Source organism: Pimephales promelas, chromosome 1 (assembly GCF_988280905.1).
Source record: "Pimephales promelas chromosome 1, fPimPro1.hap1.1, whole genome shotgun sequence".
In the NCBI taxonomy this organism is placed as follows: Eukaryota; Metazoa; Chordata; class Actinopteri; order Cypriniformes; family Leuciscidae; genus Pimephales; species Pimephales promelas.
This window is the reverse complement of record NC_142769.1, coordinates 3,669,700-3,741,788: the sequence shown is the minus strand read 5'-3', so window position 1 is coordinate 3,741,788 and position 72,089 is coordinate 3,669,700. Positions and strand designations below refer to the sequence as shown.

General features: G+C 38.6%; 2 protein-coding genes across 2 annotated transcripts; one reads left to right on the top strand and one right to left on the bottom strand.

The window, feature by feature from the left end:
* Positions 1-40,662: 40,662 nt before the first annotated feature.
* Positions 40,663-51,129, bottom strand: dhcr7 (7-dehydrocholesterol reductase). Its single transcript, XM_039690943.2, has 8 exons — positions 50,995-51,129; positions 49,150-49,262; positions 47,016-47,238; positions 46,833-46,923; positions 45,180-45,393; positions 43,445-43,649; positions 42,842-42,973; positions 40,663-41,372 (listed from the first exon to the last, which is right to left on the bottom strand). Exons 2-8 carry the CDS (start codon positions 49,251-49,253, stop codon positions 40,908-40,910), a joined length of 1,434 nt encoding a protein of 477 aa, XP_039546877.2. The 5' UTR covers positions 49,254-49,262; positions 50,995-51,129; the 3' UTR covers positions 40,663-40,907.
* Positions 51,130-51,850: 721 nt separating this feature from the next.
* Positions 51,851-69,590, top strand: nadsyn1 (NAD synthetase 1). The gene is made up of 21 exons (XM_039690961.2): positions 51,851-52,183; positions 52,303-52,363; positions 52,577-52,693; positions 52,783-52,836; positions 52,956-53,045; positions 53,121-53,172; positions 53,309-53,397; positions 55,132-55,249; positions 56,790-56,921; positions 57,007-57,078; positions 57,748-57,872; positions 58,690-58,738; positions 58,860-58,962; positions 59,053-59,221; positions 61,155-61,290; positions 64,730-64,836; positions 64,907-65,038; positions 66,148-66,217; positions 68,197-68,325; positions 69,051-69,227; positions 69,321-69,590. The coding sequence occupies exons 1-21, from the start codon at positions 52,099-52,101 to the stop codon at positions 69,336-69,338; spliced, it is 2,085 nt and encodes a 694-aa protein (XP_039546895.2). The 5' UTR covers positions 51,851-52,098; the 3' UTR covers positions 69,339-69,590.
* Positions 69,591-72,089: the final 2,499 nt, after the last annotated feature.

Sequence of the window (72,089 nt, the reverse complement as noted above, 5' to 3'; positions counted from 1 at the left end):
AATTACATTTTTTGGCGGCCGCCAAAGCGCCTTATTTGATTGCTAGTTCAAACTTTTGACTGCTTTCTTTAATAATTACATGACACAATACTTGTACTTTTACTTTTATTACTTAAGTAGTGAATTTTAAAATAAACTCTTTGCAATACTTAAGTACAAAAAAATGTTCAATGCTTTAGTACTTCTACTTAAGTGTGGTGCTTAAAGAGCACTTCGCACTTCTACATTTACTCAAGTCCGGGTTTCTAGTACTTTATACACTCAACGGCCACTTTATTAGGTACCCCATGTTAGTAACGGGTTGGACCCCCTTTTGCCTTCAGAACTGCCTCAATTCTTCGTGGCATAGATTCAACAAGGTGCTGGAAGCATTCCTCAGGGAGTTTGGTCCATATTGACATGATGGCATCACACAGTTGCCGCAGATTTGTCAGCTGCACATCCATGATGCGAATCTCCCGTTCCACCACATCCCAAAGATGCTCTATTGGATTGAGATCTGGTGACTATGGAGGCCATTTGAGTACAGCGAACTCATTGTCATGTTCAAGAAACCAGTCTGAGATGATTCCAGCTTTATGACATGGCGCATTATCCTGCTGAAAGTAGCCATCAGAAGTTGGGTACATTGTGGTCATAAAGGGATGGACATGGTCAGCAACAATACTCAGGTAGGCTGTGGCGTTGCAACGATGCTCAATTGGTACCAAGGGGCCCAAAGAGTGCCAAGAAAATATTCCCCACACCATGACACCACCACCACCAGCCTGAACCGTTGATACAAGGCAGGATGGATCCATGCTTTCATGTTGTAGACGCCAAATTCTGACCCTACCATCCGAATGTCGCAGCAGAAATCGAAACTCATCACACCAGGCAACGTTTTTCCAATCTTCTATTGTCCAATTTCGATGAGCTTGTGCAAATTGTAGCCTCAGTTTCCTGTTCTTAGCTGAAAGGAGTGGCACCCGGTGTGGTCTTCTGCTGCTGTAGCCCATCTGCCTCAAAGTTCGACGTACTGTGCGTTTAGAGATGCTCTTCTGCCCACCTTGGTTGTAACGGGTGGTTATTTGAGTCACTGTTGCCCTTCTATCAGCTCGAACCAGTCTGGCCATTCTCCTCTGACCTCTGGCATCAACAAGGCATTTCCGCCCACAGAACTGCCGCTCACTGGATGTTTTTTCTTTTTCGGACCATTTTCTGTAAACCCTAGAGATGGTTGTGCGTGAAAATCCCAGTAGATTAGCAGTTTCTGAAATACTCAGACCAGCCCTTCTGGCACCAACAATCATGCTACGTTCAAAGTCACTCAAATCACCTTTCTTCCCCATACTGATGCTCGGTTTGAACTGCAGGAGATTGTCTTGACCATGTCTACATGCCTAAATGCACTGAGTTGCCGCCATGTGATTGGCTGCTTAGAAATTAAGTGTTAACGAGCAGTTGGACAGGTGTACCTAATAAAGTGGCCGGTGAGTGTACATCTCTGCTGTTTGGTGATAACAAAAGTTACCTGTTGAAAATTTCCCTTGTGTGTTGGGGAAATATTAAACTCACTGTGACATTGATGTATTGTGCCGACCCTGTAGCCTTGTGTTTACTTGTAAAAAGACACCTCTATTATTGGACTGTCATAGAGTCTTTCAAAGAAGCCAGACAAGCACTGAGCTGAAAGACGAGGACATGTTTGTGAGACTGGTAAAGAAGCATTGTCAGTGTTCACATGTGAAAAACACTTTAAGTACTGACAGTCTTTTCAACCACACAACATTTCTGGACAAAAGACAGAGACACATTCTCTTTTTTTTCCCTTTGAAGGCTTGCTATATTTTTTTCCCTCTTCCCACAGAAACCTCAACAGGTGCTGACATCAAACATCCCCATGTTACATGATGAAACTGATATTTAGGTCTGTTGCGTGCCTGGAGAAATGCATTAGGACTTTTCTGTGATAATCCGTAGTTATCTGATGCAGGCAGTTTAAGAGAGCTGTGTGAGAATGATGCGCTGTCAGAAATTGAGAGCCTTGTGCATCTAGGCGTCTGCTGACCTGCCTGGCCTTCAGGTCACTTTATCTCCTCTACCGTCTGAATTATGTTGATCACAAATATACCCAACAACTCATTTGTTTTGTGAAGGGGGGCTGGTGGCTCCTGGGCTGAAAGTTAAGGGATCACCCATAAGAGCAAAACAAATTTTAACTTGAAATTCCATTGTTTAACTGAATTTAAAAAACTTTGTTACACTTTACTTGAAGGGGTGTGCATAAGACTGATATGTCATAATTATGAAGTAGGGTTTATGACAACTGTCATTAAGTGTCATTCGATCAATAATGACATTTTGAATGCAAATATGACATTGTTTAAAGGGATACTCAACCGTTTTTTCATATTAAACTATGTTATTCCCTTAACTAAGACGAGTTGATACATACCTCTCTGGCGCGCGAGACACTTTGAAAGCACTTAACTAGCCCAGTTCATTCAATATGGGCCAAGCAGAGAAGCGACCGAACACCTCCACGTTTTCCCTATTTAAATACAGTTACTCGAGCAGTGTAACTCGACCTACACTGTAAAAAAATCTCGTCATGATTAGTAATCACAACATGTTTTCTTTTGTCAAATCAACTTAAATAATTTATTTAGTTCAGATAACATATAATTTTGAGTTTCTGATGATTAAATCATTCTCCTTCATTGTATTAACTCACTTTTTCCATTTCGATGAACTTAACATTTTAAGGCAACCAGGTTACTTACTTTTTTAAGTTAAACCAACAATAATTTTTTTTTTACAGTGGACGGTGACAAAATAAAACGTAGCGCTTTTCAAAGCATGTAAAGTGGATTACTACACTGTAAAAAAGTACTTTCATGATTTGTAATCACAAATTATTTTCTTTTGTTAAATCAACTTAAATAATTTATGTAGTTCATATAACATAATATTTTGAGTTTCTGATGATTAAATCAATCTCCTTCATTTTATTAACTCAATTTTTCCATTTCAATGAACTTAAATTTTCATTTTTTTTTTTTAATTAAACCAACAATATTTTTTTACATGGCGAAATACCTCCACTGAATAAAAAGATGCCAATAATTGTGGCCAAATTTGTTTTGGAGAAAAACATTTATTTCATAATTTGATTACCACCCCACTTTTACTTCAGTGAAAGGTTAGAATTTAGCAAATATTTTGAATGAAAGATCAAAAGGATAAGCAATACAGATTTATTTTTTACAGCCAGTTTTTATCATATTTACCAGGGGTGCCATCAATTCTGACCATGACTGTATATATGAAGAGTTCAGATGCAAAAGCCTGTAAGTGCCATTTGAAATTTTCTTCTAGAATGATCATTTTTATCAAACTTGTATATTTAAGTTCAGTGATTTCACTTAAATGGCAATGATAATTACCTATTAATTGTTATTTAAGTGAAATTACTGAACTTAAATATACAAGTTTGATAAAAATCATCATTAAAGAAGAAAATTTCAAATGGCATTTAGAGGCTTTTGCATCTGAACTCTTCATATATATATATATATATATATATAATCAATCATTATACGTATAAATTAGCATCTTGTCATTGGCTCACTTACAGATTGACACTTAAGATGCTCGTCTTTACAATATAAAAGAAAAGACTTGGGACCCCCAAGAGCTCTCTGACGCAATTCAAGCACATCACAGCGGATTCAGCACAGCGGGAGAGCTTTTAGCATGAGGAGATCAGAAAAAAGCCCTCCAGTCTATGGGGGGATCGTGAGCATGCTGTGCTGATGCAGCAGACAGGAAACAGCTCTCAGGAGACCCTGAATCAGATGATAGTGAGGACACTACTAGACAATAGCTAGACACAATTATTCCCAGACTTGTATACAAATAAAAAGAAGGGAGGAGGAGATTACGGTTACCCTTCTATTAAAGGTCTTGTTAACCTAGGGCAGGATGGTAATTTACCACATGACTATAAAGTGTCTGAGTGCTGTTTGGTTGTGCAGAGCAGACTGAGATATTGCATTTTTGCTTTGAGTGCAGGGGAGGGACAGTGAAGTGATGAGATGGGAGGATGAGACGGCTCTGTAACGTCTTTGATTTGGGTTTGAAGGATGGTGGAATGCATCGGTGAACAAGAGAAGGAATGTTCTGTATGTGTAATGTATAAAATGTGATGTCTTGCCTATAATCATGAAGGTGGTTTTCAGACCCTACTTGTTTATCAGTATAAGAATGACCAAAAAAACAGCCTGACATCTTTAAGGAGGTACTGTATCAAACATTGCTTAAAAACCTTAGGTCAGGCTAAAACTGGCCTGAGGTGGTGCCTATGGTTTTGTAGTTGGTCATTTATATTCATTGGCTGGTGTAGATGATCATCTGGACCTGGGACCAGACTCATGAAACATTCTTAAAAATATATATTTTTTTTTCTTATATAGAAAATACTTCTATTTTCTTCTTATTTTATATCTTCTATCTTTAACCTAAGAATACAGTTATGAAGTCAGGGCACATTTACTCTAGAGAGAACACAAAAATGAATGTCACAGAAAACTTAATATTATTATAACGGTAACCTACAAGACATCACAAAAAGGCCTCGGAGGTGTTTTAAATTGAGTTGATCAGCAAGTCTTTGCCAAGACCCACCATACTGTACATTCAGACAACACCAAAGCCTGACATTTTCTACTTAAAGTCCCCCTGTAGTCGATACTTTTATCATTAAAAGTCACATTTGATCACCAAAATTACATATTTAAAAAAGAAATCCTTGAAAAAAAAGTATTCATGTCTTGAGTTTGAATGTAACTCCACACCTCATTTAGTATACACGGTTCTATGAATATGCAAATGAGCCCCGCCTCCACTCACTCACTCATCTCAGAGATCCACTTGTTGATGTTCACACGTCACACGTTGATTTGGTTGGTTACAGGGTAGTTTGTGACGTCAGAAACACCAGAAATTTCAAACCGTGCTTTTGAGACTATCTTTGGTTCACTGCAGTTTTAAGGAGAAAATACCCATCATTGGTGTTGACTTATGAATTTACCAACGCGTTCTCATCCTAGGGCGTCATATAGTGACACTTTTGAAATTTCGTCTACATCCAATGCACATGGCACCCTTTAGCATCAATAAAACATGCACAGAGCTTTGTTCGGTTATGGGTAGGTTTAGTTCTGGTGTAGGGTTAGTGTTAGACCACTAGGAGGCGCCTTCTGGCCCATATATATCTGAGTCTCAAATTGACGCTAAAGGGTGCCATGTGCGTTGGATGTAGACGAAAAGTCAAAAGCGTCAGTATATGGGACGCCTTGGGATATAAACAACATTAAAAAAAAATTTCACCACAGGGGGACTTTAAGAAAACAGTCGGGAACTTTTTGGGTAACACTTTATTTTGATGGTCCCTTTTGAACTTTCTGTTGACTATAAGTAACGTTGAACCTACATGTCAACTAACTGTCATTAGAGTATCAGTAGACTGTCTGCTTAATATCTGCTAACTCTTTATTGTGATGCTCCTCAACAGACATTCAACTGACTATAAGTAAATTTGCTAAGTTATGTCAACTTATTCTAACCCTAAAATCAAGACCCTAACCCTATAGTCTACTAATACTACTTAAACTCTAATGAGAGTTAGTTAACATGTAGGTGCAACGTTCAATGTTCAAAAGGGACCATCGAAATAAAGTGAAACCGATTGTTGTCTTAAAATCTTTTTTTAACGGTCCCTGGTTTCAACATCTTGGTTAATCTTGTTCCAGTTAGTTAGGGCTGGAAGACAAACGCAACCAGCAACATGTTCCACAAACCATCTTCATCACCTGGTATGACTTAATCTTTCCACACAGAAAACGCATATCCTCTAACCTCGACTCTCATGACAGAGAATGGGGGAAAACCCAGTGGAGGTTAGGTCATCAGTGGAGACTTGTGGTTAGATCGTGGGTGGAGGCAACTGGGCACTGAGAGATGATGTCACCGACCACATGGCACACAAGGACGTTTGACAATATTTACGTTAATTGTGCCAAACGACCTGGCAATGGAGAATGACCTCAGAGCAAAGGCGACATGGTAAATTATGTCACTATGGTGCAGCATCATAGAGACCCAAATGAAACTGAAACATGCTGATGGTCCATTGACAGAGAGAGTTGTACTCTTATAAAGAGTCAGTTCTTATTAAGTGGATAAAGGACAGTGGGCTGATGGCAGGATTGCAACATTTAAATGCAACATACTAGTCTTGTTCATTGATGTTGTTCAGAGTTCTTCTGAAACCCTCCACCTCCCCAGCTCCACCTGCCTATATCTGATAAGGGAATTAATCTGAGAGCTGTACCCTAATATAGAGTCCTTATCAAGAGGAGAAAGGAAGGGTTGACGTCAGGATTGCTATAGTGATTGGTTGAGGGCCACTGATGTCATCAATTTCACCAGACACACATTTGCATCGGCATAATATCAATAATCAATCAATCAATCAATCAATCAATCAATAATTCAATACTTCCTCATTCTCTTCCTTCCTTTTTTACTCTCTCACATATTCAAAGAGTTGCAAACTTTTTCTTTTTGGAGGCAGCATTATCATAATCATAAATACACCTTACTGATCCAGATCTCAACCAGCAACACAATGGAATTCTTGATTGAATGAACTGGAATATTGTTTATAAGCAGCAACTCCACTTGCAACACAAATGCTGATTTCAAAACTTTCAATAAGACGTTGTTAAAGTTGGAATAAAACCAAAGTTGTGATCGTCTTTACTTTATTATTGTTATGTACACTCACCTAAAGTATTATTAGGAATTTCTCATTAATGCAATTATCTAATCAACCAACCACATGGCAGTTGCTTCAGTGCATTTAGGGATGTGGTCCTGGTCAATACAATCTCCTGAACTCCAAACCGAATGTCAGAATGGGAAAGAAAGGTGATTTAAGCAATTCTGAGCGTGGCATGGTTGTAGGTCTCAAGAGTATTTCACAATCTGCTCAGTTACTGGGATTTTCACGCACAACCATTTCTAGGGTTTACAAAGAATGGTGTGAAAAGGGAAAAATATCCAGTATGCGGCAGTCCTGTAGGGGAAAATGCCTTCAGAGGAGAATGGGCCGACTGATTCAAGCTGATAGAAGAGCAACTTTGACTGAAATAACCACTCGTTACAACCGTTGTGAAGCCACAACACGCACAACCTTGAGGCGGATGGGCTACAACAGCAGAAGACCCCACCGGGTACCACTCATCTCCACTACAAATAGGAAAAAGAGGCTACCATTTGCAAGAGCTCACCAAAATTGGACCGTTGAAGACTGGAAAAATGATGAGTCTCGATTTGTGTTGAGACATTCAGATGGTAGAGGCAGAATTTGGCGTAAACAGAATGAGAACATGGATCCATCATGCCTTGTTACCACTGTGCAGGCTGGTGGTGGTGGTGTAATGGTGTGGGGGATGTTTTCTCGGCACACTTTAGGCCCCTTAGTGCCAATTGGGCATCGTTTTAATGCCACAGCCTACCTGAGCATTGTGTCTGACCATGTCCATCCCTGATGACCACCATGACCCCATCCTCTGATGGCTGCTTCCAGCAGGATAATTCATTTCAAATTGGCTTCTTGAACATGACAATGAGTTCACTGAACTAAAATGGCCCCCACAGTCACCAGATCTCAACCCAATAGAGCATCTTTGGGATGTGGTGGAACGGGAGCTTCGTGCCCTGGATGTGCATCCCACAAATCTCCATCAACTGCAAGATGCTATCCTATCAATATGGGCCAACATTTCTAAAGAATGCTTTCAGCACCTTGTTGAATCAATGCCACGTAGAATTAAGGCAGTCCTGAAGGCAAAAGAGGGTCAAACACAGTATTAGTATGGTGTTCCTAATAATCTTTTATGTGAGTGTACTGTATATCTGAGTGAAATGGCTTTTCGAACAAGAACAAATTCAGGGCGGGACTTGATTTTGTCTATTGGGAATTGATTGGGTAGTTGGATGGATGTGGATCTCATGTGAGCGACAGGTTGCCCCGCCTTCGTCATCAGAGAAGAGGAGAGATGCTGCAAGAGGAGGGGAAGTTATTTTGATTAAAGATTATGGGGGAAAATTCATTTTTTTTAAAGATGTGCACAGATTAATCATAAAAATTATAAGAAATACTGCAATATAAAAAACAAGAGTTGATTTTAAGTTAACACAGCGATACACTAAAGGCCCTGATATATTTAGTGCTGACTGCAAATGAAATAAATATTTATTGAACTACGAATGCTAACACACACTAAATAAATATTTGTGACCAAAAAAGTCAATTCCGAAAGAAGTAAGGCAAGTCAGACCACATAGGTGTTTCATCTGGCAGTAAAGCTGCATTCTTGTTTAGAGAGGTCTAGCATGCGCAACATTCCTCGCCCGTCCCTCGATCAGTCCAACATCCTCGCTGTGGGCTGTGCTTCCTGCAATTATACTCATCAACATCAGAAAACTCCTCCGAGACAATACACAAAGCCTCCGGTATTCAACATCCCTTCAGTCATGTCAAATACCAATATTCGAAATGAGAAATGACTGTGTAGGCGCTCTAAATGTTTCTCGGATTGCAATGCAAACAAATGTATGATTCTGTGGTCACATTTTCAGTCCTATACAAATGAGCTCAGCCATTAGGACCGAACTATGGGCTTGATGTCCGCTCTGAGAGATTTTAGAGGATAAGGCTGGTCTGCAGAATGCCAGCTTGGGGGTTCATCGAGGGGTCAGCAGGTCCCAGCTTAGGGAGTTCGGTTCATATAGATGGTCTGAATGTGTTTACTTGTTTTTCTGAGTTGAAAAGAAGATGGACTGATGGACGGAGTTAAGTTAGAATGGGAGAACCCTAAATCAGTCAATCTATCTATCTATCTATCCATCCATCCATCCATCCATCCGTCCGTCCGTCCGTCCGTCCATCCGTCCGTCCGTCCATCCGTCCGTCCGTCCATCCGTCCGTCCATCCGTCCATCCGTCCGTCCATCCGTCCGTCCATCCATCCGTCCATCCGTCCGTCCATCCATCCGTCCATCCATCCGTCCGTCCATCCGTCCATCCATCCGTCCGTCCGTCCATCCGTCCGTCCATCCATCCGTCCATCCATCCGTCCATCCATAGATCCGTCCATACATAGAGCCGTCCATACATAGATCCATCCATACATAAAGAATAAACTAGAATGCAATCTATTTTTTTTTTTACCCATAGGTGTTGGAAAACCCTGGCTGTCTCTAGGGAACTGTAATGAAGTATTAAAACTAAAGTTACACTATTGACCCTGTCACTGTTTTGTGACCTCATGTTTTACATTAGTTTTTCCCAGTTGGTCAGTTGACACTGACAGGCTGAGGACATTTTCAGGCTTTGATTAGATTTCCATGCTATAGTGACACCAGATGGAGTTAGTTTTACAGTGACAGAGTGTTTTTCCAGGCAAGTTTACAATGAAATCAAAAGTCCAGCTCGTTCCGTCGGTGGCTCTGGCAGTTACGCTGACCACCCAGTCTGCTTTTTGGCTACATGTAAGATGGGTTGTTCCAAACCTGTACGCCTATATTTCTTTTGTGGAACACAAACGCAGATATTTTAAAAAGTATTAAGTTAGAGTGACCAACAGTCCTGTTTTCACGTCCTGACCTGGCTGTTTTTTTTTATAAAATGATGAAAATGTTCTGGTTTTCAAAAAACTGCTGCGAAAGATCAGCTCTACAGCAAAATATAGATGGGCAAACAAGGAGGATGAGGAAGAAAAACAGGATAAAGAGGAAGAAAACTAAAGATATAAATATATTTAGTTCTTTTTTTGTAAGTTTGTGAGAGCTGTTTTTGTTCAATTTGGAGATATTTCTTTTAGTTTTCTAATACAGAAGAGGCATTATTTATATCATTATTTCATTCATTATTATTGAAACATGTCATAATAAAGCATGTTGAGTAACCTCTGAGAAGCCTATCTGAATATGTCTTGTAATATAACAATTTTAACTCCATACAGAGGAGGCATAGCCTACTTTAAATTAGGGGTGTAACAATACATCGATATGGATCGATGCATCGACGGTACCTTTATTTTGACACACTCCACATCCTCAGGTAACTTTCCTCCGCTGAAATCATGGCTGAGACGCGTGATAAGATTGGCTGAAACCTTTGTCATGAAAGCTGGTATTTTCCATATTTTCCACTGTAAAGGCATCGCAAGTTTATGTTTTACAGCAGTAACGAAAATTCCCCCGAAAATTCTGTTAGCAAATCATTGCGCAGTATTCAGGTCAGGTGACAGGGCTGCTTTGAAAAGACGCGCTAGCTGAGAGGGGTTTCGTCAAAGCTGACTATAAAGTGATCGAGGATGGATTTCAGTGATCTTGATGAACCCGTGTTATCTTCTTCGGCTCAGAAAAGGAAAATAAAAGCTGAAACTTTTTCACGGAATCTTGCTAAAACAGCACGTTTAGAGGCGAGTGAAAAGCTCATATTGCGTGTACGTTAATCACAACAACAAAGATTGACAGGCACTATGTCAGCTGAGGAGATTAACATTACAGATTAACCAAGTGTTTTATTATGTATCATAGCAATTACTCGGATTTGTTTAACTCTGAAACATGAGTTATATATATATATATATATATATATATATATATATATATATATATATATATATATATATATATAATCCTTTCCTTTCAATGAACTTTAATATATCTGAAGGGTTCATTTGCAAAAAAACTCCGACTCCGTTCTTGTTCATTTTCATCATTTTTTTTTTTTTAAACTTGGAACAGATAACTTGTAAAAGTCTAAATTGGGACAGGGTGTGCAATTTTCAAAGAGATTAATTTAATTCAATAATATTTTTGGATGTATTGTGAGTTAATAAATGTAAATGGCACTTGGCACATAATATCAAAATATCTATTAATCAGTCGATACAGCCCTGAATCGAATAGCATCGTAATGATATCGTAGAAAGTTTAGAGGTATCGCCAAATATCGTATCGCTGGCTGAGAGAATCAATATCGTATCTTATCGTATTGTGATTAACTGGACGATTTACACCCCTACTTTAAATGTATTTAGGGATGCACAATATATCAGCCAGCATATCGGTATCGGCCGATATATGTTAATTTTTTATGTTATCGTTATCGGCCTGGTAAGAAAATGTGGCCGATATATTAAAGACAATAAATAATGTATTATTCCCTTCAGCTGAGACACTTGTTGAGAACTGTTTATGTTTTTGAATTTCTTGAAATATGATTGAAATCTCTTCAAAAAATGAAACTCTGGTTCGGGACAACATGTGCAACGCAAATCTTTCATATCGACTGAGAACATCATTACTATAATTGTGTGCTTGGGACATGGATTTAATTGTGAGACTTTTGTTTTTGTAATCAGGCTCTCAAAATTAGATAAAAATTTGGATTTAAGTTTATCGGCCAATATATCGGTTATCGGCTTTCAAATATAAAGAATTATCGGTTATCGGTATCGGCCAAAATTTTCATATCGGTGCATCCCTAAATGTATTGAAATTAATAAGGCATCTTTGAGTAAACTTTGAGTATCATTTGAGTATCTGTTTCCTGGGCCGAGTGTCCATCCAAATATGGTCACCCTACATTAAGTGTTGAACTACATTGTATTTCTGGTAACTTTCTGGTGTCTCGTCCAGCGTTTGACCTGTGTGGTATGCATCTAATGCGTGCATGTATGTAGGAATGAACAGTATGTAGGAGTTCCAGATGGAAGAACTGGAAAATGAATGGACTTCATTGCAGACTGAGTGTCAGCTGGTTGTCGGGATCACTAGCACAGACTACAAAAGCCCCTCTTGTCTTTCAGACAATACTCAAATGGTGAGGAAACCAGGATCGACGGAAGGGAACAGATATAAAGCAGAGAACAGTCTTACATACAGCTGGTGACAGATGAATATAAGACTGTAGACGTGGAGAGAGTTGTATATAGTCGCATGTCTCTCTGTGTTTCTTGAGATATTGTTGTCATGTTGAGCAGTTTTAATTTATTCATATACATTCATCATTGATTTATACTCTTAGTGAACACATTTTTACTAAAATGACTTACAATAACGTGCTCAATCATGTCCCAGGAAAATACAAGGAAGTGTGTCTGAGAGAACGCAATGTTTTAGTGCAGTAAGTGCTTTAGAATAGATAATATTTCACAAAATTCACTTATTGTTTAGTTTACAAATGTTTGGAAAACCTTTTCTAGATCTGGTGTTAATAATCTAAGAAATACGAATTGGCGTGTCACACACACACGCTACTTCATGAGATCAGTCTGACATGTTGATCTATGCTGATAACGATGGAACTTGGGACTATATTTGGCTAACGATGCTTCGGGAAACACACCCCTGATGACGACTGCAAAACTCAAGAAGTCTTAAGTTGTGCATCAGACGTTCAGTTGAGCGTGATGCTACTGGAAACTCAATCAATAGATAAATGGTTAGACAACAAAGGTGTGTTTGGCATTTGAGGGGGTTAGGGTTGGGTGGGTTTGCTGACATCAATACTTTGGTTTCCAGGGTAATTTGGGTTAAGTGTGTGAAGCAGCCAGAACAATAGACTTCCTGTGCCCGGTATAATGGTCACTCATCTCATGCCCTCGGGGGAACAGGGAGAGGAAAGGGATTACAGTCGACAGATTCGCATTTCCTTGCGGAAGACTTGTGATGACTTCACTTCTGGCGTAACACACTGGGTGTGAGATGGTAGTGCGTCTGAAAGAAAGTTACAAGGTGGGCTTTTCTGTTACGTAAAAGGGTTATTTTGGGGTATTTTAGTATTCTTTTCGGTTCACAGAATCAAAGTTCTCAAGACATATGTGTATAGCAAATATTAGCTTAGGCAACTATGAATCAGTTCAATTTTTAACCCTACTGTGTCATATTTCTAATGATTAACACGATCAAAACTTTACTGAAAAACCTGTTGCACGCTGTCTACTTACTACATGCCTTCTGTCGTCTTTTTTTTAACTAAGCATATAAATCTCATCTTACTACTCTCAGGAAAAAAGGCCCAAAAGCTGTCACTGGGGCTGTACATTTTCAAAAGGTACACTTTTGTACCTAAAGGGTGCATATTGGTACCTTAATGGTACATATTAGCACCTAAATGTCCATATTAGCACCTAAAATGTACATATTAGCACCTAAATGTACATATTGGCACATAAAATGTAAATGTTAGCACCTAAAATGTACATATTAGCACCTAAAATGTACATATTAGCACCTAAATGTCCATATTAGCAAATAAATTTCCATATTAGCACCTAAATGTACATATTGGCACCTATAATGTACATATTAGCACCTCACATATTAGAACCTAAATGTACATATTAGCACCTAAAATTTACATATTAGCAAATAAATGTCCATATTAGCACCTAAATGTACATATTGGCACCTAAAATGTACATATTGTCACCTAAATGTACATATCAGCACCTAAAATGTATATTAGAACCTAAACGTACATATTAGCACCTAAATGTCCATATTAGCACCTAAATGTCCATATTAGCAAATAAATGTACATATTGGCACCTAAAATGTACTTGCCACCTATATTGGCACCTAAAATGTCCATATTGGCACCTAAAATGTACATATTAGAAACTACATGTACATATTAGCACCTAAATGTGCATATTATCAAATAAATGTCCATATTGGCACCTAAAATGTATATATTAGAACCTAAATGTGCATATTATCACCTGTCCTAAAATGTACATATTAGCACCTAAAATGGACAAAAGTTTACTTTTACTTTTACTTTTTTTTGCTCATTTTGAGCCTGAGTTTTAATTCTTCCTTGGGAATAAGCCCAATGTCCCAATTATGAGAAATAAAGTCGGACAGAAAATATGAAAAGCAAAAAAATGCTCAATTTTCTCTTTCTCTAATCTCATTCATATCCAATGGCAAAAAAATGAGATATTAAAGAGATTCTTGATGCATGTGAAGAAAACGGATATTAGTTAAATCCATCACTGCTTAATAAAGCTGCCATCTTCTTGTTTTCTTTCTCTCTTAGAAGGATGCTGTAAATTATAAAGACAGAGGTGAGAAGAACACTTTGGTTTTAACGCGAGTGTTTTTGACCTTCGGCCTGCCGGCGGTAACCGCTTGCGTGTGAACGTCAGCATGCCGGCATGGAGCAATAACACCAATTCCATGCTTTTCCTATGAGGTCAGGGCCATTGTAATAGATCTTAATGGCTTCATTCAGGCCTGCTGTGTCCCTGTCTCAGATCCTAGCCTAAAAAAGGTCATTCCTCCCTAAGATCCATATCGCTAGAAGCTAAAGCTAACCCTCCCGTCGTTAAACGCCCATGATAAACCACGCTGGAAAACAAACTTCACCTGGTGTTTAATGAATAACCCGAGAGTCCCTGTTGTGATGGCTTGCTCTGTTTGCATGGCTCTGGTATTGTTTACATGCTTCTTCACATCTCAGGGACCATTATATGGCAGGTTTTCTCGTAGTGTCGTAAAATAAAAAGATTAAAGGATCAGAAGTGGTGACAGCTCTTAAAGTTCTGATCCCCATGATGTCACTCGTTTCTCTGTGACTCTTGGATTTGAGATATTGATGATATTTCAAGGGGCTCGAGCAGGATCTCGCATGTATGACAATATGAATAGCTTTTCTGGTGCGCACGCCCAATTGTGAGATACACCCTATAAATCTTTGATTGGCCGCTCCTTTAGCAGTATTCCCAGAGAAAACGTTTATTATTGCTCAGTGGTTGCTCTGTCATTGCTCAGGAGAATTGAAGTCTCGCTTCATTTCAGTAACAGCTTTGACTCAGCTTTGTTTCAGTAACAGCTTTTGAAGTCCCTACTACTAGGGCTGGGTATTGAGACAAATTTCACAATTCGATTCGATTTCGATTCACAAGCTTGCAATTCGATTCGATTTCGATTACGAATCGATTCAATGTCGATTATTTTGCATATCAGTTACAATAAATGGCCATTTTTCTCAAGGGAATCAAATATCTTAACTAATGCTGTAAACTATGGGAGTTGTAGGCTTCATTAGCCTAATATGAAGGTGTAGCCATGCAAACACTTAAATTACACTTTTATTTATTTTTATAATAAGAAGATTATATGAAATATAAACATTTAAATGGTGGCTGTCATAAAAACTTGCCAGATTTATTCAAATATGCATTAAATATTGAAGAACATTAAGATTATAATGCATATGTAATATGGTGTGTATATTTAGCAAAATGCTCCTCTCTAGAGTTATTTTTTCTAGCTGACTAACGAGTTTATGTGGGTTTTCTGAGGTAAATATGACGATACATGACATTGATTACAAGCTGTTGACGTCTTTCCACGGTTGAAACGCTGATTGAGCGAATCAATGTGACATGATACGGATTTCGATAAGTTGTACTCTATCTTTTAACACACTTTCAGATGTGACTGTGACTGGTATTATTAAGCCGGAAGAGAGATCAGCGCTGCTGCTTCTCCAGAGCGATCTCACGCCACAGCGCCAAAACGCTATTTATGTTTTTGAATTTCTAAAGAAAATGGACGTAATTTCAAAACTGAGACTTTGTTTCATGTCAATAGTAACAAAGCACAAAGATTATTGCGATTTTTTTTGGATGCGCGCAGCCGCGATACAATGTTCCATTCATTCAAATGAAACAGGATGACTAATCGATTCTTGAGATTTAAGAATCGATATCGGTTCGTAAAAATGAGAATCGATTAATATCGAGAAATCGATATTTATTACCCAGCCCTACCTACTACAATTCAGAGGTGTAAAGAGTACCTGAAAAACTTTCATAGCCTACCCTACAGCAAAGAGGACTCCATTAAAAGAATTTGAATTTAACAGTACTTAAGTTACTCGAACTGAATGTATAGGCTCAAAGATGCACTCTTAAACACCTAAAAGACATGCATCACTTGAATTCACTCTATAGGAAAATCAGCTGAGACATTAAAAAGATCTTGATGTATGCAATCATGTGCCATGTGAACGAGGACAGAAATTTGTAAAGGTTGTGTTTTCCAGCCCACCGGCCACAGACGCCAACACCAGACCGTCTGAGATGCCGTTATTACTCGGATGTTACTCCTCCTGCTGCTGCTTTGTTGTCTTTTAATGAAATGGTGTAAGAGGTCTGATACACAGACTCACTTCATTCTCATGTGATGATGATGATGATGATAATAATAGGGTGTGTTCTTGTCAAAAAGTCTCCTGACTTACCTAAAGTAACCTTACATTCCAGAGCCCTTGTGTCTGAGACAGCTATTTTCTCTCAGACTAATTGTCTCTCCTTTCTTGCTCTGTTTACAAAATCTTCATTATAATTGGTTTTCCAGGTTGAGCATCTCTTTTCAAAACAGCATCTGTAAATAACTGTATCGCTGAGAGGCGGTGCTTAAATGCAGAACTTAAACGCAGTCACATGCATGAGGGGTCTCATAAAAACAGCCCACTCTCACACACAAGATTTCTTCTTGCACACTGTACATAAACATCCAAAGACTTCTGAGTTGGAATAACAGCTTACTGTATAATGCGTACTGCCTACACTGTAAGAAAAAATCCATATCAAAAATTTCCAATACGTTTAAAGGGATGGTTCACTTTAAAATTAATTTTGGTATGTTTTACCTTAGCTCAAGGGCATCCAGTAGTTTCAATTTTGGTATTTTTAGGTCAAACCGTTCTTGTCTGTCAGTCATATAATGGAGGTCTATGGTCACCACCTCAAAGAGCATGCACAGAGAAGTCCAAATTAAACATGATTTAATGACTCATAAATGTAAGTACACATTGATGGCCTAAGACACGAAACGAGCGGTTTGTTTGAGAAAACGAACAGTATTTATATAGTTTTTACCTCTTGCAACCATAGACCTCCATTATATGACTGATAGACACGAACCGTTTGACCTAAAAATATCAAAATTGAAACTACTGTGGAAACAAAGACACCTACATCTTGGATGCCCTTGAGGTAAGACGAAACATACCAAAAATTAATTTTAATTTACTCTAAAACACAAAACAATACAATGTGAAATTCTAAATATGGGGGAAAATAATACGGAAAGTTAGCATATTGGTCATTAGACATTATTTCCATGGACTTTTTAGTGTAATATTATAGTAAGTGAATCCATTTCAAAGGATGTTTTGGAAATAAATCCGATTCTTATTAATCTTTTTATAAAATGTCTTAACATTTGGCAGTCAGTCCGAATCCCAATGACTCAAGAAAAATTGCTGCTGATATTACGTATTATTACATATAATAGTTATCGGGAATGGAAGGTCAAATAGAGCGTATTGTATTGTGGATAAAGTGTTTGTAGCAAAAATAGGTCATCCGGGTATTTTATGCATAGCATTTTCTGCAATAAGGATGTGTTCACACTTTGCATGTTTGGTTGGATTACTGTAAAAAATAATCGTGATTTTAATGGTAAAGACTGTTAATTGGTTTACATGGAAAGTTTCAGCACTACAGTAAATAACTGTGATCTCATAGTACATTTAATGTAATTTTACTGTAAAATACCGTTAAATTTACAGATTTTGAAAGTGAAAATGAAAAAACGTAAATTGACATTCCCACAATTCCCTGTGACACTTCACATTTTATGTATTTTTGTCGAAATAACTGTTTCCCCGTAGTTTTCTTGTTTGTTTTTTTTCTAATCCGTTTTATGTTACATTTAATGTTGTTAAATGAATGTTTATTACAATTTTTTTTTTTTTTAATTTGTGTGTTACCATGATGGTGTGAATGAAACTGTGCAGTTTTTCTGATATTATTAACTTTTTGGTGGAAAAACTGCTTGTGATGAGCTTTGATTGATCATGTGACTCTCATTTCTGCTGTGATGATTGTTAGTTGTCAGTGTACTACAATAGTACAAACAGATATTAATACTTAAATTGGTTGGTAAATTATCATTATATCAGATAATGAAGTACAGTCTATTACTGTAAATTTTAAGTTTAGTCTGTAAAACCAATAACGTTTCTACCATATTTTTGACTGTAAAAAATTACGGTTTTAACTGGTGTGATTGTTCTGTTAGTGCAGTTCATTTGAATAAATGTAAACACTGCCACCTGAACCCTGGTGTGCACCAAACAAGCAGACCGAGACTTCAGACAAACTCTGGTGCGGTTCGACTGAAATATGAACGCAACACAAACCATTACAGTTGGTTCTCTTCACATCAGATCTTCGTTCGTGTGCGACGGAGGAATTGCTGCCATAAGAGTAGCATGTTAGTATGCTATTCTAGCCGAACTCACAGCTCACACCTGCTGACAACAATATGGAGGTCAGAATCAATTCATCCAATTTAGAAATATCTTTTGGCATGCTGTCACGCTGCCACACGCGATAAATCGCCCGCCCTTGCCACCCGTTCCTTCAACCCTTCAGTGCTTTTCTTCATCTCCTCTTTACGTCCCTATTTATGAGGCCTTGTCTTTTCTCGCCCACAGCGGAGTGACCCTCCCCTTCTGCTTTCACAAATGAAATAAGGACTCTAATGTGATTGAGTGAGCTGCTCTCTCTTTCTCTCTCGCTCACTCTCTCTCTTTCTCTCTCTCTCTTCATGTTCTGGTGAAAGAGGAGGCATCCATAGACTGCCTTTGCTAATTTCATAAAAACTCCATCAAGCTAATGGAGCCATGTGGTCTAAAGCACCTTCCCCTCCCCCTCTGCTCCAGTGCATTGTGGGAATCCATTCACATTTACCAGCCTTTGCTCTCCGCTAACTTATCAAACATGCTACAGCAGAGAGGAATTGAGAGCGTAAGCTGAGAATGAGCTATAGAAAGAGGGATGCCCGATATATCGGCAACCGTATCAAGTACATTTTTAATGTTATCATCATCGTCAAATGAGAAGATTTGGCCGATGATGCGAATTCGCGACAGTCGGTGTTAAGGCGTTAAAGCCGATAAACAATAGATTATTTCTTTCAGCGGAGACACTTAAAAAAAAATATTTTCAAGATTTTGTTATCGCAACATTTTTTCTTTTGTCAAATCAACTTAAATAATTTATTTAGATAACTTTTTATTTTGAGTTTTTGATGATTAAATCAATCTCCTTCATTGTATTAACTCAATTTTTCAATTTCAATCAACTTAAAATTTTAAGGCAACCAGGGTACCTAATTTTTTTAAGTTAAACCAACAATATTTTTTACAGTGTACTTCAGATGCGCACTGTTAGCCACTATGGTTTTAAATTGCGTGAGGCTTTTGACATTACAGTTTCATTGAAACCACGATCAAAACGACCTTCCGCCGTCCCTGGACATTCGGAGTGGAGTACTCAGCTGTTACACACACAGCTTGAAATCATTTCTGGTTGGTCCCATGAAATGAAACCCACTGTCTAAGATTATGTGGAAAGAGCTGAGTGAGCAATAGTTTTATTGAGGATTAAATCCAGTTGAATGAGGAGAACACAGATCATGGTGGAGACAGTGAATGAGCACAAAGAGGTGACAGACAGAAAGACTCCTCCTGCCGCTCGTTACCAGAGAAACATTCATCTGGATCTCCACCCTGCTGTCCGTTTCCAGTGCGTCTTCGTCTTAACAGCCTCTTCTCTGGTCATTATGGTGTTTGTTAGGATATGAGTGGCCCTGGTAACAAACTAAGCATCACACATGGCAGTTACTTAGCATATCATAAAATGAATTGCCAGATGCTATCAAGGGCACATCATAGACATTTATTGGTTTATACTCTGGCAGAAAGTGCACAATTTAATTACTTTAATTCATCTATTATAATTACAATAGATTCGTTCAAAACCTAAAAAAAAAAAAAAAATTGGGACTCATATTTTTGTCAAATGATGATGTTCTTGGATGTTTTGGACACAAATTATTCCCTAAATGAATGTAACTAAGTACACAAAGACACATCCAGACCTCTAAACCTCCACTGGTTTATAGTTCTTAATAGATGTACTGTAACTACAGTAAACACACTGAGATATGCCACAATAGCAACTGTAAGAGCCTCACATGGATCACATTTTACAGCAATAAAAATACTCCAGTGGAACATCAGTAAAGCTTTTGACTCCCACACTGTCCGATGAGAAATGAAACGGTAATACTTTACAATAAGGTTCACTAGCCTAGTTAACATTAATGAAGAATGAACAATACTTCTTCTGCATTTACTAAATCAACATTTACTTATACGTTATTAAAATCAAAGATTGTATTTGTTAACACTACACTGTAAAAATGAATATGCTTTATCTAATCAAAAAATTGTGGCAACAGATTAAAAGCAATATTATTAATTAAAAAAATTAAAATTGAGTAATAATTGATCAAAGTAATTCCTTAAAAGTTAACCATTTAAAATGAGTAAAACTTACAACAACCAAAGAAAAAAAAAACTAAATTGAAGTCACCATTATGGTGATCGGTGTTTGTTTTAAAATTACGTTTTTCTCCTTCAGTGATTCTACTTGTTAACATCAGGTGTCTTCAAGGTTGGCAATATAAAATAAAGAGTTCTCAATTAATCTTTGACGTCTTTCTGTTAGTGAGATATTTTTTGGTGCAAACTTTACTCATTTTAAATGGTTAACTTTTAAGGAATAATTTGATCAATTATAATTCAATTCTAATTTGTTAAATTTAATTAATAATATTGCTTGTAATCTGTTGCCACAATTCTATTGATTAGATAAAGCATATTCATTTTTACAGTGCAGTTAATGCACTGTGAACAAAGAATGAACAGCTGTATTTTTATTAACTAACATTGACAAAAATTAATAAACACTAACAAATTTATTGCTCATTGTTAGTTCATGTTAGTTAATGAATTGTTAACTAATGAATCTTATTGTAAAGTTTTACTGTTATTTCTCATTCTCTGTTTACTTTAATTAAAAGTACTTTAATTAAACATTGAAGTATTATGCAATCATTTAGGACATTTCTCCTTACTGTAAAAAACAAAACCGTAATTTTTACGGTAAAAAAAAATCGGCAGCTGTGGTTGCCAGAACTTCACCGTTAAAAATACGGTAGGAACTTTAATGGTTTTAAAGACTTAACTTAAAATTTACAGTAATAAACCGTATTTCATTATCTGATAAAATATTGATCAACCAAACTTTGAATAATGTATATCTGTTTTGTACCATTGTAATACATAAGAAAGTTAAAACTTATACAAAGAAGCTGCACGGTGTCATTCACACAAATAACATGAAATAAAAAGAATAAAAATTAATTTAACAACATTAAATGTAACATAAAACGCTAATGCACATAACTGATTAGAAAAATCAAGAAAACTATGAGTTATTTCAACAAAAATACATATAATGTGATGTGTCACACAGGGATTTGTGGGAATGTCAATTTACGGTTTTTCACTGTAAATTATACAATGAGTTGTTCTTTTTCACTTTCAAAAACTTGAAATTTAACGGTAATTTACAGTAAAATTATATTGCAGTTATTTACCGTATATAGTACGGAAACTTTCTGTTAACCAATTATCAGTTTTGCACTGTAGCATTTTTTACAGTATTTTACCGTTAAAATCATGATTATTTTTTTCCTTTTTAGCATAAAGGGTTCTTTAAAATTGAGTCAATAGCCCTATAAGGTTCCATATAGAACTCTGAACTTTCAAAATGTCATAATGTGATGAAGACCAACAAACATGTTGTGGGTCCTTATGACATCATAAATTCCATTAATAAATCAGTCTCACATCAGTGTTCCACATCACACACGAGTGTATCCGGCGTCATCTCTAAACCCACATTAATGCTTCCACTTAAAGGAGTACTTAAGTAAAGTCTCAGGGGTCCAGCAAAGCATATGTATACTTTATAGAGGCCACACCTTTCCTGTGTGTCACTGAGACTCTCATGTGGCACATGGTTTGAATACTTGTTAATCTGTGAATTGCTGCCAAGCCATACTCTCGCTCTCTCATGAAAAGGCCATTGATATATCCTGTGCATTAATAAGAATATGTGGCATGTGTCGATTCACGAGGCATTTTAAAGTCATAATTTTATCCCTTAAAACTCATCTTTGATCACCAAATGACATATTTAAAGAAAAAAAAAATACTAGCTTGAATTGAACTACACTCTTGCCTCATTTAGTATACGCGGTTCTATGAATATGCAAATGAGCCCCGCCCCCCACTCACTCAGCTCAGAGATCCACTCGTTGAAGATCACACGTTGATCTGATTGGTAATCTATTCTAGATTACTATCCTGTTGCCAAAGCGTTTTGGTTTCTAAATAATTTAATAGTGGTTGGCAAATTTCTGTGAAAGTGTATTTACATCCTGTAACCAAAATGTTAGATTTAGCTGCATCCACCCTTAGGTGTCAGTATAAAGTTCAGGAACACCATTGCTTCAACAAGCGAAATTGACTTACTGCACATTTTCAGTGGTGTCACTTTGTAATATAGCAAACATTTGATTATTAGCCAAGAGTCTAGTGGGTTGTGCTGATTTGCTCTGGCTTTTGCACGTCATTCAAAGCTGCAGCTGGCACTTCGCATCCGTCTCAAAGCCACTGGTATTCAGAGCGTCCCGAAACAGCAGCAGTGTAAAGAGCACATGCAGTGTCATATCTGAGTGTATCAGAACGGGCCCACTGTTGCCAAACCCCTCCCCCTCCACAACCCTGCACCAATCACAGCCTGACTTCTGACTGACTGATGGTCTGATGCGTCACCAGCTGGAGGATGTTATATTTCTGTCTGACACTGAATAAATCTTCAGTACATCGCTTCTCTGGCTGTCCTTCAGAGGACCTTTAGAGACAGAGCCAGTCTGGAGTCCTTACAAAGCTAGGCTGTGTGTTGTGGATGGGATTTCCCTTTTCCATGGAGATGAGGATCTCTCTCTGTGTTGTGTGGTGTTACTGCTGCTCTACAGCGAAATGAAGATGCTATTTACTCAAAATATATAAGATCGGCATCCCAAATTGTCACAGAATGCACTAATGTTATTGCTGCGTACAATATATAAGTACTTACATGTACATTACATTGGGGATGGGAAGGAATTTAGCCCCTTAACTGTCACCATCCCGGTACTGGGATGCCTAAGTTTCCTTCGCTATATTTCTATTAAATCCTAATCTAATTATGACACATTATTTATTGTTGGAAAGGTCTAAGACTTCTAAATAGATATACTACCCCTGTTTTGTGTTACAAATTATGTAGGAAGAGTAATCGATGAATTTATGACAAGAGTGCTCCTCAAAAAATCTTTGTCGTTGTCACTAAAAGTCGATGCACCCACTTTTAATCATTAAAACTTCGGTTTTTATGCTAAAAGTTCAAAATAAAACAAATAATCTAGTATTTTTCAATAGAAAGTTATAGTATTATATTGTCCTCTAAAATATTATCCTCTAAAATATATTATCTTTTTTATCGCATTTTTTATTTAGTAGTTATCATAAATTAGGTATCATTTGAAAGCTTACAAACTCAGAATTCATCCTGTGAAAACCGTTTTATAATTGAAAATTGTGTTACCATTGAAACGGTACTTATTTTATCAGGCTCCTCCCCTTTTGGGCATCATTATATTTCATAATTTATGATCAAAACTTTTTCTATTCTTGACAAAACTCATATTGTCAGAAGGGTCTGTGTCTCAAGGTTCCAGATTTTGTGACAGTATTGATATTTTGACAGAAATGTATCCATTTAGGCAGAATGTATACAACTAAATTCAATGGAATTCAATGGCACCCGGTGGCTATTTTTGGTACTACGCCTAAACAAAATCTCATGGGAACTTTAATTTTTGTGATATCAACTTCAAATTTGGAACATTGGTTAGATTTATGGCTTTGATTTTATAGTATTTTATTTGATTTTACCCAACATTTGGGTTTGTCCATATTTGACCCAAATTTGGGTTGAAACAACCCAGCATTTTTTAGAGTGTACATATTTAAGACATTCTATTATAATATTTAATTCTGACTGGACACAATATTCTGTAATCAATAATTAGCTTCTAATCCAATAATTAGCTCTAGACTCGCTCTTTCTTTTCACATAATGAAATCATTTAATGACCTTACACTTTAAAAAAAGGCTGGGTTGTTTTAACCCAATTTTGGGTCAAATATGGACAAACTCAAACATTGGGTTAAAATGTAATTTAAAAATGTAACCAAATGGCTGGGTTTGTCCATATTTGACCCAAAATTGGGTTAAAACAACCCAGCATTTTTTAGTACATTATCCCTTAAATACTTTATTAATATTGAACATACAATATTCAAGCTGCATTCTCTGAAAACGTAACTCAGGTGCTAATCTTCTTTTAATATCTTTTTGATGGAAAACAAGGCAAATATACAGTACTGATTATTAATAAAAGGATGTCTTGCAGTGTAGCGCCTCTGTTTACACTGCTCTTGGACTCTCCATTGCTCAACAGTTTGTTTAGATCCCTTCACTACTTTAAATCCCCCCCTCACTCACAAAAGTAAATCCATCTCTCTCTGGACAAGGCCTGTAAGAAGTGGGTCAAGTCAACATAGATGAAAAAAAAAACAGAATTCCTGTAGGAAGAGCGGACACAAAAAGGCATTGAGCTCACACAGTTAAGAGTCACCACGGGAAACAGAGAGGAAGCCAGGCCTGTAAAAGCACTGATGATGGTGATGATGATGATGATGACAATGGCGAGGAGGGTTTGTGTGAATGAAGAAGGCTGAGTCAGGAGAATAATGCTGGGGCGGGAGGAGGGGTGTAGTCTGGGTTATGGATTTGTAATGGGCCTCTAGCATGTGAGTTTTAATGGTTTGGCTCAAGTCAAAGAGCGTTGAGGGAATGGGACTTTACAGCGCACGTCATTGTTTTAACAACGTTTTCTCTTATAGGACCCTCTGGCTAATGGGCAGACATGATTAGGTTTGCCGTTATTGATGCTGATCGTGCAAATGTTTCTGCGGGGCATTTAAGTTTATTTGATTGTTAACTTAGATCTGTTTGTGTTTTATTCTGGGTGAAACAGAATGTTTCTTTTTCATTTTGTGCACATTTGTGACTACATATGCACTTTTTCTTTTTTTATTGTGCTGATGGACTTTACTTAGGGTTGGGATTATGAATCGGTTCTTAGGAGAAAATACCAGAACTGAATTAAGTTGGTTTTTCTGGGGTTTGGCATGTGAATTCTTCAGTTAAGTTCTTAAGTTATTCAAAAACAGAGTGACCATTTTACCCAGACTTTCTTACAAATGACTCTTATAAGCTGATTTTTACAAAACATGCAGCACGCTGTAAAAATGTCCCCCTAAGTCAACATAAAAAGATCAGTTGCTACCTTAAAGGTGTCCTATAATGCCCCTTTCACAAGATGTAAAATAAGTTTCTGATGTCCCCTGAGGGTGTATGTGAAGTTTTAGATATTTTTATAGCATGTTAAAATTGTCACTTTTTGAGGGTGAGCAAAAATGAGTCTGCGTAGTAGCGATCAGTAGCGATCTCAGGACCTAAGTCTGCGCAGTACCAATCTCTGGACCTGATTCTGCGCAGTAGCGATCTCGGGACCCGTGTCTGCGCAGGAGCAATCAGTAGCGATCTTGGGACCTGTGTCTGCACAGTAGCGATCTCGGGACCTGTGTCTGCGCAGTAGCGATCAGTAGCGATCTTAGGACCTGTGTCTGCGCAGTAGCAATCAGTAGCGATCTTAGGACCTGAGTCTGCGCAGTAGCGATATAGGGACCTGTGTCTGTGCAGGAGCAATCAGTAGCGATCTTGGGACCTGTGTCTGCGCAGTAGCAATTAGTAGCGATCTCAGGACCTGAGTCTGCACAGTAGCGATCTCGGGACCTTTGTCTGCGCAGTAGCGATCTAGGGACCTGAGTCTGCACAGTAGCGATCTTGGGACCTGTGTCTGTGCAGTAGCGATCTAGGGACCTGAGTCTGCACAGTAGCGATCTCGGGACCTGTGTCTGCGCAGTAGCGATCTAGGGACCTGAGTCTGCGCAGTAGCGATTTCGGGACCTGAGTCTGCACAGTAGCGATCTCGGGACCTGTGTCTGCACAGTAGCGATCTCGGGACCTGTGTCTGCACAGTAGCGATCTCGGGACCTGAGTCTGCGCAGTAGCGATCTCGGGACCTGTGTCTGCACAGTAGCGATCTCGGGACCTGTGTCTGTGCAGTAGCGATCTAGGGACCTGAGTCTGCACAGTAGCGATCTCGGGACCTGTGTCTGCGCAGTAGCGATCTAGGGACCTGAGTCTGCGCAGTAGCGATCTCGGGACCTGAGTCTGCACAGTAGCGATCTAGGGACCTGTGTCTGCGCAGTAGCGATCTCGGGACCTTAGTCTGCGCAGTAGCGATTTCAGGACCTGAGTTTGCACAGTAGCGATCTTGGGACCTGAGTCTGCACAGTAGCGATCTCGGGACCTGTGTCTGCGCAGTAGCGATCTCGGGACCTGAGTCTGCACAGTAGCGATCTTGGGACCTGAGTCTGCACAGTAGCGATCTTGGGACCTGAGTCTGCACAGTAGCGATCTCGGGACCTGTGTCTGCGCAGTAGCGATCTCGGGACCTGAGTCTGCACAGTAGCGATCTCGGGACCTGTGTCTGCGCAGTAGCGATCTCGGGACCTGAGTCTGCACAGTAGCGATCTTGGGACCTGAGTCTGCACAGTAGCGATCTTGGGACCTGAGTCTGCACAGTAGCGATCTCGGGACCTGTGTCTGCGCAGTAGCGATCTCGGGACCTGAGTCTGCACAGTAGCGATCTTGGGACCTGAGTCTGCACAGTAGCGATCTTGGGACCTGAGTCTGCACAGTAGCGATCTCGGGACCTGTGTCTGCGCAGTAGCGATCTCGGGACCTGAGTCTGCACAGTAGCGATCTCGGGACCTGTGTCTGCGCAGTAGCGATCTCGGGACCTGAGTCTGCACAGTAGCGATCTTGGGACCTGAGTCTGCACAGTAGCGATCTTGGGACCTGAGTCTGCACAGTAGCGATCTCGGGACCTGTGTCTGCGCAGTAGCGATCTCGGGACCTGAGTCTGCTCAGTAGCGATCTCGGGACCTGTGTCTGCGCAGTAGCGATCTCGGGACCTGAGTCTGCACAGTAGCGATCTAGGGACCTGTGTCTGCGCAGTAGCGATCTCGGGACCTTAGTCTGCGCAGTAGCGATGTCAGGACCTGAGTTTGCACAGTAGCGATCTTGGGACCTGAGTCTGCACAGTAGCGATCTCGGGACCTGTGTCTGCGCAGTAGCGATCTCGGGACCTGAGTCTGCACAGTAGCGATCTTGGGACCTGAGTCTGCACAGTAGCGATCTTGGGACCTGAGTCTGCACAGTAGCGATCTCGGGACCTGTGTCTGCGCAGTAGCGATCTCGGGACCTGAGTCTGCACAGTAGCGATCTCGGGACCTGTGTCTGCGCAGTAGCGATCTCGGGACCTGAGTCTGCACAGTAGCGATCTTGGGACCTGAGTCTGCACAGTAGCGATCTTGGGACCTGAGTCTGCACAGTAGCGATCTCGGGACCTGTGTCTGCGCAGTAGCGATCTCGGGACCTGTGTCTGCGCAGTAGCGATCAGTAGCGATCTTAGGACCTGTGTCTGCGCAGTAGCAATCAGTAGCGATCTTAGGACCTGAGTCTGCGCAGTAGCGATATAGGGACCTGTGTCTGTGCAGGAGCAATCAGTAGCGATCTTGGGACCTGAGTCTGCACAGTAGCAATTAGTAGCGATCTCAGGACCTGAGTCTGCACAGTAGCGATCTCGGGACCTTTGTCTGCGCAGTAGCGATCTAGGGACCTGAGTCTGCACAGTAGCGATCTTGGGACCTGTGTCTGTGCAGTAGCGATCTAGGGACCTGAGTCTGCACAGTAGCGATCTCGGGACCTGTGTCTGCGCAGTAGCGATCTAGGGACCTGAGTCTGCGCAGTAGCGATTTCGGGACCTGAGTCTGCACAGTAGCGATCTCGGGACCTGAGTCTGCGCAGTAGCGATCTCGGGACCTGTGTCTGCACAGTAGCGATCTCGGGACCTGAGTCTGGGCAGTAGCGATCTAGGGACCTGAGTCTGCGCAGTAGCGATCTCGGGACCTGAGTCTGCGCAGTAGCGATCTCGGGACCTGTGTCTGCGCAGTAGCGTTCTCGGGACCTGTGTCTGCGCAGTAGCGATCTAGGGACCTGAGTCTGCGCAGTAGCGATCTCGGGACCTGAGTCTGCACAGTAGCGATCTCGGGACCTGTGTCTGCGCAGTAGCGATCTCGGGACCTGAGTCTGCACAGTAGCGATCTTGGGACCTGAGTCTGCACAGTAGCGATCTTGGGACCTGAGTCTGCACAGTAGCGATCTCGGGACCTGTGTCTGCGCAGTAGCGATCTCGGGACCTGAGTCTGCACAGTAGCGATCTCGGGACCTGTGTCTGCGCAGTAGCGATCTCGGGACCTGAGTCTGCACAGTAGCGATCTTGGGACCTGAGTCTGCACAGTAGCGATCTCGGGACCTGAGTCTGCACAGTAGCGATCTCGGGACCTGTGTCTGCGCAGTAGCGATCTCGGGACCTGAGTCTGCACAGTAGCGATCTCGGGACCTGTGTCTGCGCAGTAGCGATCTTGGGACCTGAGTCTGCACAGTAGCGATCTCGGGACCTGAGTCTGCACAGTAGCGATCTCGGGACCTGTGTCTGCGCAGTAGCGATCTCGGGACCTGAGTCTGCACAGTAGCGATCTCGGGACCTGTGTCTGCGCAGTAGCGATCTCGGGACCTGAGTCTGCACAGTAGCGATCTCGGGACCTGTGTCTGCACAGTAGCGATCTCGGGACCTGTGTCTGCACAGTAGCGATCTCGGGACCTGTGTCTGCGCAGTAGCGATCTCGGGACCTGAGTCTGCACAGTAGCGATCTCGGGACCTGTGTCTGCGCAGTAGTGATCTCGGGACCTGTGTCTGCGCAGTAGCGATCTCGGGACCTGAGTCTGCTCAGTAGCGATCTCGGGACCTGTGTCTGCGCAGTAGCGATCTAGGGACCTGAGTCTGCACAGTAGCGATCTCGGGACCTGTGTCTGCGCAGTAGCGATCTCGGGACCTGAGTCTGCACAGTAGCGATCTCGGGACCTGTGTCTGCGCAGTAGCGATCTCGGGACCTGAGTCTGCACAGTAGCGATCTCGGGACCTGTGTCTGCACAGTAGCGATCTCGGGACCTGTGTCTGCACAGTAGCGATCTCGGGACCTGTGTCTGCGCAGTAGCGATCTCGGGACCTGAGTCTGCACAGTAGCGATCTCGGGACCTGTGTCTGCGCAGTAGTGATCTCGGGACCTGTGTCTGCGCAGTAGCGATCTCGGGACCTGAGTCTGCGCAGTAGCGATCTCGGGACCTGAGTCTGGGCAGTAGCGATCTAGAGACCTTAGTCTGCGCAGTAGCGATCTCGGGATCTGAGTCTGCGCAGTAGCGATCTCGGGACCTGAGTCTGCGCAGTAGCGATCTCGGGACCTGAGTCTGCGCAGTAGCGATCTAGGGACCTGAGTCTGCACAGTAGCGATCTAGGGACCTGTGTCTGAGCAGTAGCGATCTCGGGACCTTAGTCTGCGCAGTAGCGATTTCAGGACCTGAGTTTGCACAGTAGCGATCTTGGGACCTGAGTCTGCACAGTAGCGATCTCGGGACCTGTGTCTGCGCAGTAGCGATCTCGGGACCTGAGTCTGCACAGTAGCGATCTTGGGACCTGAGTCTGCACAGTAGCGATCTTGGGACCTGAGTCTGCACAGTAGCGATCTCGGGACCTGTGTCTGCGCAGTAGCGATCTCGGGACCTGAGTCTGCACAGTAGCGATCTCGGGACCTGTGTCTGCGCAGTAGCGATCTCGGGACCTGAGTCTGCACAGTAGCGATCTTGGGACCTGAGTCTGCACAGTAGCGATCTTGGGACCTGAGTCTGCACAGTAGCGATCTCGGGACCTGTGTCTGCGCAGTAGCGATCTCGGGACCTGAGTCTGCACAGTAGCGATCTCGGGACCTGTGTCTGCGCAGTAGCGATCTCGGGACCTGAGTCTGCACAGTAGCAATCTCGGGACCTGTGTCTGCACAGTAGCGATCTCGGGACCTGTGTCTGCACAGTAGCGATCTCGGGACCTGTGTCTGCGCAGTAGCGATCTCGGGACCTGAGTCTGCACAGTAGCGATCTCGGGACCTGTGTCTGCGCAGTAGTGATCTCGGGACCTGTGTCTGCGCAGTAGCGATCTCGGGACCTGAGTCTGCGCAGTAGCGATCTCGGGACCTGAGTCTGCGCAGTAGCGATCTCGGGACCTGAGTCTGGGCAGTAGCGATCTAGAGACCTGTGTCTGCGCAGTAGCGATCTCGGGACCTGAGTCTGCGCAGTAGCGATCTCGGGACCTGAGTCTGCGCAGTAGCGATCTCGGGACCTGAGTCTGCGCAGTAGCGATCTCGGGACCTGAGTCTGCGCAGTAGCAATCTCGGGACCTGTGTCTGCACAGTAGCAATCTCGGGACCTGAGTCTGCGCAGTAGCAATCTCGGGACCTGAGTCTGCGCAGTAGCAATCTCGGGACCTGAGTCTGCGCAGTAGCGATCTCGGGACCTGTGTCTGCACAGTAGCAATCTCGGGACCTGAGTCTGCGCAGTAGCAATCTCGGGACCTGTGTCTGCACAGTAGCAATCTCGGGACCTGAGTCTGCGCAGTAGCAATCTCGGGACCTGAGTCTGCGCAGTAGCGATCTCGGGACCTGAGTCTGCACAGTAGCGATCTCGGGACCTTAGTCTGCGCAGTAGCGATCTCGGGACCTGAGTCTGCGCAGTAGTGATCTCGGGACCTGAGTCTGCGCAGTAGCGATCTAGGGACCTTAGTCTGCGCAGTAGCGATCTCGGGACCTCAGTCTGCGCAGTAGCGATCTCGGGACCTCAGTCTGCGCAGTAGCGATCTCGGGACCTGAGTCTGCGCAGTAGCAATCTAGGGACCTTAGTCTGCGCAGTAGCGATCTCGGGACCTGAGTCTGCGCAGTAGCAATCTAGGGACCTTAGTCTGCGCAGTAGCGATCTCGGGACCTTAGTCTGCGCAGTAGCAATTTCGGGACCTGAGTCTGCGCAGTAGCGATCTCGGGACCTGAGTCTGCGCAGTAGCGATCTCGGGACCTGAGTCTGCGCAGTAGCGATCTCGGGACCTGAGTCTGCGCAGTAGCGATCTCGGGACCTTAGTCTGCGCAGTAGCGATCTCGGGACCTGAGTCTGCGCAGTAGCGATCTCGGGACCTGAGTCTGCGCAGTAGCGATCTCGGGACCTGAGTCTGCGCAGTAGCGATCTCGGGACCTGAGTCTGCGCAGTAGCGATCTCGGGACCTGAGTCTGCGCAGTAGCGTTCTCGGGACCTCAGTCTGCGCAGTAGCGATCTCGGGACCTGAGTCTGCGCAGTAGCGATCTCGGGACCTGAGTCTGCGCAGTAGGGATCTCGGGACCTGAGTCTGCGCAGTAGCGATCTCGGGACCTGAGTCTGCGCAGTAGGGATCTCGGGACCTGAGTCTGCGCAGTAGCGATCTCGGGACCTGAGTCTGCGCAGTAGGGATCTCGGGACCTGAGTCTGCGCAGTAGCGATCTCGGGACCTGAGTCTGCGCAGTAGGGATCTCGGGACCTGAGTCTGCACAGTAGCGATCTCGGGACCTTAGTCTGCGCAGTAGCAATCTCGGGACCTGTGTCTGCGCAGTAGCGTTCTCGGGACCTGAGTCTGCGCAGTAGCGTTCTCGGGACCTGTGTCTGCGCAGTAGCGTTCTCGGGACCTGAGTCTAGGAGCAACCAGTAGCAATCTCTGGAGTCTGCGCAGTAGTGAACAGGACGTAAAGCCGCGAAATGAAGGCCTCGCCCTCACTCTCGCGGCATCAATCGCAAGTACACGATTTAAAAAATTGTACACATTTTTTTTACTTTGTAACTTTGCAGATGTTCAAACAGCAACATTACACACTAACTAAAGTTAAAAAAGTGAAATCATAATCAACCAGCCCTTTAAATTTTCAAGTATAATCAAATGTTTTGTACCATTAGGGTTAGTTTTGGATCTTTTAAAGAGACAGAACTCTCTCAGATTTCAGTAAAATATCTAGATTTATGATCCGAAGATGAACAAAAATGGGCTTGGAATGACATGAGATGAGCAATTTATGACAGAATTGACATTTTTGTGTGAACTATAACCCTTTAAGACTATAATGGGCTTCCTACGCACACAGTCAGGATCACAGCCAAAGTCTGCTATTCTAGGACGTGAGGTGTAAGACAAGCCCAGATGACCTTTCCGCCGGCTTCCTTTGCCAACCTCAACAAGCGGTCAGTCTCAGTCTGAGACACATTTTCTCTCACCGGCCCCTGTGGACAGCTGACCATTACGCCCACACCGCCCATCCCTACAGTCCCCTTCCATTCCTGTGTAAATATGTCTATCAGTCGCCACCACAGATGCCCTCAGAAATCTCTCCACCTGTTCCCAACCGAGAGAAAGAGTGATGGAGGGAGGGGAGAGATGTAGGAGTGATAAAGAGTGTGGGGTATGGAAAAAGACAGAAATACACAAACTCCCACTGAGCGCACCCTGATCGTGACCCTCTGTTTAACACAAAGATGAATGTTACGAGTCACTCCTCCATATCTAGAACATCGAGTGTGCTTAAAGAATGTGTTGCTCACAAAAGGATATGGAGAGGAAATTTTATATGAATATGTGCTATGGAATCTGTGTGGTTGATGAATGGAAAGTTCAAAAGGACAGCTTTTATTTGAAGTAGAATTTATTGATAACAGTGTAAACATCAGCATTGTCACGGTTGATCAATTTAATGCATCCCTGCTGGATAAAAGTATTAATTTTTCCCCAAAAAACAATGTAATTTCCTCTATTAATCCAAATGTGTTTGTTAATGTCTGTGTGTGTGCGTGTGTTGTGTGACAGGAAATTACCAACACATTTTTGAGAAATATGATGATGTGTTTTACTCCGCCATGGTGACAGAAGCTTACATTCACCTGTTTGCACAATTCATTTCCACAGATGAACATGACAGTGAGTCGGCCAACAGTGTGACTTACTGTATCCCAGACAAGATCCAATGTCTTTATCCGAGGCACATTCCAGCCCTCACAGATACCATCTATTATCATCTGACATCATCTCTGGGTTACTAGTTTACTGAGCCACTAACATTCCACACTAAATGCCACATGCCTAAACACTCGACTAGTTACTTGCAATCTAGCAGATGCTTTTTCAAGCTTTCAGTGCACTAATTGTAGGGATAATCCACCTGGAGCAACTCAGTGCACCAAACTGAGGTCTCAGGCACTCAATGAAGTCCAAATGAACAGTTAAGATATGTATTTCATAATAGTAAATTGAATTCAACTTTGTACGATTTTTCTTCTAAAATTTCAAATAAATTCCCAAGAGTTTGGAACAGATGGGACAGTTGTAGACAATAAAGCTATAAAATGAATATACTTAAGCTCAGATAAATGCAACATGGGCTCATTGGAAAACGACTATCTACACTGTAAAAAAAATATTGATGGTTTAACTTAAAAAAGTAAGTTCATTGAACTGGAAAAAGTGAGTTAATACAATGAAGGAGATTAATTTAACCATCAGAAACTCAAAATTATGTGTTATCTGAACTAAATAAATTATTTAAGTTGATTTGACAAAAGAAAAAATGTTGTGATTACTGCACTGTAAAAAATATTGTTGGTTTAACTTAAAGTAAGTAACCTGGGTTGCTTTAAAATTTTAAGTTGATTGAACTGGAAAAAGTGAGTTAATACAATGAAGGAGATTAATTTAACCATCAGAAACTCAAAATAATAAGTTATCTCAACTAAATAAATTATTATAAAGTTGATTTGACAAAAGAAAATATGTTGTGATAACAAATCTTGAAAATATTTTTTACAGTGTACCTAAATTCCACAAAAAAAAGTATTTATACATTCAGTTCAATGTGGTTTCCAGCTGAAATGTACACTAGAGGCAATTAAACACCAACAACTTCATGATTACAGGATCAGATTATCAATTAATAAGCATATTTCTATTTTATTCCTTGCAAAATAAAAAATATTTTCAAGATTTGTTATCACAACATATTTTCTTTTGTCAAATCAACTTTATAGTAATTTATTTGGTTGACATAACTTATTATTTTGAGTTTCTGATGGTTAACTCACTTTTTCCAGTTCAATCAACTTAAAATTTTAAGGCAACCAGTTTACTTACTTTTTTAAGTTAAACCAACAATATTTTTTACAGTCTAGTAATCACAACATTTTTTCTTTTGTCAAATCAACTTAAATAATTTATTTAGTTCAGATAACATATAATTTTGAGTTTCTGATGGGTAAATTAATCTCCTTCATTGTATTAACTCACTTTTTCCAGTTCAATCAACTTAAAATTTTAAGGCAACCAGGTTACTTACTTTTTTAAGTTAAACCAACAATATGTTTTTACAGTGTAGTAATCACAACATTTTTTCTTTTGTCAAATCAACTTAAATAATTTATTTAGTTCAGATAACATATAATTTTGAGTTTCTGATGGTTAAATTAATCTCCTTCATTGTATTAACTCACTTTTCCAGTTCAATCAACTTAAAATTTTAAGGCAACCAGGTTACTTACTTTTTTAAGTTACACCATCAATATTTTTTTACAGTGTATGTTATGACCTTAAAACACTTTTACTATAATGCATTATTTGTAATCGAATATATTTTGATGTTCGCAATCGCATCACATAACCTTGCATAGCTATTTTTTGCTCAGTAGCTCACCTGATACAGCACACACTTGAGATGTGGAGCGATTGTCCAACACGAGTCATGATTAAAGAGACATCTACATAGTGTCGGCCCGGATCAGGCCCACATCTGGGCCGTGTGGAATCCACATGTACCAGATGTGAGCCGGATCTAGGCCGACACTATGTTGCTACTGGGAGGCTTGTAGAAGCAAATGATTATGGCATGATTACTTCCACAAATGTGTTTTCATCTCATGTTTTCTTTTTCTAACATTTAGGGAAGGGTTTATTGTAGGTGGTTCAACCTGCCAGATTCACGTTTATCTGTTTTTGATAAAACTGAATGCACTTTTAGCACATCTCACTGGACATTTCACTTTGAAAGTGTTGCGAAACATGCAAAAAGCAAAGTATCCTTTAGCAGAAATGTTGCATTTCCAATGAGCCTGCATGGATTGGACAATTTGGTCTTTGATGAAGAATCTAACAATTTGATTAGACGTGTCCATTTTCTGAAACGATGACAGACTTTGCTACGTTTAATCTAGCTGTCTAGATATTTCACAATTATGCTGTGTCCAAAATCACTCCCTATACCCCTAAATCGGGCATTATATGAGGGAACAGACATTTTTATGGTGTCCAAAACCATAGTGGACGTTATTGAGTGACAATGCACCGCAATAACGAGTGTACAACTGATGTACGCTCAATGGCTAGAGAATACCCATGATGCACTTCCCGCATCTCACCGGAAGATTAATCATCTATCCATTTTCCAAACCGCTGGTCCAATGTGGCTACAACGTAATAACATACAGGTAAAAAAAAATCCTTTTTGATTGATTATTGAATAGTTTTAAAAGGTTTATACACGCTAAAGTTCACTACTGGAGCTGCCAGTTTGTTAAGATTTAAATGATTATTAAACAAAAGTCGCACTTAGTGTCACTCATTTTCATTCACTCCCTCAGGTAAACTACAATAGTGGAGTAATGTAGGGAATAGTGAATGATTTCGACTGTCCACGAGGCCTGTCGCGTCTCTTTCTCGTGTGTGTGGTATTGTTTAACACAGGGTGGAGTCTTAGAGGAGCAGTCTGGTGACCTTTGGGGTCGTGGTGTCAGGTTTGTTTAGTCTGCCCTTTCTGATCATCTCTCAAGAGATAGACACACCTGACAAAAGCATAGAGAGAGGGAGGACACAGCATGATGGAAGAGTGGGAGCGTCTGAACGCCACTTGTCAGACTATGAGTAAAGCATTGTCACATATAACGTGGAGATGAAGGGGATTTTAGGTGACCTAAACCAAATATAGCCAACAATGCCTTCTCTCACACTGTATCTGTGTGGGAAAATCTCCAGAGCGTGTACACGAAACCATTCATTGATCGATTCTCTCTTTAATTTCTCTCTGAAAATAAGCCAAACCACTAACAAGGTTGTGTAAACTCCCACGCACCAAAAACCCAACCCTCATTTCTTCCTTTCTTTATTTGCTTTCTAACGGATATAACCTTTTCTCGTTGTATCTTGTATGCCAGATAAAAACAAGTAAATAAAGTAGTGTTGGAGGGACTGCATTCTCATTGGTCACTCATATATCAGAAAATGTCTGCAAATTCCAGATAAAAACAAGGTTTCTAAATCTTCTGAAATTTGTTTTTGTAATACTTGACCATGCAGAACTTTTTTGGGGTGATCAAAAATCACACAGTGTAGCTTTAATGGCCGTAAGAACTGACTAGGCCTATCTATGGATTTTTAAGGTAATCCGGCTAACCTACCCAGACAGCAAACTGACATTGAATCAACGTGGAAACAACGTCTCTCATGACATTGAAACAACGTTGATTTTGCTCATCGAATTAACGTTGAACCAACGTCAGACGCGGCATTCTTCAAAGCTAAATAAAAATCGAAAATTGGTTTGCTTTCCTAACGTTAAAACAACGTTGATTTCAAGTTGATTTTCCGTTAGTTTTGAAAAATGACGCGTCTGACGTTGGTTCAACGTTAATTCGATGAGCAGATCAATGTTGTTTCGATGTCATCTTTCCATGTTGATTCAATGTCGGTTTGCTATCTGGGTATCTAGTTCACTTTGTTATTGGTGTTTTATTCCATATCTAAATGTTTATGTGAATAAGGAAAATATAAAACGTTTAAATATCAATCTGCACATGTGAGGGACATTGGTGATGCTAATCTTTGCTCGATCCTTTTAAGTTATCTTAAGTAAAACCACAAAAAATGTCATTAAGCACATACAAACAACCTGAACCTGGAAGCGATGCGATCTGTTTTACAGAATGCGGAAGTAAGTTGTGCATAGAGCCTATTTGTTTCATACTAAAATGAATTTTTCATCCATTTTGTTCGGTTTGCTCTGTTGGTTGATGTCGTTGTACAGAAAGAATGTTGTGACAGTTGGTTCGGTGTGGTTTAGTCCCGCCCCTCCTCCACTGTGATTGGACGGCTGGGTAAAAAGTGACAGTGATGAGCGCTGCGTTTTATCCAAAGTTGAACATTTTTCAACTCCCAGCGACTAGTAAAAATGCTGGGAGCTCGGCGCTTCAGCGTGAAAAAAACGCTCAGCGCCTCGGTACGTTTAAAAAACGCGGCGCTCCCATTGAAAACATACGCCAGGCGCGTGGAAAAATGCTATATCTAAAAAAGGGCTGGGCAAAAAAAAAAAAGAAGAAGATTTTTCGATTAATCGTTTTTTAAAATGTGGTCGATTCAAAATCGATTCTCAACCGCCACGAATTGATTTTTTCCATGTTCAGGGCTCTGCACAAGGAAAGCGTTAATCGCTGCAGGCGATACACACTTGTGTTTAGGAGTCGGGACATGACGGAATTATTTACTTGCATGATTTCGAGCATCTATTTTGCATCTTGCATCAAAATCTAGTCTGTTCTTTGTATGCATTTAGTGTATAGTGTACTTAAAATAAAAATAGTTTTATTTGTGGCTCTTAATTTCTATGAAGTGGTTAATTCACTGTTCTTTTCATTTGTATTACATTACTTTGTATTACAGCTATATTCATCATAGTTGAATCGAGAATTGAATCTGGAATCGAATTGAGAGCTTGCGAATCGAAAAAGAATCGAATTTGAACATCTGAATCGCTGCCCAGCCCGTAACGTTACTCATGCTTTGAAATATAAGTAATAGCAAAATAGTAAATGTTAGCAATAGTGAAGCTTGCATTGGACTGTCATGATTCTGCCATCATGTCTTAGATTTTTCCTGGTCTTGTGGCAGGATCATGACAGACCCATGTTTTGTGTACAAGCGCATGGCCTGTGTGGGCCATGTGCTTGTGTTGTCTCGTTACATAACCCCGCCCTCTTGTTATCCTCATCTTGTCATTATTGTCTAGTCAGTGTCACCTGTCCTCGTCATTAGTGTTCCCCATTTAATCCCCTTGTGTTTGCTGTCCTGTGTCGGTTCATTGTTTGACATGTATCAATCCGTGAGTAACCTGTTGAGAGTCTTGTCTACTAGAAGAGTTTGTTCCTGTCTAAGTTGTTAGTTTATAGTCTTAGTGTGGTCTACCCTGTCCTGTTTTGCCCCATTGTGGGTTTTGCTTTCTGTTTGGTCCTTTAATAAACCCCTTTGAGAATCAGTTGCTGTCTGCTATTGGGTTCATCAGCCATCCACATAACAGACAGCAGTGCTCAGTTAGGTCTTGTCCATGTTGTCATCTGCTTTTCAAAGACATTCAGGGATCGCCAGCACAAGTAAAACAAATGAAGATGTATTTCATTCTCTCTGACACCCATTCATCCATTCATCACCCTCTGAACAGCCATTTCGCCTTCTCTACTGTTCCGTATTAGCTTTGTAAGAAAGATAAAGTGGGGAATCAATGCAAATCCCATTACCATAACATGCTTATGTCTATTATAGTCAGTGTGAAGAATCTTATCATGTGAGCAAAGCAACATTACTAGTGGCTACATGTCAGTATTTTGATATTTGCAGGTGATTTCTTGTCGCACATATATTCAGATATTTATGGAGTTCGATGTTTCGATAATATAGAGATTCATGATCCAATCCGTCAAGTGTAGTATTATGAGTGTGTATTCCATAGGAGAGAGTGTATTGTGCATTTATGAATCTTGGTCTGTTTTTTTTTTTTTCAGAGCAGGAGTGATTAATGTGTTTGGGATATTAGCCGGCCATCCATGAATGACCAAGCTCATGGTTCAGCGATCAAAATCAATCATTTGCTTGAGAAAGTTTCAGTGTTATATTATTAATGTGTACCTGTTTCAAGTGTATTTTTAAATGCAGGATAAACTAAATGTTTGTGACTGTGTGTGTTCTTGTGTCAGGCTTGTTGCTGTGCTAAATGAAGATCTCGGATCATCATACTTCAACTGAGGATGTGTGCATTAACACAGTTTCACTTATTTAATTTTTTTATGCAACAAATAATGTGAACATTTAGTACTAATTTTATTACTGTTCAATTAATAATTAAAACAATTAATACTGAATGAATTTGAACTTTTGCTAACACTTTACTTAAACTTATATTTAATGATTAATCACTTAACAGAAGCTTTTATCCAAAGCGACCCACAAATGCCTTTATGCATAATGAATTACAGGTATTCATAATGTACTTTATAATGCATTATATTTTTTATGTCCAAAGCTAAAATTCATTATAATATATTGCAGATTTGTTGGTACATCAGAAATGTGTTGTTTGTCATGTGTTTTAGTGCATTATACTTTCAAAAGGTGTGTTCAATGAATAGATGAAGTGTGGTTACAATTATTAATGAGTCCATAAAATGCATTAAAAGGCGTAATTAATGCATTAAACATAGTTTAGTGAAGTAAGTGTTATTGAACACCTTTTTAATGCTTTATCACAAGCGTTTTACTTGCACTGTTTTCTTCTTCTTCTTTTTTTAACGATTTCCACCTTTTTAATAAAAGGTTTTTACCAGGAAAACAAAGACAAAGTGAGAAACTTTTATTTCAGTAGTTTGGTTGGTAGAAAAATATGAATAGAATAATCTGCAGTCGGAGCATTTCTGGACTTATCTAACATATAGGCCTATGTCACGAAAAATTTGACGACACGTCTTTTAGTAGGGATACGCCTCTTCCGGTTAGCTTTTTACAATGATGGAGTCCGATGGATACCGCTGGACCAAATCTCTCCGCAACCTGCCTGAAGTCACACATATGACGATGTGGTTCGGATGGTAAATGAAAACTCTCAAGTGGGAACGCGTGAAAGCTGAGGTATGGCTGTCTTAAGTCCTGATGCAGAGCAACGCGGGAAACTCACACTACAACAACAGCTGCGGGTAGCCGTTCGCCAGTAAGGTAAACGTTTCTATGGGAACAGCGAGTTAGACCAATCAGCAGACGTTGCTACTACGCTTAGGATTGTGGGTAATGTAGTTTTTTCCCCCCATAAGATCGCGGATAAAACATATAAGCGTGATTTCATACAAACTTATAGCTTCAACAGGAGCAAAAACCTTCGTTTCACAACCTCATAGCTTGATGATATTTTAGACATTAGGGCTGATAATCTAAATCCTTATCGAGAAATACTGTTGACTGGAACTAAGTTCGTATCCCTGCTCCACGTAGGAAGTGTGACAAAGGCCTATTAACATCCAGAACAATAATGAGATATTACAGTGAGTCTTCTGAAAAAAAGATTGAGTTTTAGTGTCATTCTGTAATGTAGTGTCACTTTGATAATCTTGTACTGATATATTCATACGCTCGCACTCACTCACCGACTAAAAATCTTTGTAAAACCTTCCACGCACACTCCCACAAAAGAGCTAGCTGTTAACAAATAAGTACAAAGAGCCACAGAAAATAACTATTCAAAGTGCTTTCCAGTACGTGGCTGAAAAACGATCTGGGATATGGTGGGCCGCACTAGAAGATGTTCGGCAGCAAACGGTAGGGCACAGCACTGGTGTAGCGCTCCCAGTCCTTGCCATACTTGCTTCCACAGCGGTGCTCATCACGAATGCAGCGGTGCACCAGTAGGATGGTCATGTAGACGATGTAAAAATAGGGCAGTAAGTGACCTCCACCACAGGCCATGCAATACGCCAGCGAGCCCATCAGGTCGCCCGTGTAGTTCATGTGGCGAGCCACTCCCCAAAACCCTGAGGTCATCAGTTTGCTCTTGTGAAGGCCGCCGTCGGCCGATCGGTACGAACACTCCACGAAGGTGGGCTTCTTCCCCCAGATTTTGCAGTTACCCTCAGTGCGACGGAAAAGGTCTTTCTGGTGGTTGGTTGAGCGGAAGATGTAGTAGCCCACCAGACCCAGGATGAGGACGCCTGTGGCGTGGGCTGTAGAAAGCTGGATAGGGTTGTAGACCAGGTAAAGACCCTAAAAAACAAGAACAGGAATCAAGATCTACATCTCATTAACAGCATTACTCTCCAATTGAAATCAGTGAAGCTGCGTATGAGGTGAAGGATCAACTTAAAAATTAGAGCTACGCGATTAATCTTTACAAGATGGCGATTCAAGTCATCCTCGTTTATATAGCACTTTACAGAGATAAACGTAATTGAAGGTACCAGAGATTGGTTTAGTTTAATAACTTTCCAGCTAAAGTTAGTTTTGATTGACTCACTTCCGTCGAAATGACCATTTGTTATAAAATTAGGGGCCGCTAAGATGACACCGTTCTCTCTAAACAGACTTTAAACGCGACTCAGGCTAATATGTTTTCGTTTAAAAACGGAGAATTAAAACGAATACGATCTCCGTCCACACCAGCGTTTCATCTGCGTATTAGAAATGATTTCCGTCCACATTAAAACGACTGAAAACGCGGATCACGTGACCATTCACCAACACTGGGCATGCGCGTGCCGGTATAAACAGTGGTTGACGAATCAGGGAAGGATACGTTATGACTGATAACACCCAATCATAGAGCCGAGCGTGAGCCTCTGCGTCATCGTTTCTAAACTCCTCTGGTTTGTCCCGTCTTCACTAAAACGCCCTCCGGAGATTCAAAGCGCAAAACGGAGCTGCAGCGTTTCTAAACTTCTCCGTTTTTTCCGTTTTAGTGTGGACGGGAGGTGCAAACGTAGCAAAAGGTCTCTGTTTTTAAACGAAAATGCAGTAGTGTGGACGGGGCCTCAAACACTAAATGACAGTTATTCAGCTATGTCTATTAAACCTTTGACGTGTTCGATCACAGCGAACATCTGCATTGGCGCCGCCGCCGACCCAGAGAGAGCAGTTGTCCTGAATAGGTGTCATAGACTATTAAAGATGGACGACGTGTCTCTACATCCTTACACTGTAGAAAATAAAGCCAAAATGTTTTAGAAATAACCGTTGACGTCTTGAGTTTATGCCCTAAAATGCAGCTGGCCACCAGGGGGCGATCGAAATGTTTTGCCTTGTGCGCGGCACACTTGATAGGTATAAAACAGCTTCACAAACAGTCTTTTGAACCACACAGGATCATTATTTCTGTTACAATAATACAAATGATTACAGGAGTATTGGGATAAAAGTTCATAGTTTAGTTGAGTTAAGTGACAACGCAGCGACAAAGTGACAAGATCCCATTCATTTCAATGGAGCGCTGGCGACATCTGGTGACACGAGCGACAGAAAGTGGGCGTGTCAAGCGACAAGAGACGAGCTACAAAAGTTGAGAATTTTCAACTTTATGCAAATGAGAAGCGATTTTCGCGAGTGACAACCAATAAGAAAGAAGACTTTTCGAACGGTCAATTGTGATCCTAAATGTATTCAGGATCGTGCAGCTCGATAAAATAGCGAATCCAATATTGTAGATCCACAACCAACAGAAGTCAAGCGCTGACACACACCTGCAGTGTGTAGAGGAACGGGAGCCACACGCAGTCTCCCCAGCCCAGGTACCAGCCGAAATGATCATGGCAGATGTCTATAGTCTTGAGGTACCAGGCTTCATTCCAGAAGAAGTCCAAAACATAGATGGCCTAGTGATGGGAATAATATGGATTAAACATAAAAAAATAAAACAATACAGAAACTTTTTTGCTGACTAATGCAACAATAAACCTTGTTTTAACCCTATAGCCTCCTGTATCATATTTGATATGTACATTTTAAGGCCTCTAAATGATCAAAACTTTGCTGAAAAACCTGTTGCACACAAGCTATCACATGCTGATTGATAGTTTATACCTTTTTAGCAGGTAAAAGGCCTTTTTAGTATACTTGTGTGTGTGAAATGTTCATGAGAGTAACACTTACTATTCTGAATCAACTTTAATTATCCAAACATTTTTTATTTATTTAATTTTTTTTTAGAAATAGAAGGGGCGGAGTATAAGCCAGCTAGATGAATGCACTATGAAACATTTACTATGCATGTTGTAGGTTTTGCAGTGAAGTATGAGCAATTGTTAAGTTGTTTTACAGTGCCACCTAGTGGCTCCAAGACTCACTTGCAAAACATTGACCAGGATCATGGAGTTAGTCACGTAACCATACAGCTCCTGCTGTTTGGCAGCATAGGATAAGTTAATCAGAGTCCACGCCACGATACCCGGCCGGCCATTGAAGAAAAGCTTGAAGTCGAACCATTCTCCTATACGAGGGTTGAACTCGATTCCCATCATGTAGTTGTAGAAGATGTTGCCTGTGAATTTACTGCAGATCAAACACGAAGCCCATTTAGTGTGAAGGTGAATTTTACAGCCTGGCCAGTCTAAAAACATCAGGGTTTCTGTAGATGTTATGAAGGTAGATATAAGACTTTCTAAAGACCAAGTAAAGAAAATCTAAGCAATAAAGTCAAGGGAACAGACCATGTGCTCTAAATGTAAATGTTGAGGGAGAAACCGCAGTATTTGAGAGTCTTGTGTTCCAGTCCAAATATCTTTATGGATTTTATTGTACAGTGTTTTATTATTGAGTTTGTCTGTTTTATGTTATGTCCTTTTACGTGTGACATTGCACCTTGAGAGACTTCTTGCACATTTTTTCCAATGTGGTTTTATACTACAATTGGCTAATAAAGTGAATCTGAATCGGATTATTCATAAAGTGAAAAAAAAAACGTTTGCTGATAATTTACTCACCCCCATGTCATCCAAGATATCCATGTCTTTCTTTCTTCAGTCGAAAAGAAATTAAGGTTTTTGATGAAAACATTCCAGGATTTTTCTACATATAATGGATTTTTCTCCATGGACTTCAATGGGGTCCAAAAGACAAAAAGACTGCAAACTGCTTTAAACGACATCAAGATAAAAATGGTCTTAACAAATGTTTTTTGTCATTTGGTTCATTCATGAACGAGTCGACTCGGAAAAAGATTCGTTCATTTTGATGAACGAGTTCGAACAGGATAGGCATCACGGAACAGAGCAAAATGAGCATTTGAGCTTATAAAACATATATTTTTTAAATGAGCGATCATTTCGCTTGATAAGACCCTTATTCATCGTCTGGAAACGTTTAAAGCCCTTTGAAAAGTTTGCAGTTTGCAAAGAAACTGTGTTTTGGACCTTGAACCGTTTGGTTCCCATTGAAGTCCATTATATGGAGAAAATCCTGGAATGTTTTCATCAAAAACCTTAATTTCTTTTCGACTGAAGAAAGAAAGAAGTGGACATCTTGGACGACATGAGGGTGAGTAAATTATCAGCAAAAGTTTTTTTTTCGTAAATTAAATCAAGATACATTTACTGGAGAAGGAGAGTGGTTTAGTGTAAGAAGTCGTCTTGTTTTCTGTGAAATTGATCAAAATGAAGTGAGTTTATGATTAAAATAAATTCAAAACTCAGTTAATTTTGTCTTAATGTCTCAGAAAATAAGAGATCATAATAATTTTGCTTCTCCAGTAGAATGTTTAGATCTCTGTACTGGAAAACAAGAGAAAAACTGAGGAAGATATTCACTTTTTTGCAGTGCATGCATCATTTAATGCCATTAGTTAATGAATTGAAGCCTTTTACTCTGATTGTGGAATTAAGACTTTAAAATACATTTTTAAATCCTTTAGTCATCATTTAATTGATGCAGATTAACCCTGAATATATACGTTAAACCATGTCTAGCAAATACAAAGAACGTGCGTATTATTTTTGGTTTCAATAATAAAAGATCTCAAATGATTTTACATGGATTCATTTGTTGAGGATATGTGCAGTAAATAATCAGAATGTGTTTTCTCACCAGTCCTCCGGGTTGGTGGGGAACAGATAAGCCTTGATGAAAGCGAAAGTGGACACGACATAGCCGAGGATGTTGGTGCACCATAACAGAGGGATCCAGTTGTCAATGATGATGGTTGGTGAAAACCAGTGGAAGTATTGAGCGTTAGCCACCCACAAAACATGAGTGATTACCCAGCACTGCAGACCGTTGACCTCGTACTTATTAATCAAACCTGACAATAAGACGGAAAGCAACATCAATGAAGTATTGAGAACAATTAAGTCTCTTCTGCTCTTTTATTTGATCAAAAATACAGACAAAATGATAATATTGTGAAATAGTATTACAATTTCAAATGTAATTTATTCCTGTGATCAAAGCAATATTTTTAACATCATCACTCCAGTCTTTAGTGTCACATGATCCATCAGAAATCATTCGGATTTGCTGCTCAATAAATATTTCAGATTATTATAATCTTGAAAACAGTTTCTGATGCTTAATATTGTGTGGAATCTGTAATACACTATCATTTAAAAGTCTGGGGAAAGTGAGATCTTAAACACACACACACACACCTACTATATATATACAGTATATTGTAATGGTGGTGGCCCGATAATAAAAATATATAAATATACTACTTTAAATTGCAATAAGCAAAAACCAAAAAGCAATATCAAAAAAATGTCAATTTAGTTTTTTGGCAAAAAAAAAAAAAAGAAGAAAAAAAAACTCAAGACAAAAAAAAACTGAGCCAATATATATATATACTGTATATATACTATATTACTCACTATCTTAGTTTGTGGGAACCAGAATAACCCGGTATTTATTACTTTTATTCAACAGATAAATTCATGATTCAAGTGACAATAAACATATATGTTGAAAAAGATGTCTATTTAAAAAAAAAAAAATGCTGTTATTTTGTATTATAGTTTCCACAAAAAAAAAAAGATTTCTGAAGGATCATGTGACACTGAAGACTGGAGTAATGATGCTGAAAATTCAGCTTTGATCACTGGAATAAATATTAAATTAGAAAACAAATATTTTAAAATGTTTAATCAAATATATTTAGCCTTGGAGAGTAAAATTATGAAATTAAAATATGAATTATTCCATACCTTTGTACAATCTACCACATCTTCCAAAAGCTAGTCAATGGAGTAAATGTACTTAAAGGAGTAGTTCACTTTAAAAAAAAAAAAACTTTTGCTGATAATTTCCTCACCCCCATGTCATCCCAGATGTCCATGTCTTTCTTTCTTCAGTTGAAAAGAAATGAAGGTTTTTGATGAAAACATTCCAGGATTTTCTCCATATAATGGACAATGGGAACCAAACGGTTTAAGGTCCAAATGAGAGTTTCAGTGCAAACTGTTCAAAGGGCTTTAAACGACACCAGACGATGAATAAGAGTTTAAAGCCCTTTGAACAGTTTGCACTGAAACTGTCATTTGAACCTTGAGCCGTTTGGTTCCCATTAAAGTGCATTACATGGAGAAAATCCTGTATTGTTTTCATCAAAAACCTTAATATCTTTTCGACTGAAGTAAGAAAGACATGGACATCTTGGATGACATGGGGGTGAGTAAATTATCAGCAAAAGTTTTTTTTTAAAGTGAACTACTATTTCTGATAAATGAATGATGTATGTTTGATTACCTGCAGGTGTCCGGGCCCCGTCCTGAACTCCTCCAACGTAGCCAGGAAGGATCTTATGCAGTAAATCTGGAACGCACATGTACAGCACCACCTAGTGTAGAGACAACCCAACCTCACAGTTCAAGTCCACATCTTTCTCACTATAATGTTCTTTGTTCTGTATTCTTCTGTGATTCTGCACACCTGGAACGTGACCCAGACGGCGTAGATCTTGGCCGCGGCCCATGTGAAGGAAGGGGCCTGGTTCCAGATGCTGAGCAGGGTGGCGTCACCGTTGTAGAGGTCCAGTACCGGATGGCTGATGGAGCACTGGTACTGATCACACGCCATGATGAAGAAAAACACGATGAAGGGGGCGAAGCACAGCAGCAGGATCACAGCGGTCAGAGAGAACCAGTCCACCTCCCTACAGGGATACACAGGTTATCAATGAGTGAAAACAGGATATTGGATTTTTAGAATTGATGACATCTATATCTGTATCGGCCGATATATGTTATCGGTTCGATAAGAAAATTTGGCCGATATATTAAAGGGATAGTTCACTTTGAAATTCATTTTTGGTATGTTTTATCTTACCTCAAGGGAACCTCTTTGTTTCCGCAGTAGTTTCAATTTTGATATTTTTAGGTCAACCCGTTCTTGTCTGTCAGTCATATAATGGAGGTCTATGGTCACCACCTCAAAGAGCATGCACAGAGAAGTCCAAACTAAACATGATTTAATGACTCGTAAATGTAAGTACACATTGATGGCCTAAGACACGAAACGAGCGGTTTGTGAGAGAAAACAAACAGTATTTATATCGCTTTTACCTCTTGTAACCACAGCCACAAAGCGCCGTGCCCTCAGATCACTTGATTACGAGGTAAAAACGGTATAAATACTGTTAGTTTTCTCACACAAACCGCTCGTTTCGTGTCTTAGGCCATCAATGTGTACTTACATTTACGAGTCATTAAATCATGTTTAATTTGGACTTCTCTGTGCATGCTCTTTGAGGTGGTGACCATAGACCTCCATTATATGACTGAAATATCAAAATTGAAACTACTGTGGAAACAAAGACACCTACATCTTGGATGCCCTTGAGGTAAGATAAAACATACCAAAAATTAATTTCAAAGTGAGGTATCCCCTTAATATCTATAAATAATGGATTATTTCCTTCAGCTGAGACACTTCAGATGCGCATTGTTCGCCATAATGGTTTTGACTTGCTTGAAATATGATTGAAATCACTTAAAGGAAGTTATGGTGCAACATGCAAGTCTGTCATATATGTAGGCTACATCAGATTGTTGAGAGTGAGACTTTTGTTTTTGCAACCAGGCTCTATAAAATTATATAAAAATCTGGATTTAGATTTATCAGCCAATATATCGGTTATCGGCTTTCAAATAGAAAGAATTATTGTTTTCATTTTCATTTCGGTGCATCCCTTGTTATATTTACTAACAGGTGCGGTCGTTCCAAATATTTCACTGAAGATTTAACTTTATAACGTAATTTATGTATCTGAGGTTTGTGTTACTGTTTGTGTTTTTTTTTTTTTTTTACTTTTATTTATTTCCAGGATATGAATTCTTGATATCAAAAAATTAATTGTTGATGTCTAGAATTTAATTGCTGATATCTGTAATTGTATTTTCACTAGTGAAATGTCATCAAAATCAATTTTTGATATCAAAAATGATATTTCTACTAGTAAAAACTCAATTCTTGATATCAATAATTACATTGTTACTAGTAAAAATGTGAATTCCTGATATCAATAATTAAATTGTCACTAGCTGAAATGTCTATTCTTGATATCAACAATTCAATTGGTACTAGTAACAATGTTCATTTTTGATTTCTGAAAATGTATTTCTGATATCAATATTATTTCAGATATCTAAAAAAAGCTTTCTTACTAGTAAGGAATTGAATTGTTGATATCAAGATTAGACATTTCAACGAACTAGTGACAATTTAATTATTGATATCAGGAATTATCGATATCAGGAATCAGGAAACCCCGCCCTCTGCAGAGGCTCATTTGCATTTAAAGGGCCAGGCACAAAATGGTGCTTTTTTGCAAACCATCAAAAAGTGACAACTTTACCATGCTGTATAAAAATATCTGTGGGGTATTTTGTGCTAAAACTTCACACACACACTCTGGGGACATCAAAGATTTATTTTACATCTTGTGAAAATAGCATTTTACCACCTCTTTAAATCAGTAATTCACTTCAAAATAAAACTACTATCACATCTACGTTATAATATTGAGCCTGACCAAACCATGTTTTATGTGCATGCAGTGACTGACCATGCTCTTCCCCATTGAGCCGGCTCCTGTCCCTGATCTCTCGGCCCTGCCGCTGATCCGTTAGAGCTGCCCTTGTGGCGCTTTCTCACAGCATCGGCTGCCATCGTGGATGTCTGAGAGAGGGAGAGTAGTGGGGAAGAACATAAGAATAACCTCTGAGATGGTAAACACGTCTCTGGCAATAAGTGGAGAACATAGTGCACTGCAGATAACAGATAACACAATGTAGGTGTTATATATATATGTGCGAAATATGATAAGTAATGACATTTGCATCAGCTGAAAAAGTTAATGGCTTATTCAATGGTTTTAAATAGCTTAGTTTATCATAAAATATCAGTTTTAGAGGAACATGGCTGTTGCATTTTTAATGCGGTGACCTATAATGTTATCTCTCCAACTGATAAGAGGTTATGAATTGTGTGCTTTTGTTATACAAGCAAAGCTAGTTACCCTGTCTCAATCTTTATTTTTTTGTAGTCAACTGTAAACTTGTCTCGTCTTTTATTATTTGAACATTTGCATATTAACAACATGTTCAATTCAGGGTTACAAGGTTTCTAATATGTTATAGCATAATCATTTTTGCATCAAAAAAAGATTGATAGTAATTAATGTTCTTTGTGTTGAATTGCAATATATATAAATATAAGTGCAATGTAAAAACATGTATGTACACAATAACTGCATTGTATCAAATGCTTTAATTAAGTATTAGTACATAGTAATTAAAGACACTTCAAAACGCATGAATAAAAAGGTACATAGGATGATAAAAACAAAAAATTAGGGCTGGGCAATGATTAATCGCGATTAATCACATCCAAAATTAAAGTTTGTGTTTAAATAATATATGTGTCTGTAGTGTGTATAACTGTTTTGTATATAAATACACACACATGCATGTATATATTTGAGAAAAATGTGTTGCTAATATATCAAATATTTAAATTTATATATAATATTAATTCTGTATAAATATGTATATACATATATATGTAAATAGTAAATAGTTTAACACACCACACACACATATATTATGTAAACACAAACTTTTATTTTGGATGCGGTTAATCGCGATTAATCGTTGCCTAGGCCAGCCCTACAAAATATGTTTCATAGTATACTATGATAATATAAAAAAGTCATTTTCAGTAGCGGCATACTTTCCACTACAACAAAATTTTAATAAAAAGTTACCCAAAAAGGCAACATTTTCAGTGTAGACCATGTTGAGATGAAATATGAGGCAGCAAGCTAAATATCACTTTTGTGTTGAGTATTCTGTTGTGCACTTTTTTTTGGTAAAATACGACATAAAATGCTAATTACTCCATATATATGTATAGGCTATGCATCATTATTATTATTAAACACAATACATGTTTGTAGATTTGGTGGAAATGACGTTCAAGAAATTTCAAATGTTAGCAAACGTTCATTTCATGACTTTTTAAGAGTTTATTGTCGGCGAATCAACAAAGTGGCCAAAAACAGCCAATCGTGTATCACGTAGAGATGACGTCAGGGTCATTCTTCTGCAAAGTAAAGGTGCTGCTTGAGAATAATCCGCACTAAACCAACCGGATGAAAGTGAAACACGACTCCTGCCCTAACATGCGTACTAGTGTGAAAGATTATAGTTATCATATCAATGTCAGGCTCCTCCAGAGTGACAATGTGACAGTTGTAATTACGACATCTATCTAGAGTTAAGTGTTTCATACGTACGCAGAAGAGATATCTGAATATGCTGTATAATGCAATCTTGATAAATCGACTTAATATACAACGTAGCTTTCAAATGCATAAAAGCAACTGGTCAAAAAGTTAAATAATGCTTACAGTTATAAGGGTGATGCTGCGCCACTTCACGTTGCCCAGATGTTCACAGTGATGTAACGAGGGAAGGGGAGACTCTGGCCAAATTCAAACTCCACCCACATTTAACGTCATGAACATTGGTCCAATCAGAGAGAGACGAAATGCATCCTCTTGTCAGTGATTGGACAAGTGAGACCTGAACCCATGAGCGCCTGATGAGCTCAGCTCATGAAGGGCTTCCAGCTGCACCACATTTACGCAGGAATGTCAGGGAGTATTTACAAATAATTAATCACACATATTTATTGAAACGAAAATACCAGCCCTTTGCTAAATAAAATTAAACAATAATATTTTATTACTGAAAAAGCAGATTGACTCTTTTATTTTGCGTCTTTAAATATGTTGAAACGATATTTTAGGTTGATAGTTATTATAGTTATTATTTTTATATGTCTTCGGGCAAAGAATGCTTAACCTCAATACATTGTGCAGTTTACTGTAAATACATTTTTAAAATATTTAAATTGCTTTCCTTACGCGAACCTTTTATGTTTAAGCGCTGAATGATCGAGAAATGATAATGTCAAATTGTAATTCGTCAGTTACAAATAATTTCTTAATAAGAAAAATATCAGCCTTTTTATTTACACACTTAAAAGCTTTATTTAGTCCTCTGGCACATAGGAAGAATTAACTTACCGCATCCATTGCTCATGAATGAGCAAATAAGTTAATAATAAATGTAATTGCCATTAAAAAAAATAAGAAAAAAAACTTTTTTTTAAACTTTGGACGTAAGATAACAAATTATAATAAAATCAATTATTAAATTTTGTATTTATTTATTTAAATTGTATTCTGGGATTTTAAGTGAAAAAGCAGCTTGACTCAATTAAGTGTTTATACTTAAAAATACATATTATTTTAAACTTTCCTTGAGCAAAGTATGTTTAATGTTGTTCCTTAGCCTTCCTTACGCGAAACTTTTATTTTGAAGCGCATGAAAGTACAGTCCGGAAATGGGACTACAGTAAGTAAAAGTTTCGACTCAGTGCTGTTGCGCAACTACAGTCAGGTGCAGAGTTGTTTTGATTCATTTTAAATCATTTCTAGCTGTGCAAAATGGGTCGCAAGGTCACACTAGCGACTTGCTGCTTGAATCAGTGGGCTCTGGATTTTGAAGGGAACTTGTCAAGGATACTTAAAAGTAAGTTCCGACTTTTCATGCAACCTACTTATTCACCAGTAGTCCGTTACTAAAGTAACGTTACCACTAAAGTTCTTATGATCTTAAAGTGACCTCGTCTACTTTTGTCTCCAAAACAGGTATTGAGATAGCCAAGCAGAAAGGAGCCAAGTACAGACTAGGACCAGAGCTAGAAATCTGGTAACGTTAATATTGTCTTCCACAGATTGTTTATTTGAGAATAACGAAACATTACATTGGCGTATTCTCATAAAGTATTGAATTAGAATGGTTATTAATTAAAATGATTGTATTAATTCACAGTATTAACACAGAAAACCAGCATAAAATTAAGTATATAATGAACTAATTCAGTATAATGAGTAAATGATGATATACTGTTCTTTGCATCAGTGGCTACGGCTGTGCAGATCACTTCTACGAGTCAGACACACTGCTACACTGTTTCCAGGTTTTGAAATCTCTACTAGAATCTCCTTTGACCCACGATATCATCTGTGATGTGGGAATGTAAGTAAAACATTGGGAAAAATATAATTTCTTAATATGTTTTATGATTTCTAATGCATTAAACATTTATTTACATGCTTCTTCCTCAGGCCTGTCATGCATCACAATGTTCGATATAACTGCAGAGTCATCTTTTTGAACAAGTATGATTTTACTACAGTATTGAGTATAAAGCATTTGCATTACTGCTGCTTAATGATCATATTATAATAATAACAACACAATAATATGCATTTATGTCTAATGTTTTTGTATCCGACAGAAAGATACTGTTAATCCGTCCTAAAATGCTTTTGGCTAATTATGGAAACAACAGGGAATTTCGATGGTTTTCACCTTGGAGTCGACCCAGGTATGCAAAGTATATTTTCATATTATATTTGGTAAATATTTTCCCAGCAAATAAAACACTATGACATATTTGCAGACATGTTGAGGAGTACTTTCTACCCAGAATGATCCAAGATGTGACAGGGCAGGTAAAGTATGATTCCTCGTCACTTAAAAAATGAATCAACAAAGCGTTTCATGAAACTATGATTATTTAATATATGCATGCATAAAATGTCAATTTTATTAGGCATGTATAGTAATGCCAGCTGTCCTCATTGGTAGACCACAGTGCCGTTTGGAGACGGGGTGCTGTCCACCAAGGACACCTGCATAGGGAGTGAGATTTGTGCTGAGCTGTGGAACCCCAGGAGGTTTTATTCTGCACATAATCATCTCATCTATACTATATGAATGGCAAATTAATAGAGATGCACCGATATGAAAATTTAAGCCGATAACCGATCATTTTTAATATTTTGAAAGCCGATACCCGATATATTGGCCGATAAATCTAAATCTTGAATTTTGATATACATTTTGAGATCCTGATTACTAAAACAGGATGTAAGGAAGCCATGTCCCAAACACACAATTATAATGTTCTCATAATAATTGTAGGTAACCTATATGACAGACTTGTGCTGCATGTTAGTAATTTACTCACCCCCATGTCATCCAAGATGTCCATGTCTTTCTTTCTTCAGTCGAAAAGAAATTTTTCCATATAATGGACTTCAATGGGAACCAAACGGTTCAAGGTCCAAATGAGAGTTTCAGTGCAGCTTCAAAGGGCTTTAAACGACACCCGACGATGAATAAGGGTCTTATCTAGCGAAACCATCGGTCATTTCGAAAAGAAATAAAAAAGTTTAAGTTTTATAAGCACAAATGCTCGCCTTGCTCGACTCTCCCGTTCAAACTCAAGAATCTTTTTCGAGTCATTTCGTCCATTTTGTTCGTTGAATCAACCAAATGACTCGAAAAAAGATTAGTTCATTTTGATGAGCGATCGTTTCGCTAGATAAGACCCTTATTCATCGTCTGGTGTCGTTTAAAGCCCTTTGAAGCTGCACTTGGACCTTGCACAGTTTGGACCCCATTGAAGTCCATTATATGGAGAAAAATCCTGGCATGTTTTCATCAAAAACCTTCATTTCTTTTCGACTGAAGAAAGAAAGACATGAGGGTGAGTAAATTATCAGCAAAAGTTTTTTCGAAAGTGAACTACTCCTTTAACACTGTTTTCCTTTTCTGAAGCAATTTAAAATCACAATGGCGAACTCATCGTGACATCTGAATAATCCATAATTTATTAGCTTTAAAATATTGGCCAAATTTTCTTATCGGGCATATTATATTTCAGGGGGCGATATATGATGCATGCCTAGAAATTAATATTTTTAATGAATCCTTAATATGTTGTTCCTTAAAGGAGAACTCTGACGCAAATCAAACCTTTGGTCTAATAAAACATCGGTACCTAGTCGGCCGTTCTCTGAGATTTGTTTTATAATCGAATGTAGAGAGTTTTATCTCTAAAAACTGTTTAGCGTATAATGCTAGTACTGGGGGCATTTACTAAGTAAAAAGAAATCGCGCTAGTTTATACCACTAACAAGTCTAAAAATAGCCCTACACTAACACAGTAACATAATGAGGGTCCATACATGCAAACCGAAGCATTGAGAACTTTATAAGTGTACAGACTGCTTTATAAAGACAGTCCACTTGGAAAACAGTCTTGACTAGTCGAACCACGAACGGCGTGCCAAGTGAGCTGAACGGCGTTCGTGGTTCGACTCGTCGAGACTGTTTGTTTTCTCTTGCCTGTTTACACGAAGTGCACTGTCTCAAAGTATCTGTAAATGCCCCCATTATTAGCGTTATACACTAAACCGTTTTAGAAATAAAACTCTTTACATTCGATTATCATGAAAACAAATCTCAGAGAACGGTCGACAAGGTACCAATGTTTTATTAGACCAAAGTCTCATTTTGTGGCGGAGTTCTCCTTTAAATCCTTCACTAATCTCCTGCTGAGAACATTTAGTTTCATAATTGCTTTAGAATGAGGAACTGAACTTTCTTTTACTTCTTTTTTTTAGTCCACATGTTGACATGGGTTTAGATGGCGTTGAGATTTTTACCAATTCCTCCGCAAGCTACCATGAGCTACGCAAGGCTGACCACAGGGTGAACTTGGTCAAATCCGCCACCACAAAGGTATATACATTTATATATATTAATATGTGTAGTACATGTGATACTGAAGGCTGATGCAGATTCACATCACAGGAATAAATAACTTTTTAAAATATATTACAACAGAAGCCAGTTCATTTAAATTGTAATATTATTTCACAGTGTAATTGTATTTTTGATCAAATAAATGTGGTCTTGGTGAGATTGAGACTACTTTCAAAAACATTTTGACCGGTAATGTATGAAACCAACTCAACTTCAAGTGGCCTCTGCAAAGACAAAGGTGACACTGAACCTTTTTCAATTCGTGACGCTCAGTGTTGGGTGTAACTAATTACTAAGTAATTAGTTACTGTAATTTAATTACTTTTCCCTTGAAAATGTAAAGTAAGGGATTACTCTTAATTTATCTGTAATTTAATTACAGTTACTTCTAGAGCCCGACCGATAAAGGATTTTGAAGGCCGATACCGATACAAATATTTTTGGGTTTTAAAGTCCGATATTCCGATATATCGGCCGATATTTTTTTTTTTTTATTGAATATTGTTGGATTTCACACATGTGTAAAAAGAAGCTAACTTTTCTGCACAAGATACGTTTGATACTTTTTCTCTGTCTAAATGTTCACTCCTCGCAAGTATAACTTACAGATTTTACAATGCAGGGACTGTAATTAGAGATATGCTAGTTATAAATACAGTAATCATTACTTTATTTAGGCAGAAAAAGTTCATTGTGGTTTCCAAGCTCATTAATGTTAACGTTAGCGGTCTTCCACTGATGATAGTGGCATTAGCTAGCTTTGTGGTTAGCTAGTCTATGATGAGCCATAATTTAATAATAGATAACATCATACTGCAAATTGTAAAACATACATTTTCAATATAACAGGCCTAGGAGAGATGATTGAAGCGTGTTTCGTCCGTTTTTATTTCATTTTTTAAAATATTCATTTATCGGCCATTATAACTGCCGATAACGATATTATGGAAAATGTCTAATATCGGCCGATAATATCGGCCGGCCGATATATCGGTCTGGCTCTGGTTACTTCTGATGTAATTGAGGTAAATACTGTGTATAGATCAATCCGATCTCACAGCGATTCGTATGCGTTTTATAAGGCGTCTAAATATTACGACCGCACTCGTACAAATTCGTATGAATTATTGTAAAATATGTATGAAAAAAGTGTGAAATGTCATGAGATCAGACATAAAACAATAGTGGGTTTACCATCAAAATGTATTGTCTGATGTTAAAAAGTATGTTTTTATAATGTAACCTTCTCCACCTCGGTCAGTTTAAGGATAATTCATGCAATTTTATAGTATTTATTTGAAAGAATTAAAACAGATTCAAGTCCTTGTATTATTCAGCTGGTTGAGATTGATATGGGATTTTGAAAGTAATTAGTAATTAAAAGTAATTAAATACTTTTTAGAGAGAGTAATTTAATTACACTGTTGAAGAGGTAATTAGTAACTAGTAATTAATGACTTTTTTAGAGTAACTTACCCAACACTGGTGACGCTCACATGTTGTGAATGTGTTGCAGAGTGGAGGGATTTATCTGTTTGCCAATCAGAAGGGCTGTGATGGAGACCGTCTGTACTATGATGGCTGTGCTATGATTGCCATTAATGGGGATATTGTTGCCAGAGGAGCGCAGTTCTCACTCGAGGATGTAGTAAGTGCTGACTGTTGAAACTCACCTTTCACCTTTAACATTTTAGTTCGATCAATCTGATTGATGCGTTTCTGCCGATTTGAAGGAGGTTGTCACGGCCACTCTGGATCTGGAAGATGTGCGCAGCTATCGAGGAGAGAGATGTCACCCACATATGGTGAGAGGACATTGAAAGACATGAGATTTTATTTTTAAGTAACTTAATTAGCAATCACCGTCACACACCTGCAGGTTATAGGTGTGTGGGGAAAAAAGACCAAATGAGTCCAAAAAACTACTCCCGCACACTATCAATTAGAGCCAGACCGATATATCGGCCGATATTTAGGCATTTTCCAAACTATCGGTATCGGCAGTTATAATGGCTGATAAATGAATATTTCAAAAATAAAATAAAAACGGACGAAACACGCTTGAACCATGTCATGAGTGTTGGAGTTGTATAGTTTGTCCACCAGAGGGCACTCTACACCGTCCCTGTTGGCAACACTCGTTGAGTTGGTCACGATACATACTTTGCTTGAATAACAATTAAAAGAACATTCCCATCAGTTCTCTTAACTCAAATATCATGTCCAGTTTCAAATAAATAAATAAAATATCGGCCGATATATCGGATTTTTAACCCAAAAATATTTGTATCGGTATCGGCCTTCAAAATCCTTTATCGGTCGGGCTCTACTATCAATACTTGCAAATGAGTAAATATATATATAGTCAGGTCCTGAGACTGAAACGTTGCTAATACAACTTTGATACTCATTTGCAAGTACTGATGATATAGTGCGGGAGTTTCTTGTTTTTTAATATTTTTCTCACTGTACAGGAATATGAGCACAAAGCGTATCAGAGGATGAAAACGGACTTCTGTCTGTCTGACTGTGATGACAGGTGTCTGCCTACGCACCAACCTGTGGAGTGGATTTTCAACACCCCAGAAGAAGAGATCAGGTAACTTTTCACAGCGAAAAATTAACTCTCACCGAAAGGATTGTTAGGAACATCTGTTAAATTTCTCATTAATGCAATTATCTAATCAACCAATCACGTGGCGGTTGCTTCAATGCATTTAGGGGTGTGATCCTGGTCAAGACAATCTCCTGAACTCCAAACTGAATGTCAGAATGGGAAAGAAAGGGGATTTAAGCAATTTTGAGCGTGGCATGGTTGTTGGTCTCAAGAGTATTTCACAATCTGCTCAGTTACTGGGATTTTCACGCACAACCATTTCTAGGGTTTACAAAGAATGCTGTGAAAAGGGAAAAACATCCAGCATGCGGCAGTCCTGTGGGTGAAAATGCCTGATTCAAGCTGATTCAAGCTGATAGAAGAGCAACTTTGACTGAAATAACCACTCGTTACAACCGTTGTGAAGCCACAACACGCACAACCTTGAGGCGGATGGGCTACAACAGCAGAAGACCCCACCGGGTACCACTCATCTCCACTACAAATAGGAAAAAGAGGCGACAATTGGCAAGAGCTCATCAAAATTGGACAGTTGAAGACTGGAAAAATGTTGCCTGGTCTGATGAGTCTCGATTTTTGTTGAGACATTCAGAGAATTTGGCGTAAACAGAATGAGAACATGGATCCATCATGCCTTGTTACCACTGTGCAGGCTGGTGGTGGTGGATATGAATCCATTTAAAACCCTATACAGTAAACCAGAGGGCACATATATGTACCGTTTGGTGTTATAAATTGATGCAGCATTTATTAAATCAATTATTACAATATTAAATCTACATTTTGGGTGTTATTTCAGCCTTGGTCCTGCCTGTTGGTTATGGGACTACTTAAGGAGGAGTGGACAGGTATGTTGTTTTTTATTCTATAATGCATGTTAATATGAACGTTGATAGCATGTTTATTGTTTTGGCAGTGTATGTTAAGATATGTTTAGCTAATGAGGTTTGTGTGTTTTGTTGTTTTCAGGCTGGCTTCCTTCTTCCTCTTAGTGGTGGTGTGGACAGTTCATCTTCGGCCTGTATTGTGTACTCAATGTGTGTGCAGATCTGCCAAGCCGTCAAAGATGGCAGTAAGTCCAAAACACACACACAGTAGCTCTTCAAAAGTAACATAAGAACATGTAATCTAGAGGCTTAAATGTGTGCACCATTGGTCTCAGATTCTCAGGTTCTGGATGATGTGAAGCGTGTGGTCAACGATTCGTCCTACAGGCCCGAGGACCCGCGGGAGCTGTGTGGACGCCTCTTTACCACATGCTACATGGCTAGTGAAAACTCTTCTGAGGACACACGCAACAGAGCCAAAGATCTCGCTGCTCAGATCGGCAGGTCAGTGGATGACATGGCAAACATTTGATTGAGACATATGATTGATATAGGGCTGCAACAAACGATTATTTTGATAGTCGATTAATCTAACGATTATTAGAACGATTAATCGACTAATCATCGATTATTTTGCCAGCTAATCATTAAGTTTGGAACGGTTATTCAGCTTTTTCAATTAGTTAAAACATTGAGTTATACATATTCTTACTATAATATAAAAAATGAAAATCAGTTCAGCTTCTGAAATAGTGGTTTTAATGAGCCAACTAAACAGGTCATTCTCTTAAGTTTAACTCAAATCACACACAAATGCTCTCGAAGCATTGTTTAATAAGCCCACTGCTTTTCATAGAACTGAAACAGAAAAGGGGTCATTACTTCAGGACACAAAAAGGGTAAAATATTAATCTGCTAACCATTATTATAGATATAAAATTACAATATTTTTATACATGAGAATTGAGCTGACAGAGATATTCTCATTCACCTTTTAATTTACAGAATGAAAAAGAAAAAGTAACTGCCATGATATTATTCCTAACATCTCCTTTTGTAAGTCTTCATTTATGGAACAAAATACAGGCAAGTAATAAGACTATAATACCTAATAGTGTTAACGTTACATTAATAAAAACAGCTCTGACTCCTAAGCTCATTCAAGCTTTATTCTATGCAAAATAAATCATCACATTGCTGTAATTGTAATAATATAATATTCTATTATTAAAATATAATAATTTTGTAAAACTTTGCCAAACCTTGCTAGTTCGGATTCGTTTGCACTCCGTCGTAATTCGCGCTGTTTTTTCTTTTACCGCACTTGCATTTATAAAGGGCTGCATTACACTCTAGCGCCAACGCGCCGTAGCGGTCAAATCGCGATATTGCACGCCCTTACATTAGGTGACGTGAGATCAAACGACTACTCGACAACAAAGATATTTGTCGACAATTTTTTATTGTCGACAATGTCGACTAATCGTTGCAGCCCTATATATATATATATACTGCCAGTCAAAAGTTTGGAATTGTTAAGATTTTTTTAATGTTTAAGTCTCTTCTATGGAAGCTTGTTTCTGGCACAGAATATAACATTTTAAAAGATAATTGCGACTTTTTATCTCATAATTACGAGTTTATATCTCACAATTCTGACTTTATAATCGAGCTGGCCGCTTTTTTCCCCTAAAAAAAAATCTGATTTTTAAAAATAAATAAGTCAAATTACGATTCGATTCAATTTTCCCTCCCCTTCCATTTAAAACAAAATAACTGCGAAATGTAAATATATTTAAAAAAATATATATTTATTGTATTTATTTAAAGTGCATCAACATAAACAAAATTACAAAAGGCAAACCCTTTCTCTAAATGAAAAGTCACTGTGCAGTGTGCAACAGAGACTATTAAACATCCACATTATTGATACTGTATTTGGATTGAGCTAATAAAACAACAACAAAATCCTGAGGGAAAACATGTGACACCACTCGCCATAAAAAATAAAATTGCATTAGAGCGTGCACAGGGAGCGTGCTATTGAAACCCTGAAGGAAGATTTGGCAAATGCAAAATTTATATACGCTATACTGAAGAGGGTGAGAAAAATAATCTAAAAATAGATTTTTTTAAAATATGAATCAATATTTCTCCCATTTTTCTCAATTTTTTCCCAGCCCTACTGTATATTGTGACTTATAATTTGCAATTGTGACTTAATATCATGCAATTCTGAGATAAAAAGTCGAAAAAAAGTATGAATTGTGAGATAAAAGTCGCAATTACATTTTTTTGTTATTTTTTTTGTGTGTGTGGTGAAAACAAGCTTCCATACTCTTATATATCTCTTCTTAAGTATGCAATTTAATAGCAGTACTTTAAAAATGTATCATTGTGTAATTAAGATGTTGATTTATATCTGTTCTGCTCTCAGCAATCACCTGAATATCAACATTGACATGGCAGTGAAAGGCATGCTGGGAATCTTCTCCATGGTCACAGGGAAGTGGCCTCAGTTCCGAGCTAATGGAGGAAGTGCTAGAGAGAACCTGGCTCTTCAGAACGTCCAGGTACAGCACTCGTCATAGACGCTCATGCTATTATTAAATGCATGATTGCTTTTATTAGGGACTGAATTTTGGGTATGTTTTATCTTACCTCAAGTGCATTCAAGATGTAGGTGTCTTTGTTGCCGCAGTAGTTTCAATTTTGATATTTTTAGGTCAAACCGTTCTTGTCTGTCAGACATATAATGCAGGTCTATGGTCACCACCTCAAAGAGCATGCACAGAGAAGTCCAAATTAAACATGATTTAATGACTCGTAAGTGTAAGTACACATTGATGGCCTAAGACACGAAACGAGCGGTTTGTGTGAGAAAACAAACAGTATTTATATCGTTTTTACCTTGTCACCACAGCCACAAAGCGCCCGCGCCCTCAGATCACTTGGACGTGGCTGTGGTTACAAGAGTTAAAAACGATATAAATACAGTTTGTTTTCTCACACAAACCGCTCGTTTCGTGTCTTAGGCCATCAATGTGTACTTACATTTACGAGTCATTAAATTATGTTTAATTTGGACTTCTCTGTGCATGCTCTTTGCGGTGGTGACCATAGACATCCATTATATGACTGATAGACAAGAACGGTTTGACCTAAAAATATCAAAATTTAAAATACTGTGTAAACAAAGACACCTACATCTTGGATGCCCTTGAGGTAAGCTAAAACATACCAAACATTAATTTCAAAGTGAACTATCCCTTTAAATTAGATCTGCATGATTTTTGCACGATTTTCTGCATGTTGAGGAAAATTACTTTTAAAAGTAATGCTTTACAAAATTGCTAATTCCTTTACTCATAATAATTACTTTTTATGGAAAGTAATGCGTCACATTACTTTTGCGATACTATTTCTCACCTGGGCTGGGCTTGCTTATTTTGTTTTTTAATAATAACAACAAAAAAAGTTATATTTTTGGCTAATGTAAAGGCCCTTTCACACCAAAAGTGAAATGAATAAGCCTCAGGCTGAAAGAAATGCAAATTCATGCTTGTCCAGTAGAGGGCACAGTTCAAAAAAGAAAAACTTTCAGCTGTGCTGCTATTCTGGATTCAAGAAGGATAGGATGCAGTTGAAGTTCAACATACTTTAGCAATAAAAAGAAGAAAGAAACACAAATGTGGTTTATGTAAAGTCAGTTTTGGTTATTAGTATGGTTGAAGTGGATCATCAAAAAAGTTACCAGCAAATATATTGGTTAATAAAGTAAGAGACAATACATAGAGTATATAGTCAAGAATTACAATAGCCATCCTGTTCACACATCGCACACACTTCACAAGTCTGTTCACACATCTGCACTTACGGTTTCTCTCAACATGGGGACAGGAGAGCATAAAAAAAGAGTAACTTGCATTACTTATTTGAAAAACTAACTTTTTGCAAATTTAAAAGTAATGCGTTACTTTACTAGTTGAAAAAGTAATCTGATTAAGTGACTTAATTAATTAATTACAAAAATCATTGGTTTCAAAATGAATGTTTCGCTGACTCACTCATTAACACTTCACTTCTTTTGTTAATGGATGAATCAGCATTTTTAAATGAATGATTCAATGACAGATACATTGTGTAACAACGGCATTGATTGAATCTTCATTCAGAACGCAGATCTCAATGTGCGCTGTGATTTTTGTCTAAGGTTTAATAAACATAGTCGAATCATTGTCATTTTAGGAATAAGGTCGCTTGGGTGTTTGGATCGAGATCACAGCCTTTTTAATAATGCATCATGAAACATTAAAGTCTCAGAAATAACCAAAAGTATACTAATGAATGGAAAGCAGCATTATGCAGTAACATTCACAAATGTGCAATGCTTAGAGTGTTGCATTTTGTTGCTGGTGGCCATTTTGAAATAAAATAGATTTGTTTTATGTGGCTCTTTTTTTATTTGACCCATGGCATCACTAAAGTGCGGGCTTGAGAAAGCAGTTTCTATGAAAGTGATACTTTTGCTGACTTTTTCAATATGCCGTTTGCTTGCATTGTAACACAACCACCACAATTTTCACACAAAAAAAAAAAAAAAATGTTGCAGTTAGTCACCCCAAGAAAGCGTCAAATGACATACAAATTTGCTGAGTTTCACTATTTCAACTTTTGACTTACGAACACTCTTGTTTATAATGTTCTTGGCCACTGATATGACTAGAGTATAGACATATAAACATTTCAGTTCAATTTCAATTTATTTAAAAAAAAAATATTTAAAAAATAAAATTGGATAAAACTAAGAAAAAAAATGTATCCCAAAAAAATGATACATGCATATTTTCTATTTCTTACGACCAAAAACTAGACCCATCAAATAATGATGATTAGTGTCATGATTTCTAACCTGTCGTTAGAAAGCTAAATTAAATGGTAACAATACATTTAAAAAAAAAAAATATATATATATATATATATATATACAGTATATATTACATTAATCATTTCATATCGTAACATAGTTTGAAAGCCTCAAAATAGTTAAAATAATTATCTTTGAATTTTTCGGTACTTTTGTGAACCTCCTATTTTGAAAACCCCTAGTAAGGGTAATTGAAAATTATTGAATATTTTCTAAAATATTTTTGAAAAAATGCATCCATGGCTTTAGTAGGTATCAAGATTTCTCTGGTCAGTGAAGCATGCAATTACTTTGGACATATTTAAAGTCAGCATTAAATGTAAGTTGCGATAGTCTTTTCTTTTCTATTGCAACATACATCTGAGTGAAACGGCTTCTCGAACAAGAACAAATGTAGGGCGGGGCTTGATTATGTCCAGTGGGAATTGATTGGATGAATGTTGTGGTTTGCTATTGGTGGATCTAATGTGATTGACAGGTCGCCTCATCATCAGAGAAGAGATGAGCTACAAGAGGGAGGGGAAGTTATTTTGATTAAAGATTAAACTTAAAGGGATACTCCAGTTTTTTTTTGGAAATAGGCACATTTTACAACTCCCCCAGAGTTAAACAGTCGAGTTTTACCGTTTTCAAATCCATTCACCCGATTTTCTGATTTTTAGAAGAATATCAGTAACCAGACAGTTTCTGGTCTCATTGACTTCCATAGTATATTTTTTCCTACTATGGAAGTCAATGAGACCAGAAACTGTCCGCTTACTGATATTCTTCTAAATATCAGAAAATCGTCTGAATGGATTCGAAAACGGTAAAACTCGACTGTTTAACTCTGGGGGAGTTGTAAAATGAGCCTATTTCCTAAAAAAGTAGAGTATCCCTTTAAAAAAAGATAAATGCACTGATAAATCTTTCTGCGTTATTCCATAAAAAGCAAGAATTGTGACTTTACATGATCCACTGATGATAAAATTATGCAATAGATTAGGAATTTCATACCTTCAGAACTATTTCACATCTGCATTTTTTTCCCTAAATAGCATATTGTTTGAAACTAATGCATGTGTGTTGTGTTTACTCCACTACAGGCTCGTGTCAGGATGATTTTGGCCTACCTCTTTGCCCAGCTCTGTCTGTGGGCTCAGGGAAAACCCGGTGGTCTCTTAGTTCTCGGTTCTGCAAACGTGGATGAGAGGTGTGTGTTAGCATCCCAATATCAATAATAATGGAGATCACTTTAAAGAAAGTATTCTCTGACTTTGCAGTTTGACTGGATACTTCACAAAGTACGACTGCTCCAGTGCTGATATCAATCCGATTGGAGGTGTTAGTAAGATGGACCTGAAGTGCTTCCTGCAGTACTGTGTGAAACGCTTCCAGCTCACCGCCCTCGTAACGTGTGTAATCTCTCCTTTTGTCACACATTTGCTGATCAGATCACTGATGAATCTTAATTTATAGTTTTGGCCTGGCAGACGGGTCCTTCACATTCAGTCACGTCATTAATGCATGGCTCTAGATGATTGGTCTCTGCTGATCCTGCAGCTTGCTCAACACTCAGGGGCCGTTCACACGACACTGCTTTCAACTAAACTTGATTTTAAACTTTTTTATGGCCGTTCATTTACCACTTAATAATAAAATCATCTTTTAAAACTGTATAAGGTCTACTCACAATAGGCGAACAACACAACGTTTTCGCGGTCAATTGAGTGAACACACACTGGAGAAATAAACATTTGGACGTCTCTCAATGAGTTAAGACATGGCTGAGTGGTTTAACTTACAGTACGAATATTAAGATGACAGGGTTTGAAGCCAGATCAAACATGGACTATTGAGTGTCGAAGTTACGACGTCACTCTGTAGGCCAAAACGCGGAAGTGAGTTAGCATTTTAGCATCCCTCGCTCTAAAGCCTATGGGATTTTTGAATGGGTTTTTGCTAAATCGCCTGAAATAAGGTCTGTGGTGAACAGAGCCTCTAAATATTTTCACGTTATAACACAGTTATAACCTGCTTGTGTTTTTTTAAACTTTATTGTGTCTGATTGTGTTTTTTAAAATCTTTATATTGGCTTCAAAATGTATACATTTTGGATTAACTTGTAAAGATTATTTTGCTAGACAAAACGTGTAAGGGTCACAACTCTTTGTTAAACACAGATCTTATTTTTTGCGATTTTCCAAAAGTCTATGGGGAAAATGCATTGCTTTTCGACCGAGGGAAGAGGGAACCCATGCGCCGCTAGCTTCCGAGTTGTCCTACAAAGTGACATCATCACTTCGGCACTCTATTGTAGTTAAATTTTATATTAGGCTATTAGTATATATAGCCACTTTGGAGTAAACCGTGTTGTCATCATGAAATTGAATGTCCCCAACTAAGCAAGCCAAGCCAATGGCAACGTGGGTGGAAAAAGGCGTCCGTATAGCACCGTATAGAAGGTTGCAGCACTGTAAGAGTCAGAAACAGCAGCGTGATCACGTGTCCATCTTCTGTCCAGCATTTTAGATGCTCCACCAACTGCAGAGCTTGAGCCACTGACTGATGGCAAGGTGGTCCAGACCGATGAGGTAAACATCGTCAACCTCATTCACTAATACATGCATCAAGAAACGTCACAGAACATTTGCATGACATTAAAATGTAGCACGTTATAGGGAACATTTTCAAAAGAAGCGCATTTTTACATACTTAATTCCTAACGTTCGTGGCAAGGTTTACACACCAGACCCATGATATGGAAGGTTGGAATAAAAAATAAATAAATAAATAATTGCGACTTTTTATCTCACAATTTTGAGATATGAAGTCCGAATTGTGAGAAGTAAAGTCGCAATTGTGAGCAAGAAAGTTGCAACTGTGAGAAAAAAAGAGAATTGCCACATTTTGTCTCACAATTGCGAGTTTACATCTCGAAATTATGACTTTGCAACTTACAACACATAGTTGTGAGTTTATATCTCGAAATTATGACATCGTTTCTCAATTGCAATCTGACTTTACAACACGCAATTTCGACTTTATATCTAGTAATTCTGACTATATAACACATAATTCTGACTTTATAGCTCGCAATTCTGACTTTATATCTCGCAATTCTGACTTTATATCTCGCAATTCTGACTATATAACACATAATTCTGACTTTATAGCTCGCAATTCTGACTTTATATCTCGCAATTCTGACTATATCACGTAATTTTGACTATATCTTGCAATTCTGACTATATCACGTAATTTTGACTTTATATCATGCAATTCTGACTTTATATCTCGTAATTCTGACTTTATATCTCGCAATTCTGACTTTATATCTCGTAATTCTGACTTTATATCTCGCAATTCTGACTTTATCACGTAATTTTGACTATATCTCGTAATTCTGACTTTTTATCTCGCAATTCTGACTTTATATCTCGCAATTCTGACTTTATATCTCGCAATTCTGACTTTATATCTCGAAATTCTGACTTTATATCTCGCAATTCTGACTTTATATCTCACAATTCTGACTATCACGTAATTTTGACTATCTCACAATTCTGACTTTATATCTCGCAATTTCGCAATTCTTACTTTATATCTCGAAATTCTGACTTTATATCTCGAAATTCTGACTTTATATCTCGCAATTCTGACTATCACGTAATTTTGACTATATCTCACAATTCTGACTTTATATCTCACAATTCTGACTATCACGTAATTTTGACTATATCTCACAATTTTGACTATATCTCACAATTCTGACTTTATATCTCGCAATTTCGCAATTCTTACTTTATAACACGCAATTCTGACTTTAAATCTCGAAATTCTGACTTTATAACACGCAATTCTGGCTTTATATTACATGACTTTATATCTCGCAATTCTTACTTTATATCTCGCAATTTCGCAATTCTGACTTTATATCACGCAATTCTGACTTTATATCTCGCAATTCTGACTTTATATCTCGCAATTCTGACTTTATATCTCACAATTCTGACTATCACGTAATTTTGACTATATCTCACAATTCTGACTTTATATCTCGCAATTTCGCAATTCTTACTTTATAACACGCAATTCTGACTTTAAATCTCGAAATTCTGACTATATCTCGCAATTCTGACTTTATAACACGCAATTCTGGCTTTATATTACATGACTTTATATCTCGCAATTCTTACTTTATATCTCGCAATTTCGCAATTCTGACTTTATACATATCTCGCAATTCTGACTTTATATCTCGCAATTCTGACTTTATATCTCGCAATTCTGACTTTATATCTCGCGATTGCGACTTTATATCTCACAATTCTGACTTTATATCACACAATTGCAACTTTATATCACTCAATTCTGACTTTATAACACGAAATTCTTACTTTACAACACGCAATTCTGACTTTATATCACGCAATTCTAATAGAGCTCTAATAGAGCATGTTGACTATGCTGCAGTGCCCATGTGTACTTTTTCCATCACTGTGTGCATGCAGACAGATTGTTTTACAGCACTGAGCCCTTCCTCATGTGGTTCTGTGTCCCTCTCCCACAGGCCGACATGGGGATGACCTACTCAGAGCTGTCTGTGATTGGCCGACTCAGGAAGATCTCCAAGTGTGGCCCGTACAGCATGTTTTGCAAGCTCATTCACTCATGGAAAGAGACCTTCTCTCCCTCACAGGTCAAACATGCCCTAAACATCACTGTACTCAGATTAAAAGTACTTTTAAAAGCAGTACTAATGTTGTATCAATGCTATTTTAGGGGTAGTGTTTTAGTAGGATAATTAAAGGGTTAGTTCACCCAAAGATGACAATTCTGTCATTAATTACTCACCTCATGTCGTTCTGAAACCATAAGACTTTCGTTGATCTTCAGAACTGAAATCTGAGAGCTTTCTGTCTCTCCATTGACAGTTTACGCAACTACAATTTTTAAAGCCCCAGAAAGGTAGTAAAGACATCATTAAATAATCCATGTGGTTCCAGTGGTTTAACCACAATTTTATGACTCGAGTGCCACTTCAATTACATCAATTACCACTTTATTTACAAAATATTAATCTCCAACATGTGGTCACATAAGGTTCGCTCTTGCGGGTGCTTTCATGATAATATTTTGGAAATTAGGTGTAAAGTAATTTTTTTTGCACTCGAGTCACACTCATAAAGTTGAAGTGAAATACTACCTTTCTAGGGATTGAAAGTGGTAGTTGCGTAGACTGTGAGCTCAGGGACAGAAATACAATCAAAAAGATTTTCATTTGTGTTCTGAAAGTCTTATGGGTTTGGGGTGACAATTGGGGTGAGGAAACAATGACAGAATTTCATTTTTGGGCGAACTATCCCTTTAAATCGCCTAACTGTCTGCTTTGTGTTGAATGCCAGTTTTGTTTTGTTTTTGCAGGTGGCTACTAAAGTGAAACATTTCTTTAGGATGTACTCCGTCAACAGACATAAGATGACAACAGTAACACCCTCTTATCATGCTGAAAACTACAGTCCCGATGACAACCGCTTTGACCTCCGACCTTTCCTCTACAACACGCAGTGGACCTGGCAGTTTCGCTGCATCGACGACGAGGTCAGCAGTTCTGCAGAACAGTGTGATCACAGCAGGCTCTGGTATAGATGATTAAATCTGTTTGTATAATCCACTCTTTATTATGTTGTGTAGGTGGGTTTGATGGAGTGATATGGAGTCCAACGTTTATTCCTTTGATCCTCGGTCCAAAGATTAATCTCGGCCGCTGATGTGATCGAGAGTTGCTGTACTTTATATACTGTATGATACATCACATATGAAGATATTCAAATGCTTTATGAAGATCTTTATTGACATTCATGCTTCAATAAAGAATGTTTAACATCCATGGAGCATTAAAGGTTCTTTATAGTGGACAACTGTTTTTTTTTTTAGATTATTAAAATGTTCTTCACACCAAGATATCATGGTTCTTTGTTTACTGAAAGGTTTTTTGGGAACCAAAAAGGTCCTTCAATGCGAAACCCCACTTTGAGAAACAAATGGAGAAGTGAGAAGGGGAAATAATCTTACTGCCAGATATCCTGTATATTTCAGGCATTGACTCATTAGGATTCAGAGCAAATGACTAAATGAGTGCGCAGGCAATAACAATGATTACTGGGTCATTCCTGTTGTGCCGTACCTCATGCTTGTTTTGTAATATTAGAAGTATTTCTATAAAAATGTATAGCAGATTTCCAGAATTAGACTGTGGTAAAGCTCAGGCTCTTAAAGGAGTAGTTCAGTTAAAAAAAAAATAATTTACTCGCCCCCATGTCATCCAAGATGTCCATGTCTTTCTTTCTTCAGTCAAAAAGAAATTAAGGTTTTAGTTGAAAACATTCCAGGTTTTTCTCCATATAATGGACTTCATTGGGAACCAAACGGTTCAAGGTCCGAATGAGAGTTTCAGTGCAGCTTCAAAGGGCTTTAAACGACACCAGACGATGAATAAGGGTCTTATCTAGGACCCTTCGAGTTTAACGAGTTTGAACAGGAGAGTCATGATTGCTCAGAACATTTGTGCTTATAAAACTTTAAAGTTTTTATTTATTTTTTCAATGAGCGATCGTTTCGCTAGATAAGACCCTTATTCATTGTCTGAAATCGTTTAAAGCCCTTTGAAGCTGCACTGAAACTCTCATTTGGACCTTGAACCGTTTGGTCCCCATTGAAGTCTATTATATGGAGAAAATTCTGGAATGTTTTCATCAAAAACCTTAATTTCTTTTCGACTGAAGAAAGAAAGACATGGACATCTTGGATGACATGGGGGTGAGTAAATTATCAGCAAAAGTTTTTTTTTTTTTTTTTTTTTTTTAAGTGAACTACTCCTTTAAGTTTAGTAAGTTGTAGCTGGATTATCTGAAAAGTCACAAGAAAACAGGATGGACCGTAAACAGATAGTGTAGAAAGTCTTCATTTACTCACCCTTATGTCATTCCAAACTTGTATGACGTTGTGGAACACAATACAAGATATTTTTATTTTGAAGAAATGCTGGTAACAAACCGTTTTGCTTACCATTGACTTGCATTGTATGGCAAAACACAGACGTTTATCAAATATCGTCTATGTTCCAAAGAAGAACATCTATGGGTGAACTATTCCTATGAAACAGCTTATCACTGTGAACTGCTTTGATACAATCTGTATTGTGAAAAGCGCTATATAAATAAATGTGACTTGACTTGACTTAACCTGACGGTAATTTTTGAAATGTTGAACAAACAAACAATGAATAAATAAATGTTGACATCTGAAAAACAGAATGGAATGTTTTAAAAAGTGAGACAACAAGTACAGTGCATTAAATCGCTAATGCTAATATGTTTGTTATTGCAAACCCACATGGTTTTCCCAGCAAAAATGATATCACTTCCTGGAGAGTGTTTGACGGGGCTTTTTGTTTAGATATTACAAGAGACTAATACGAAAGTGAAATTGAGGACAAAAATGCCTAAAGAATACAAATTTCATATTTTGTCCAACATTTTAAATACAGCATGCAAATGTAGGTAGGCTATTTGAAAGAGATTCACTGAGGCAGAAAGCACGAGACGGATGTGGAGGAGTTTGGGGTTTAAGAAGAATTGACTTCCTCTTTCTATGTGTGAAACGGTCTGAACTTAACACACACACCACACGTTAGTGCAGGTATCATTCACACACACACACAAACACGCACCCAAAGTGGTGCTGCTCGTTCACCCACTCACTTGCTATGGTGCTGCACATACACACATGCAGTAGTGCTGCTCATTCACACAGACACACACACACAGGGTGCATTGCTTCAGGTGGAAACTCCTGAGTTTATTCAGAGTATCAGAGTAATGTTTCGGTCTTTAATACTGAATTGTTTCTGTCTTTGTTGGCGAGTTTTCCATATGCATTTACTGCCATTTTCCAGATGTTGTCATGGTTTTCCAGACTCTTTTGCCATTTGCTTAAGACATTCAGATATAACAGTTCTAAAAGTCATCTATTTTATTATATTCTGTACTTAATAGTATTTAAGTCACCACAAATTGCATTTTTTTTTCTTTCTGAATGTAATGTTATTTCCTGTTCAAACAGCGTGTGGCCATAAATAAATACATTTGCATGTAAACTGAAGAATGATGTTCACTTTGAGTGACTTTGATGCATCATTAATTACAGTAATAAATGGTCTCTGATAATAAAAAAGACCATTAACTGGCATAGAATCCTGCTGTCCACAAAGCAAGATTGATTTTATATTGTTTCTATGTTGATTCAAAAAGCGATTTCAATAGTAGAAAAAAAAAATACTATGGAAGTCAATGGGGTAAAACAACTCTTTGGTTAACATTCTTCAAAAAATCTTCTTTTGTGTTTAGCAGAAGAAATCAACTCATACAGGGTTGAAACAACTTGAGGGCTAATGACTAATTT

What these genes read in the sequence shown, in the direction of transcription:
- dhcr7 (XM_039690943.2), bottom strand. Translation starts at nt 49,253, where the DNA reads ATGGCAGCCGATGCTGTGAGAAAGCGCCACAAGGGCAGCTCTAACGGA. An exon ending in TCCTGGTCAATGTTTTGCAA is followed by an intron (nt 42,974 to 43,444) that starts GTGAGTCTTGGA and finishes TCCCATCACTAG; the next exon opens with GCCATCTATGTTTTGGACTT. An exon ending in CGTTCCTCTACACACTGCAG is followed by an intron (nt 41,373 to 42,841) that starts GTGTGTGTCAGC and finishes CTTGTTTTTTAG; the next exon opens with GGTCTTTACCTGGTCTACAA.
- nadsyn1 (XM_039690961.2), top strand. Translation starts at nt 52,099, where the DNA reads ATGGGTCGCAAGGTCACACTAGCGACTTGCTGCTTGAATCAGTGGGCT. An exon ending in TCACCTTGGAGTCGACCCAG is followed by an intron (nt 53,046 to 53,120) that starts GTATGCAAAGTA and finishes ACATATTTGCAG; the next exon opens with ACATGTTGAGGAGTACTTTC. An exon ending in CTCGCTGCTCAGATCGGCAG is followed by an intron (nt 59,222 to 61,154) that starts GTCAGTGGATGA and finishes TTCTGCTCTCAG; the next exon opens with CAATCACCTGAATATCAACA.